At 39.3% G+C, this 72,089-nt stretch overlaps 1 protein-coding gene and 1 pseudogene across 2 annotated transcripts; one reads left to right on the top strand and one right to left on the bottom strand.

Moving 5' to 3' along the window:
• Positions 1–32,319: 32,319 nt before the first annotated feature.
• LOC122035173 (chloride channel protein CLC-d-like) lies at positions 32,320–52,788 on the top strand. 2 transcript variants are annotated; one of them, XM_042594576.1, is made up of 23 exons: positions 32,320–32,841; positions 32,937–33,009; positions 37,223–37,444; positions 37,518–37,564; positions 37,636–37,734; positions 38,321–38,395; positions 38,577–38,665; positions 42,446–42,586; positions 42,676–42,746; positions 42,859–42,938; positions 43,340–43,480; positions 43,857–43,916; positions 44,005–44,079; positions 47,759–47,910; positions 50,181–50,316; positions 50,390–50,521; positions 50,604–50,681; positions 50,762–50,817; positions 50,908–50,988; positions 51,077–51,230; positions 51,305–51,406; positions 51,475–51,521; positions 52,336–52,788. In XM_042594576.1, exons 1-23 carry the CDS (start codon positions 32,662–32,664, stop codon positions 52,418–52,420), a joined length of 2,376 nt encoding a protein of 791 aa, XP_042450510.1. In that variant the 5' UTR covers positions 32,320–32,661; the 3' UTR covers positions 52,421–52,788. The 2 variants fall into 2 exon arrangements, with proteins under 2 accessions (XP_042450510.1, XP_042450511.1); XM_042594577.1 differs by having other exon boundaries at positions 32,321–32,841; positions 51,475–51,516.
• On the bottom strand, positions 46,142–46,285 carry LOC122035464 (annotated as a pseudogene).
• Positions 52,789–72,089: the final 19,301 nt, after the last annotated feature.

Raw genomic sequence — 72,089 nt, 5'->3', positions numbered from 1 at the left:
TAATCTCTCGATCTCTAATCTCTACTGTTATTGTCTTTGGCAGTTCACGTTATCATGTTTCTTACGGTGACTGTGGTTTGTGTTTGGTGGTTTGCCCATGGCCGGTGCTCTCTCTTTGTTTCCCATTGTCCAAATGGTTAGGAAGAAACCCACTAGTGGTGAGGGTACCTCTAAGGAACCAACCGAGAAATCCAAATCCAAGTCCAAGCCCCAAGCTCCTGCTACCTCCCGACCTCAACCGGCTAGTTCGGGGAGATTCCCCAACCAACAATTTGAAAAATCATTTAAGGAGAGGACTTTCAAATTACTCCCTTGTCGATCTGTTGATAAGAAGTTCATGCAGGAATCTTGTCCCTCTATTTTAGAAACCATTGCCTACTACAAGCTCGATTCTTTGGTTTTTCTAGAAAGGGACATCAACTTTGATCTAGTATCTGAATTCTATAACAACCTTCATCAGACTCCTGATGGTAGTTATAGAACAAGAGTGGCTAAGCAAAACGTTGATCTCAACATAATTGCCTTCTTTGAGTATTTAGGTTGTCGTTTGTGTTCGGGGACGGTGTTCTCCATCTATCCTGTTTTGCCTGAACCCGTACCTCATCCTCTTAATGTCTCTTCTGACTCAATCTATGAGTACTTCTTTGGTCATCCGAGACTGGATGGTTTAGATGAGTTAGATGACGACTTTCCTACATTTGCAGCCCTTAGACTCTCTGCTCCTGACTACATCCTTTTCAAAGTTGTCACACAATGTCTTCTACCTATCACCTCTAAACCGTTGGCAGAAATTCGACCATATCACTGTCTGATGCTTTATGGGTTACGTCGACGTCTAGATTTTGATATTATGTCGAGTGTCTATATGTCTATCATATCCCATAGCGAACCGAGCGGCGACAACATCTATATGCCTTTTGGGCATATAATTACTGGTTGGCTCGAGTCCATGGGTATTGACGTCTCTAGGGGGAGGATAGTGAAGATGGTCAGGCAGGATTGTCGACTTGGGAAACGTGCGTTTTCCAAGTCCGGAATCCTAAGTCAGGATGGGCCGGTTAGGTGGAAGGATGGGAGGGCACTGGGTGAGCTACCACTTCCACGACAGGTTGCTCGTCCTCCTGCTGCTGCATATGGCGAGGAGGATCCAGATCTGCGCTGGCAGATCGCTGAGCTGGAGAGCCGGTTTGACCGCCACGAGGAGATGGTGGCTGCAGAGTTCGATGGCCTGCGCCTCCAGATTGATCAGCGCTTCGATACTCTACAGAGACAGTAGTTGGCGACACATCAGGCATTTCTAGGATGGATGGCCGGCCATCCACCTCCTCAGCACTCCGCGGGCGAGCTACCCTCAGGCAGCAGCATGCCTCTTCAGGATTCCACTCTTCCAGCTGATGCTGCGGATGATCCTCTTGATGAGGATGTTGGCTGACATTCTCTATGTTTTGATTGTTTTGTTGATACTATGTCTTTGATACATTTATCTGAACTGGATGTTAGCTGTGTTTCTTATATTCATGCTATTTATGATGCTTCACTATTCATGATACACTTATGATGTTTCATATGCCATTGTTTTTCATATACCGTTTTTTTATGTGGATTAAGATTGAGGCGTTATTGGTTAAAAGGGGGAGGTGCTTGTCAGTCTTATTCATTATTTTACACCTTTTCGGTGTTTGACAAAGGGGGAGAGAATAATTAAGTTTAGAGACGATTTGACCTCTTTGAATCAATATAAAAAAAAAAGAGGAGAAGGTAACTGAGTTATATCCATCTTAGGGGGAGATCTTAATTTCCCTGAAATTATGGATATGAGCGTTTTTCTGATCTAAACTTAAATTGTGTTGTCAAACAACAAAAAGGGGGAGATTGTTGATACAGTCTGACCTGGATGTTGTTTTGATGTTAACACCGATTTAAGTTTGAATCAGATATTAAATTAACTCAGACTAATCAAGGTTGACTTGGTTAACCTGATTGACTTGATTGGGAAAAGTCCAAGCGAGGAGCTTGGCACGGGAAAGTCCTGGTGAGTGAAGCCAGGCAGTGGAAAGTCCTAACTGGGATGTTAGGCGGTTGGAAAGTCCCGGTGAGTGAAGCCAGGCAGTGGGAAAGTCTTAAGCGAGATGTTAGGCAGTTGGAAAGTCCCGGTGAGTGAAGCCAGGCAATTGGAAAGTCCTGGTGAGTGAAACCAGGCAATTGGGAAGTCCAAGTGTGGAAGCTTGGCGAGGGTTCGGTAGCACGCTCTCTGGACCGTCGAGGTGAGGGCAGCAAGCTTGGAAGCTTGACTCGAGACTCACAGCTTTGGATCGGTCTGCAGACCGATCGGGCACAGAATGATCCCCAGCTTCGATCGATCCGCAGATCGATCGGCAACACTGATAATCGAGTGTATACCGATCCGGGACCGATGCAAAACTCGAAGCACACTTAGTGTATCTTGATCGGTCCGGACCGATCGATAACACTCGAGCACATCGAGTGGATACCGATCGGTCCGGACCGATCGGATGATCCTCGAGCGCCGGTGGATCTTGTCGGTCTTACGGACCGATCCACGAAGTCCCGATCGGTCCACGCACCGATCGAGCCGATGCCGATTCGCGTGAAGGGTGGATCGGTCTTGGGACCGATCAACAGAACTGATCGGTCACCGACCGATCGATGACGATAAATAAGCGTGGATCGCCACTGGACCGATCCACAATGGCTTGTTTTGCATGCGCTTTCTCTTATTGTTTCGATTCGCAATTGCTTTTACCTATTTCGTTTCTAACCATCTGCTGTAAGCTTTCTCGAAGTTACAGGTTACAGATTACTGATTACTTGATGTTTTTTGGTAGCAACGTCTCGTTTGCGATCTGCTGGTAGCCGTTTGGTCGAAATCAGCTTGACTTGTGCTGATAGGTTCAAGCTCAGAGGTACCAGTGGAAACGAGGATGCCATTGGTGGGAGCTGAGACAATCAGACAAGGAAGAAGCGTGATTGGCGACGTCGTGGACGGTTGCAGGGATTTGCAGGGATTTGCTGCAGGTTTGGCAGAGATCCGTTACAGAGCAGAGAGGCATATGAAGGTGGAGAGGAGAGGCTCTCGTGATAATGCTTTTTGTGCTCTTGCTGTGAAAAACACTGTGGTGAAAAACTCTCTGGAAGATTGAAGCATTCTTCGCTGATTGTGGCTGTGAGCTTCCTTTGATCATTTCACTTGAGCCACTACTGTAAGTCTTGTGCTTAATTTCTTACTGCTGTTAAAGACTTTGTGGAGAGGTTACTCCACCGAGAAGGAGAATCCTTTAGCCGGATAGCTTCCGGGGTGTGATCTACCGAAAGATCAAGAGGATTCGTCCACCTTACGGACACGCCGAGGAGTAGGGGCAAGTTATTCCCGAACCTCGTAAATCTCTGAGTTAGTGTGCTGTGCTTTCTTGTTTTAGTTTTCTAATTCCGCTGTGCTAACAAAGTTCTTGAAGAAATTTGTGTTTAGTGTTTTTCAAAGAGGCTATTCACCCCCCTCTAGCCATCTAAGGTCCCAATAGGTTTAACGTCACCGCTCAATGATTTGGTAAAGATCGGGGTTTAAGGTCGCCGCTCGACTGTCGGTGGAGACCTGGGTTTAACGTCGCCGCTCGACGATTTGGTGAAAACCGGGGTTTAAGGTTGTCGCTCGACCGTCGATGGAGACCTAGGTTTAACGTCGTCGCTCGATGAGAGTTTTGGTAACCTTTCATTTTTCATTCCAATCCTGCACTCAAAGGAAACAGGCAAAATGGAGGGTCCACCTCAATTACATTGGCACACCCTTCATCCAACTCGATACGGCTGGAGATGGTTCACGCTCCAAGGATGTTCTAGTTGTCGCCCGTCTTTATCCTCTAGGTAGTAGGCGCCAGAGCGGAACTTCTCCATGACTTTGAAAGATCTGGCCCACAGAGCTTCTAGTTTAGTGACGTCGCTGACCGGCTTCACCTTCTTCCACATGAGGTCGCCGACCTGGAACGACCTCAGGATCACTCGTCGATTGTAGTTCTCTCTCATCCTCTGCCTATAAGACATCAGCCGAACGACTGCTTGGTCATGCGTCTCATCCACAAAGTCCAGCTCTAGAAGCCTCCGCTCAGCGTTGTCTACGCTGTAGTGTTGTATTCGATTAGATTCGACTTCGACCTCGACCAGGATGACCACTTCACCACAGTACACCAGGTGGAACGGGGTTACCCCGTGCCTTCCTTAGGGGTCATGCTGATTGCCCATAACACGTCGGGGAGCTCATCCACCCAGCTCTCTCCATTGTGATCGAGCCGAACTGACAAAATTCGCAAGATCTCCCGATTGGCGACTTCTGCCTGTCCGTTGCTCTGAGGGTATGCTACGGAGGTGAAGGCCTGCTGGATGCCATACTCCTCGCAACACTCTTTGAGTTTTTGTCTGGTGAACTATCTACCGTTGTCTGAGGTAAGTCGATACGGAATGTCAAACCGACAGATGATATGCTGCCAGATGAATTTTTGGACCATCTGCTCGGTTATTTTTGCCAGCGGCTCAGCTTCAACCCACTTGAAGAAGTAGTCTACAGTGACGAGCAAAAAATTCACTGCCCGATCGCCATGGGAAAGGGTCCCATAATATCCATGCCCTACTAGTCGAACGGGCATGACACAGTGGAAGCCTTCATCTCTTCAGTCGGTCGGTGGGAGAGGTAGTGGTACTTCTGGCAGGACAGACAGTTAGCTACTGTCCGAGCGGTATCTTCCTGTAGAGTCGGCCAGAAGTACCCGGCCAACAGAATTTTCCTCGCTAGCGACCGACCGCCCGGATGCCCTCCACAAGAGCCTTGGTGTACTTCTTGTAGTATATAATTGGTGTCCTCCGATCCGACGCATTTAAGCAATGGCCTGGAGAAGACCTTCTTGTAGAGCTGGTCTCCGACTAGGGTGAAACGACTAGCTCTTCTTCTCACTAAGCGAGTTTCCTCCCGATCGGACAGCATAGCTCCTGATCATAGAAACTCTACTATCGTCGTTCTCCAATCGCTAGGGAAAGTGAGCCCCTCCATCCGATTGACGTGCGCCACCAAGGATACTTGCTCAATCGGCTAAGTAATGACAATCGGCGAGAGTGAGCTCACCAATTTGGCCATCTCGTCCGCCGCTTGGTTCTCTGCTCGGGCGATCTTATGGATGATTACCTCCTAAAAGTTTGCCTTCAGCTTTTCAAAGGCTTCAACGTACAACTTAAGCCACATATTACTAATCTTGAATGCTCCAATCAGCTGTTGAGCGGCTAATTGAGAATCAGAGTGGATAAGAACCCTGCTAGTGTCAACGTGCCGAGCGGCTTGTAAGCCAGCTATAAGAGCCTCATACTCAGCTTCATTGTTAGTTGCCCGGTACTCTAGTCGAACGGACAACTGCACCCACTCTTCTCATGAGGAGATAAGTAGTAGGCCTATCCCACTACCCTGCCGGGTGGACGGCTCATCCACATATACTTTCCAGACTGAGTCGGGCTCGAGGTTTTGTACCTCCATGATGAAATCTGCCAAGGACTGCACCTTGATGGCCGTTCGGGGCTAATATTGGATGTCGAACTCGCTGAGCTCCATTTTCCATTTAATCAATCGGCCAGACGCCTCTGGGTTAAGCAGGACTCTTCCCAAAGGGTTGTTGGTAATCACAATGACAGTGTGAGCGAGGAAGTAAGGACGGAGCCTTCGAGCGGCGAGTATTAATGCAAATGCGAGTTTTTCAAGATTGGTGTAGCGAGATTTATCATCCTTTAATATATGACTTAAGAAGTACACTGGCTGTTTTTCGCCATTCTACCTAACCAGCGCCGAGCCGACAGCATGCTCGGTCGAAGACAGATAGATCTGGAGCGGTTCACCGGCAGTAGGCTTGGCTTGTATAGGTAGCGAGTTCATATATGCTTTAAGTTCCTTGAAGGCCTGGTCACACTCCTCGTCCCACTGGAACTTGGTGGCTCGATGCAGTTCTTGAAGAAAGGAAGGCTCCGGTCGGACGACTTGGAGATGAACCGTGATAATGCTATTATCCGCCCGATGAGTCGCTGAGTTTCCTTCAAGTTTCTTGGTGGTGGCATATCTTGGAGTGCTTTTACTTTGTTGGGGTTCGCCTCAATGCCCTGCTCGGTGACAATATATCCCAAGAAGCGCCCACTCTTCACGCCGAACAGACACTTTTGAGAATTTAACTTGATTCCATACACCTGGAGGGTCTGGCAGGTCTCCTTGATATCTGCACAGAGATCAGCGGCTCAGAGGGATTTAATTAATATGCCATCAACATATAGCTCCATGTTGTGGCCGATCTGCCACCGGAATACTTTGTTCATCAACCTCTAGTAGGTGGCTCCTGCATTCTTCAGGCCAAATGGTATTACGTTGTAGCAATACGTACAGTCGGCACTCATGAAGCTGACTTTCTCTTGGTTTTCTCGGGCGAGCGGCACTTGATGATACCCTTGATATGCATCCAGCATGTATATCAGCTCACACCTGCCCATGGAGTCTACCATCTGATCTATCCTGGGCAAGGGATAGAAGTCCTTTGGGCATGCCTTGTTAAGATCTCGAAAGTCGATGCAGACCTTCCATTTATTACCCGGCTTGGAGACCAGCACCACATTAGCGAACTAGCTCGAAAATTGAACCTCGCGTATGTGGCCGACCTCCAATAGCTTCTCAATCTCCACCCAGATAATCAAATTCTGCTCAGTGCTAAAGTCTCTCTTCCTCTGCTTCACCGGTCGAACGTTTGGTTCGACGTGGAGCTCATGCTGTGCGACGCTCGGGGAAATGCCGGGTAGCTCATGCGTTGACCATGCAAAGACATCATGATTCTGCTGAAGGCATCTAATTAGCTTGTCCTTCTTCTCAGCCTCCAAATCAGACGCTATGAAGGTCGTCGCCTCTGCTCGGCCCTGATATATCTGTACTTCTTCCTTTTCTTCATAAATTAAAGTAGGAGGCTTCTCGGTTATGGCACTTACCTCCAGCCGGGGCATCTTCCGAGCGGACTTTGCTTCTATTTTGACCATCTCGACGTAGCAGCGCCGAGCGGCCAACTGATCTCCTCTTACTTCTCCGACCCAATCCTCCATCGCGAACTTGATTTTCTGATAGAAGGTAGAGACGACCGCTCAGAATTCATTGAGGGTCTGTCGGCCCAAAATGACATTGTAGGCAGAGGGGGCATCTACCATGATGAAGTTCGTGTTCCTTGTCCTTCTGAAGGACTCTTCCCCAAGTGATATGGCCAACTTGATTTGGTCGATCGGTTGGACCTCATTGCCGGTGAACCCGTACAGTGGGGTTGTCATTGGCAACAACTCTCTATGATCGATTTGGAGTTGATCGAATACCTTTTTGAAGATGATGTTGACCGAGCTGCCAGTGTCAATAAATACACTGTGAATGGTATAGTTGGTGATTACCGCTCGAATAATGAGGGAGTCGTCGTGCGGCATTTCAACTCCTTCAAGATCCCTTGGGTCGAAGCTAATCTCTGGTCCACTCACTTTTTCTCTGCTGCAACCTATAGTATGGATCTCCAACCGTCGAGCATAGGACTTTTAGGCCCGGTTGGAGTCTCCGCTGGTCGGCCCACCAGCAATGATGTTGATTTCGCCCCGTGCGGTGTTACTTCTATTTTCTTCCTCTCGAGCAGATAACCTGCTTCAGTCGTGGGCGGCTCTGGTCGGATCAGCGCTTCTCCGACGAGGTTGTTGCGGGGATCTTCTTGTGTCCTCTCAGCAATCGAAACGATGATGCTCGTGTCGTCGGTCAGGAGAGGGGGACCGACGACGATAACTTTTAGGCGCTAGTTGGAGACCGAGTTGAATCCACGACAATCGTGAGTGTTGTGAGTTACAAACTAATGGAATGAGAAAAAAGCAAAGGGGAACATACCTTCCCCTTGGGTCTTGGCCGCTCGACAAAAACATGTTGGACGGCGCGTGACCTTGCTTCCTGGAGCAGGTGTACTCCTTCGGCTCGGGGCCCTCTCAGAGGTTGATGGCTGACCAGCGGCCTTCGTTTGGTCACAGAGGGCGGCTGAGTCCGCGCCTCCTTCCTTCTTGCTGCCTGAGCCTCCTCTACATTGATGTACTCGTTGGCATTCTTCAGCATGTGGTCATAATCGCGAGGAGGCTTTCTAACGAGTGACCAAAAGAAATCTCCGTCCACAAGCCCTTGCATGAACGCATTCATCATGGTCTTGGATGAGACCGAGGGGATATCCATTGCCACCTAGTTAAAGCGTTGGATGTAGGCTCGGAGAGTCTCCCTCTGGCCCTGCTTCATGGAGAACAAGATGATGCTTGTTTTCTGATAGCGTCTGATGCTCGCGAAGTGGTGAACGAAAGTCGTTTGGAAGTCTTTAAAGCTTATGATTGACCCATCCGGCAACCTCCGAAACCAGCGTGGCACTGAGCCAGAGAGAGTGGTGCGGAACACTCGGCACTTGACTCCATCTATGTGCTGATAAAGAGTAGCGGTGTTATCAAATTTATCGAGATGATCATCCGAGTCGGTCGACCCGTTATATTTTTCGTTCACCAAGGGAGCGTAGTGCCTCGGCAGCGGATCCTGTAGAATGACCTCGGAGAATTGTCAATTGATCTGCTTGGGCGACGAATCAACTCAGGGCGCTTTGCCCTTTCTTGCGTCCCGCATGGGAGTCTCGTCTGAAGAAGAACCCCTGTCCTGGTTGGCTTGAGTGATCTCTGAGGGCGTCTGAAATAACGCCTGGTGAAACGGAATGGGCGCTGGTGGAACCTCTCCTGGAGTGTCGGTCGGCATCTTGTTCTGTCCATATATGGAGAGTTGCTCCGTCCAGTCTTCATGCGCCGCCCGACCCCCCGAGGCTGACGTCGCTTGTTGCGCCAGATGATCGGCTAGTGCCTTTTGCCGCTGCTGTTCGGCTATCTTTACCGCTCGTACTTGAATGAGCGGATCAAGCTTCTCTAGAGTGAGCGTCACAGTGTGGAGATGTCCAGCTTCTTCCATCTCCTCAGCTTGGATTCAGGTGCGTTCCCACAGAAAGTGCCAAATTTGATCTTGTCCGAGAGTGAGTTGATGGATGCTGGGGAGGTGGTGCTCATGTTGACTGGATGTCGACTGAAGATGACATGGACCTCCAACGAACTAAGCCTGCAACTACAAGTCGTTAGTGCCGAGCCAGGGAAGGGTTCCCCAGCGATTGATTAATGCCCAATTTTATCGTGAATTGGGCATCAAATGATGAAGTACCAAACTCCTCCTACACTAATGTAGCATAGGAATGACTCGGGTCGTCCGCCAACGAAAGTAATGATAGGATAATAAACTAGGATTGTATGTTATTTCTATTTTTTGGGATTTTCAATATGGAAATGGGGGTTTTGGATTTTAATTCTAAATCTAAGAAATGAAAAGCATAACAAGAAAGAAACTAATCAAATGCTGGAATGAAATTTAACTAGGTGTCAACAATTAATCCACAACGCATTGTCACTCTACGCTATGAGTTAATTATCAACACGATTAATCTAGGGAATGAAATAACGAAGCATCAAATGAAATCTAATCTAAATAATGAAAGACAATGCAAGTAAAGAAAACTATATCTATCCTAACTAACCATTAAAGATTTTCCTACATCGCATTGTCACACTACGATACAAGATTATCTATCAATGGGCATAACATGAAATAAAGCATTAACAAAACTAAGAATGTAATGAAACCTAAAACATGTAACAAAACCTAAAACATTAAAGAAACCCTAAGCTAACCTATCTTAATTGCATTAAATCAAAGCTAGGACTTAACTAAATTAAAAGAACAAGACAAAGCAAGAATTAAACAAAATAAATTGCATCGAATTAAACCTAACTATTGATTGAAGCATTTGATCGAACACGTTGTGAGCATTAATCAAATTGAACATAATACGTGCAATTTAAACATGAAAAATCTAGTTCAATACAAACATTCAACCACAAAACATCAAAATAAGTAAACTAAGCTAATCAACAGTAATAAACTAAGAAAATTCCAACCACAATCCAAACATCAACTACCGATCCAATGACTACCCTTGCCATCACACAAAGGCCCGGCTCCGGAACCCCCAAGAACCAGTGAACAGTAGCTCTCTCCGCTGGTTGCTGCTGCTTCGACAACGAGGTAGATGAACGAATCTTCCAACGAAGAACCCCTTCGCTGGAAGTTTGCCGGAGATGAAGACGAACCACCGCCGCTGCCTCTTGCTCTGCCACCTGAACCCCGGGTGGTGAAGCTACCAGAAAGTAGCCAGAAGGTGGAGTTCACACTGGAGAACCCCTCCGATGAGGTGGATGACCGGAATCGCTGCCGAAGCTTGTTGCCATGGGAAGAAAACTTGTTATCGCTTGCCGCTAGAATCTAAGAAGAAGAAATCTGGATTGTGGATGGCCGGTCGGTGGCAGTGAATAGAAGAGGAGAAACCGCCGGCAGGAGAAAGAAAGGAAGAAGAGAAAGGTGCGGTGTGGGAGGACTGCGTGCCCTAGCCCGTGGAGAAGAAATCGCGAACAGTCAGAAGCCTCTGTGTCGTCGGGTGAGTAAGGAGAAGAGGGATTTTTCTTAATGGGTTTCGGGTTTGGGTTTAAGGAAAAGATCCGTTTGACTTAGATCCGGTTCATTAAGGGTAGGGCTCAAATTGGGCTTCAAATTGGATGAGTTGGGCTTTGTGATTGGGTTTGATTTGAAGCTTTTGGATTGGGTTTGATTGGATTCTTCTTTTGATCCAAATTGGAGATGAATTGAACTTGGATGAGGATGATCTTTATGGACGGTCAAGATCAATTTAAATGAGGATGAAGGGATGGATCACTTGATCTGACTAAAGGGGCAGGATCTCACTGGATCTTGATCAACGGTCCATATTAATTTATCTTGATCTCCCTCATTTGGCCTCCGATCCGACTCGATCCTAATCCATGGCTCTTTTGATTTCCTACAAAATCACATCAAAATATGCAATTAAATTCCACAATTGTAGAAAATTTACATTTAAGTCCAAAATAAATGCTACTCACAAAATATAATATAAGCACAAAATTAAGCATGTGAGAAGGTAAAAACGCTAAGTATAAGAGCCAAAATAATGCACAAAAATACCCATTATCAACTCCCCCACACTTATTCTTGCTCGTCTCGAGCATGTAAATAAAACAAGAAAGATAACTAAAATGCATTCCCATAACAATTCTTAATCATACATAGAAAATAGTGAAAAGAGAGTTATCTAGGATTGTCCAATTCAAATGACCAAAGCATTCATGGATTCAATTCATACACTAATTAACAAACATGATAACTTCAATCCATAATCAATAAATTGAGAATGATAACAAAATAACCTCACAAGGCAAGTAATAGTGGCTCTCCTCTTATATAAATGCAATAGTGGAGCTCACTCAAGCTACTCATGATTAATGCACTACCATAAGCTTGATTTTCTTCTAATCTCCACCACTATAAACATAAGAGTGCACAATAAAATAATGAAGGCATTATTTAAAATGTAAGGGAAACATGAATCAAGCAAATGTAGTATAAGAGAAGAAGTAAAGAAGATAAAGCAAGTTATTGGTGGAAGACATGGACATAATGGAATGTTACATAGATGAGTACAATAGAACAATGCCCAAAAAGATATTCCATCCAACTCCCGAGCTAGCTTTTCACAACTCAATAAAAATGTGAACAATCTTTACGATAGCTTTTCAATAAACATTCACTCAAGATCTACAATAAAATCCAAATTTTGCTACCATAAAGATTGTTACTCACAAAAATATCACCTTTCATCAATACAATAAAAAATATGAACAACTCCTACTCTAGCATTTCACACTAAAAATCTACACATGATATACAATATGATCCTGTCCGAACGCTAAATCAACGGACGCTGGGCACGTGGCGCTCCCCGGTTGCTGGCGTGGATCTTCGACTGGTTGCACGAACCTCCGGCGAACCTGCACAGAAGTCGAGTCGGGAAGGGGTTCCCGGCGGCGACCCTCCGACGCTCAAGTCAGGCAAGCAAACAGTGAAGAAAGTGGCCCCAGAGGTGTTCTACGCGTACCTCCGGCGAAGTATGCAGCTCTTTATATAGAGCGGCGAAAGAGCTCCTGCACATCCACCGAGGCGCATGCGTGTCCGCAGCCCATGCCTCGGTATGTGTCTGTCAGAAAGCTTACCTGACGCCATACTGCTATAGTCCTATCACGTCTTCGATGGGACAACAGAACACCTCGTTGTCAGACTTGGAGTATGGCCTAGCTATAGGACTTGACGGCTGTCAGAAGATGTTCCTGTCCTTCTTTACCCACCACCGCCCGGGACGTCCGGCCGGCCGGCTGGACGAAGAGCGTCGTCCGGACGGCCCTCATCCCCTGCGCCGGCCGGGCGGCACGCCCATCACGTCCCGCTTGTCGTTTGCATTGATATGCTGGGGAGACTTCCGGGCGGGTGCTACGTAAGGACTGTTAGCAGTATGTCACCTTCTCTTAGGCCTTCCGCTCGGCTCTTAGCTATTGTTTCAACTGAGCGTCGGAACCCCGACCCCTGTCAGGGCACCTTTTACTGTTGGATGCTCATCGGTCGGCCGATCGGTCTATCCTTTTCTCCCAAGTCCGGTCGGCCCACCCTTCTCCGGTGGACCCCCCGGCCCTTTGATCTCCACGTGGCGTTGACCCCTCGCAATGGGGTCCTCTGCCTTGACCACCGGATCACAATAATATCTAAATGTTGCTAAAGTAAAAATTGTCGCTCACAAAAATTCTACCACAAATGAATAAAAATGACACAATATGTCAAAATATTTCCCATAAATCCAATAAGCATGTAGACAACCTCTACTATAGCTTTCCAATAAAAATCACTACTCATGAAATATAATAAAATCTAAATATTGCTACAATAAAGATTGTCTCTCTAAAAAGTTCTACCACACACAAATACAAAAGGGCACAACATGTTAAAAGCTTTTTTTTTCTTTTGGTTTTCACTTTTTTTTTCTTTGTTTTTGTTTGTTTTTCACGTTTTCGTTTCCTTTGTTTTTTTTTTCTTCTTTTTTTTTCTCTTTTTTTTTCTTTCTTTTTGTTTGCTGATTTGTTTTTTTCTTTTTTTTTCATTTTGAACTTTTTTTTTCAACATATTGTGCATCACTATACAATATCATTAATAGCTCAAATAAAAAGATAAAGCATGGTTTACCTATGGTGATCAAGCATGGTTTACCTATGCTTTCCTTAAATTCCACTAAGTTATTTCTCTCTCCCCACACTTAAATTTTTGTCCGTCTCGGGCAAAACACTCATCATGTAATATCCAAGATATCCACATCCCAAGAGAATAAGAGAGTGAAATAAATGGAAATAAATGGAAGAGAGAAAAGAATGAAATGATGGATGATATGAATTTATTCAAGAAGCATATGATAATAAAAGGGATGAATAAAAGAAAGTGAGATAGCCTTCATAAAAATCATGCAAACCTATGATAATGTGGTCTCGAAAGAATTAAGCAAGTTCTAGAGTAGCATTAACCACAAGTGCTTCACACATCAATAGGAATAATAGGCTCAAAAATATCCTCACTAGGTATATCAAAAATTATCATCTCAATCTACCAACATGAAATCCATTATCAAGTTGTAATCACATGCAATCCAAGAATCCAATCATGACAATAAATCATCAAATTTGACAATCAAATTTAACTAACTTTCACAATTTCTAAGTTGATAAAAAGAATGCATAGAAAATTTATTATGAAAAACCCGACTAAACCAACTAAAAATAAACTATCAAGCAAAAGTAAAACAATGCAAACAAAGTAAAGAAATATATACAAGTAGAAAGAAAAATAGAAGTGAGATGGAACCAACTCCCCTGAATTTCTGGTGGTCGGAGTCGATTCAGTTCCAGAAGCCAATCTGGAAGTGGGATGAATATAGATGAAGTGAGGAATGCTCCCTCCACCTTCGCCGCCTCAAAAATGTTCTCCGGTGGCCGAAGAAGGTTCAGTTGGAGTGTCCACTCCAGAAGCTTCATTATTGCATAAAATGTTAGGGCTTTCTTCAAGTGGTAGCATGCATCCTTGAATGATTTACTGCAAATGAAATATCTGTAGAAATCTTGCTTGCTAAAAATAAAAAGATGCATTCCATGCACGCATGCTGTGTGAGAAGGACTAGAAATATTAACAAAATCAACAGAGCATGAATCACAAAATGTATCACATCCACTACAATCAAAATGAACTACCTCCATGGTATTTCCTAAAAATTCAGAAGAAATATCATCCTTACCATCCTGAAAGATACCTGGAGGCTCTAGTATAGTGAATGTGGCATCATATCGATCAGGTAAAGGTACTGGCTCTGAATCAAGTTCAATCAATGGAAGTGATTCTTGAGTTTCCCCTACACTTCCATCATCACTATGTAGAATAAAAGGCTCAGCTGGTGGTAGAATAATCAAAGGAAGTGAGTTTTGAGTTTCCCCTACACTTCCATCATCATCTCCTATACCTGCAACATCAAGAATATTTGGAACAACAATATCATCGACAGTAACATTATTAGGATCAACTACAACATCACAATATAAAAAATTAGAAGAGTCATGTAAAGAAGCAGAATCAAAGTCAGGAATATCACAAACTCTACAATTTATCTCCTCAGAAATTGATGCAGTAGGTTGATCTGAATGTAACTGTAACTGTGTCGATAAATATGTTCTTGGCTTGAACTGTGCTTCTTGTTGTTGCAAATATTGTTGTGACTGCTCCCTAAAATGCTGCTCAGGCTTATGTTGAAAATATGACTGGTAATGCTTGGACCACTCAAAATTCCCTTGTTGAGTGTTCCCATACCTGAATCCTTCAATTAAATTATACCTGTCCTGCTGATGAGTCTGATAATACTGAGGATCAGGCTGCTGATACTGGGTTCTGGTTGGGAGTACACTGGCAAAGGAATGAACATCCTCGGTAATTGTCGGTCTAGTTCCATATTGCTGATAATTTATAGTCATAATCTCGATAAGTTCTTTAGCTTGAGCAGATGTCTTGTTAACTAGAGCCCCTCCACTAGCTGCATCAACCATACTCCTGTCCATGGGAAGCAATCCCTCATAGAAGTATACAATCAGTAGTTGATCGCTAATCTGGTGCTGAGGGCAACTAGAAACAAGTCTTTTAAATCTATCCCAATAATCTTGAAACAGTTCTCCTGTGAATTGTTGAATTCCACATATACTCCTTCGAATAGCTGCGATCCTAGAAGCAGGAAAGAACCTCGCCAGAAATAATTTCTTCATCTCGATCCAACTGGTGATAGAGTTGGGTGGGAGACAGTACAACCAATCTTTTGCTAAATTTGCCAATGAGAATGGAAATGTTCTAAGTCTAACATCTTCTTCTGATATGCCATGTAGGTTCCATGAAGAACAAATCATCTCCAAATCATGCAGATGTCTGTTGGGATCTTCACCAGAAAGTCCATGAAACTTCGGTAATAAATGAACAATTTTCCGTAACTCGAAGTCTACTCCCAAATCAAAATATTTGATGCAAAATGAATCAACTGACAAATTTGGTGCCCAAAGCTCTTTGAGAGTCTTTTCAGTGTTTTTCTCCATGGTACTCATCAAGTCTGAGGTCCTGATCACACTGAATATCTAAAGCTGCTGATAACACACAGATCTCCTGGTCTTTATTGAAACACCCATGCAAATACCATCAAAAAACACAGGAAATAGACAAGATAACACACATGCATACAAGATATGAAATAATTAAGCCCCTAACAATGTTTTTGAATTTTTGCAACCACAAAAAATAGAAACAAGAAAAGAGAGAAAATAGAAAAACAATCCTAAAATTACCAATCACCGCTACTTATCCCTAGCAACGGTGCCAATTTGATTAATGCCCAATTTTGTCGCGAATTGGGCATCAAATGATGAAGTACCAAACCCCTCCTACACTAATGTAGCATAGGAATGACTCGGGTCATCCGCCAACGAAAGTAACGATAGGATAGTAAACTAGGATTGTATGTTACTTCTATTTTTGGGGATTTTCAATATGGAAATGGGGGTTTTGGATTTTAATTCTAAATCTAAGAAATGAAAAGCATAACAAGAAAGAAACTAATCTAATGCTGGAATGAAATTTAACTAGGTGTCAACAATTAATCCACAACGCATTGTCACTCTACGCTATGGGTTAATTATCAACACGATTAATCTAGGGAATGAAATAACGAAACATCAAATGAAATCTAATCTAAATAATGAAAGACAATGCAAGTAAAGAAAACTATATCTATCCTAACTAACCATTGAAGATTTTCCTACATCGCATTGTCACACTACGATACAAGATTATCTATCAATGGACATAACATGAAATAAAGCATTAACAAAACTAAGAATGTAATGAAACCTAAAACATGTAACAAAACCTAAAACATTAAAGAAATCCTAAGCTAACCTATCTTAATTGCATTAAATTAAAGCTAGGACTTAACTAAATTAAAAGAACAAGACAAAGCAAGAATTAAACAAAATAAATTGCATCGAATTAAACCTAACTATTGATTGAAGCATTTGATCGAACACGTTGTGAGCATTAATCAAATTAAACATAATACGTGCAATTTAAAGATGAAAAATCTAGTTCAATACAAACATTCAACCACAAAACATCAAAATAAGTAAACTAAGCTAATCAACAGTAATAAACTAAGAAAATTCCAACCACAATCCAAACATCAACTACCGATCCAATGACTACCCTTGCCGTCACACAAAGGCTTGGCTTCGGAACCCCCAAGAACCAGTGAACATTAGCTCTCTTCGCTGGTTGCTGCTGCTTCGATAACGAGGTAGATGAACGAATCTTCCAACGAAGAACCCCTTCGCTGGGAGTTGGCCGGAGATGAAGACGAACCACCGCCGCTGCCTCTTGCTCTGCCACCTGAACCCCGGGTGGTGAAGCTGCCAGAAAGTAGCCGGAAGGTGGAGTTCACACCGGAGAACCCCTCCGGTGAGGTGGATGACCGGAATCGCTGCCGAAGCTTGCTGCCATGGGAAGAAAACTTGCTGTCGCTCGTCGCTGGAATCTGAGAAGAAGAAATCTGGATTGTGGATGGCCGGCTGGCGGCAGTGAATAGAAGAGGAGAAGCCACCGACCGGAGAAAGAAAGGAAGAAGAGAAAGGTGCGGTGTGGGAGGACTGCGCGCCCTAGCCCGTGGAGAAGAAATCGCAAACAGTCAGAAGCCTCTGTGCCGTCGGGTGAGTAAGGAGAAGAGGGATTTTTCTTAATGGGTTTCGGGTTTGGGTTTAAAGAAAAGATCTGTTTGACTTAGATCCGGTTCATTAAGGGTAGGGCTCAAATTGGGCTTCAAATTGGATGAGTTGGGCTTTGTGATTGGGTTTGATTTGAAGCTTTTGGATTGGGTTTGATTAGATTCTTCTTTTGATCCAAATTGGAGATGAATTGAACTTGGATGAGGATAATCTTTATGGACGGTCCAGATCAATTTAAATGAGGATGAAGGGATGTATCACTTGATCTGACTGAAGGGGCAGGATCTCACTGGATCCTGATCAACGGTCCATATTAATTCATCTTGATCTCCCTCATTTAGCCTCCGATCCGACTCGACCATAATCCATGGCTCTTTTGATTTCCTACAAAATCACATCAAAATATGCAATTAAATTCCACAATTGTAGAAAATTTACATTTAAGTCCAAAATAAATGCTACTCACAAAATATAATATAAGCACAAAATTAAGCATGTGAGAAGGTAAAAACGCTAAGTATAAGAGCCAAAATAATGCACAAAAATACCCATTATCAATGGCCCTCCGACGCTCAAGTCAGTTATCGGCAACAAACGAATGAAGTAGATAAGAAAGGAGTAGCAGCGTAACTATAGCTACAATAGTGAACATACCTCCGTCGAAGCCTGAGGATCCTTATATAGGGCTCCCGGGAGGCGTGTGCACGCTTCCCAAGGTGCACATGCTTCCCAAAGTATACCTAGAAAGGATGTATCAGAAAAGCATGCCTGATGTCATACCTTAACAGCCCGAGCATATCTCTGACGTGACAGTGGAAGCTTCCACCGGACGATTTTCTGTCTGACCATGCCGTCGACCATGCCGCTTGTCGATGACACTAGTCCCTAGGGAGATATCGCCAACTACCCCTTTTGTCTTTTATTGGGCCGAGCAGGAGAGCCGCTTGGCCAGTCTACTGTCTGAGTGATACAATGGTCGGGTCGAGCGTCCACTTGGCTAATGGTCTGCTATCCGGCTCCCCCCTATCGGGCGAGGGTGCCTTGTCTGTCGGGTCGAGGCTGCGTCCACTGTTTAGCCTAGCGGGACGGCTGCTCGGCCTTCGTGCCTCCCTGCTTGAGCTTTACGAGCGTCGGAAGCTCGGTATCTAACTGAGCTGTCGGAGTGTCGGACCAACTACTCTTCATGTTGAACGGGAAGGTAGTTCACCCGATCAGACTCATGCCTAGGACGTTGACCACTTTGACCCCCTGCCGGACGAGCCCCATCTTACCACCGGATCATACACTAAAAGGTTATATAAGAACAAATATGCTAGGAAAACTAATAATCTAATATTTGAAACATGGAACATAGGAACTCTCACTGGTAAATCAATGGAGGTAGTAGATATGATGATTAGGAGAAAAATTAGTATTTTGTGCATATAAGAGACAAAATAGACAGGTGAGAAGCCAAAGATGATAGAGAACTCGGGTTTTAAGTTATGGTACACTGGAAAGAGTAAAACAAAAAATGGAGTGGGTATTATTGTAGATAGTTTGTTAAAGGATAAAGTTGTAAGAGTAGTTAGAAAAGGGGATAGAATTATAGCTCTTAAGATAATAGTGGCGAAAGAAACTACGAACATAATTAGCGTATATGCACCACAAGTATGATTAGATAAAGCTACCAAATCAAGGTTTTGGGAGGACTTAGATGAAATATTACAAAAAATATTCCATCAAATGAAATGATTTTAATAGGAGGTGATCTAAATGGGCATGTTGGAGTGAAAAATGAGGAATATGAGAGAGTACATGGGAGTTATGGGTTTGGAATGAGGAATGAGGAACGGAAAACTATATTAGATTTTACGATAGCATATGACATTATATTAGCTAATATATTTTTTAAGAAAAGAGAAGAACACTTAGTCACATCCAAAAGTGGAATAATAAATCATAAATTGACTTTATTATGGTTAGGAAGATGAATAAAAAGATTTGTAAAGATTACAAAGTCATCATTGGAGAAAACTTAACTACCCAACATAGGGTAGTAGTGTTGGATATACGCCTTAAACATAGTATCAATAGAAATATATATATATATATATATATATATATATATATAATTTCTAGAATTAAGTGGTGGAAGTTAAAGGATAGGAAGCAACATATATTTAAGGAGAAGGTAGAAGTACAAGCATTAGGTGAAATATACGATGACTCTAATACAACATGGGATAAGATGATATCAAAGTTGAAAATAGTAGCTAAGTGTGTACTCGATGAGTCAAAGGGACATGCACCACTAAGTAAAGAATCTTGGTGGTAGAATGAGAAAGTACAAGAGAAAGTGAAGGAAACAACGAATAGCTTATAAGGAATTATATATTTGTAAGAACAAACAAAATTTAAAAAAATATACAATAGTCAAGAAAGAAGCTAAGAAAGTAGTGAGTGAAATAAAAAATGAAACTTTTGAATGGTTATATCAAAAATTGGATATAAAAGAAGAGGAAAGAGACATTTATAGAATAGTTAAAGTGAGAGAAAGAAAAATAAGAGATCTTAGCCAAAAAAATGTATTAAAGATGAATGTAATAGGGTATTAGTAAACGATGGAGAAATAAAAGAGCGGTGGAAGAGGTATTTTCATCAACTTTTTAATGAAGGTTTAGGTGACCAACTTAACTTAGGTAATTTAATTAGGTCAAGATCTACATATGGTATTCATTGACTTAGAAAAAGCTTATGATAGAGTCTCAAGAAAAATTATATGGAGAATTTTAGAAAAGAGAGATGTTAGCGTAACATATATTGAACTAATTAAGGATATGTATGAGAATGTAATGATCAGAGTAAAGACTTCAGGTGGAGTAACTGAAACATTTCCAATAAAGCTAGGGTTACATCAAGGATTAGCTCTAAGTCCCTTTCTTTTTACACTAATTATGGACGAAGTCACTATGCACATTCAAGACACAGTACCGTGGTACATGTTGTTTGCAGATGATATTATTTTGATAGATGAGACACGTGAAGGAGTAAATGCTAAGCTAGAATCTTGGAGGGAAACACTAGAAGGGAAAGGTTTTAAGCTTAGTAGATTAAAGACAGAATATATGGAATTTAAGTTTAGCAATATTAGAATTAATGAAACAATTATTAAGATAGGAGAGGACGAGTTGCCCGGAACCGAGAGATTTAAATATTTAGGATCATTTTTACAAAATGATGGAGGGATTGAGAGAGATGTCTTACATAGAATACAAGCAGGATGGGTGAAATGGAGGGGAGCGTCGAGTGTTTTATGTGACCGTAAAGTACCTCTTAAACTTAAAGGTAAGTTCAATAAAATCGCAGTTAGACCTGCTATGTTATATGGAGCTGAATGTTGGGCTATAACTTGAGCACATGAGCAGAGGATGAGAGTTGTAGATGTTAAGGTGAATGTGTGGGCATACGAAGATGGACAAAATAAGAAATGAGAGCATTAGAAAGAAAGTCAAAGTTGCATCTATTGAGGAAAAATTCCGAGAGACACGTTTAAAATGGAATGGACATGTACTTAGACGACCAATAAATGCTCCAGTTAGATGATATGAAACTATGATAAACATGCATATCAAACGAGGAAGAGGAAGACCAAAAAAGACTTGGTTAGCAACAATAAAATAAGATAAAATTTATTTAAATATAGATGATGATATAATAGGAGATAGAGCTCAATGGCGTAAAAGGATTCATACAGCCGACCCCACCTAGTGGGAAAATGCTTGGTTGTTGTTATTGTTGTTGTATACACTAATAAACATATTTATATTGGAGCTCTATCTCTTTCTTTTTATATGTGCTACCTTTAGTCATTTGGTGATTGACTATAAATTTATCCCATGATTTATCTCTCTTCACATAATTTAACGACAAACTATGAGAAACATTCAGGGTGAACATAATCTTCTTTTACTGCAGTTGATAATGGACAAGTTACAAGTACAACCAAAATAGAAACCAAGTATTTCACAATTAAAAAAATGCAAAATCGTGTATAAAACATCATTTGCTAGCACATTTTAGAATAAGTTCTTTGCTTTTGATAGAACATTTAGTTCATATAGCTATTCCTAAATCCAAGAATATTATGTTGATGAAATAGTATTTTAGATGTTTTATTCCATCCTAAAAGATCGAGACCAATTTTTAGGGTCGATGGAATCTTAATGCCCAAAACATTGGTTCAAATAATCATTCATTTAGTATTTTCCAATGAAGAGGATTGTCATCCTAACTTGTCTTTGGTGTACACCCACAAACACAAAATTAATGGTTGACCAATATTTCTCATTCTCATTTAGCTATTGTAATTATTTTCTTAATTGTAGGTCATATGTATGGAACTAACTTTGAGAAGGGGCACAATATCAAAAATACTTTACAAGCACATATTCTTCCGAGAGTTAAGACACAAACAGAGATTTTTATAATACAATAATTCACTTTGTTTTCAATTAGATCTGGCCTCCTTGGGGGTTATTTATTCTTTAGTAGTTCAAAATATATACTCATCATCAATATATTGCAAGGTCTATATTCTTTATTGGAGATTACAATTAGTAATAGAATGTGGATAATATATTGACAAAAATGTTATACCATAAAAAAGTTGCTATATCTCATCTAAGTTGGGTTAGGCTCTTTCCGGGTTTTTCATATCTTGCGCTCGCTTTTGGCGCTCTAGGAAAATATCTTGGTCAATCACATATTTTTCTAGTTGATACGATCAGCTTAGGGTAAGACTTCAGATGAATTTAATGTACTCTCATCTTCAATGAACGGTTTGACATTCAATGTAGGCAGAAGCATGTGATTAATGGGTCAATTGAGTGTAGTTACAGAAAAATAATTCACTCTTCTTAATAATACATCCTTGTAACTATTTGATGCTTTAGATGCATGTGAATTTATATGCTCATGTTGCTTCCTTTGTATGAGTCACTCATATTAGTGATCTTCTTATGTGTTAGTCATTATTCCAAAGGTTAGTAGTCATCTATGATTTACCTCCTCCATGTTGATCCTGGGACGGATTGACGGGGGTGCAGAGGACGAGCATATTCACCTTTTACCATCACTCATTTTAATGATCTTGCCCCTAAGGTATAATCCAATTGATTATCATATAATATGTTTACAGAATTAAGTAAGAATTGAATTTCAATAAAAATTGAGGAATTATTTTTTTATATGATAATTAATTTTAATTTTTTGATTTATTCTCTTTTAATAGTATGGGACCGTTGTGGGGAGATGGTTAGGATGATAAATTTCATCTTTTTACAAAACTCATATATGATGATCTTCCTTCTGTTGGGTTTTTCGGGCAACAAAAATCGTTTTTTGCGTTGCTGAAACCCCAAAACCCCGCCACCGGATCCGTGCGAAGAAATAAAATTTACGTAAAACTTCGAGTACGAGTTTCTAGCCTAGATCTAAACTAGATCTACAAAGGAGAAGAGCTTTACCCTTGATGTGATGCCCTTCGCTAATCCTGCTCATCCAAGGTTCGCCGGATCTCGAGAGTATCAAAGTAGATACTCCTCTATGTGTATCCACACAAGCAAGAGATGGAGAAACCAAACAAAAGGTGTGCTAGCACCTTTGAAAGGTTCGGCCAAGGTGGAGGAGAGGGAGAGAAGAGAGAGCTTGAGGAAGAAGATGAGAGTTACACAAAAGAAATGAAACTCACCCAATGAATGAGTGGTCGGCCACATGAATGAGGTTAATAACCTCCATGGAATACCAAGAGTCACAACTCTTGGTAACTCCCATGAGGTGGCATCCCACTTAAGCAATCATGATGATGTGGAGCATCATCATTGGCCCACTCTTTGCCAACTCACCAATGAGGTGGCAAATGGTCAAGTCAAACTTGACCCTTCATCTTCCTCTCAAGTCAAGTCAAACTTGACCACTTCTCTCCCATGGTTGATCAAATCTAACCATTGGTTCAAGTCAATTTTAATTTAATGAATCTCTATTTATTGAATTAAATTGACTCAATGAGTCCAAGTTCAAATAAGACTCATCTAACACATGAACCAAATTGAGTCCAGCTCAATTAGCCTAATTTAGATTACTTTTAATCCAATTTGGTTCATCACATGGACCTAATCCTTTAGGTTTATCAAATGAACCTAATCTCCATCTAATTGCCCTTTGTGTGTGACCCTATAGGTTCTTATAACATTAGCAATGCTCCTAAACCCATTTAGAAGCATAAGTAATGAGCGGTATCTAGCAACACATCATTACTACCCAAGTTATAAGAATGTTGAGATCCAACATCACCTTGTGACTACTAATTGTGACTCTTCACAATATATGACAAGTGTCCTTCTATCCTAGACATCTAGATTGATCAATGTGAGGCATAGACGGTGTCATCCTCTAATCAATCTAAATCTTGAATCCCAAGTAGACTCACTCAATCAAATGAGCTCAACATCTCATATTGACTCATTTGGGCATGACCATGCACTTAGTGGTCTCACTCTATCAAGAATATCGATGTCACTCCCGTCATCTAGGAGGGATATATCCCATCTACATCACTCACATCTTTCCGCATAATTTGTTACATACCCAGTAATCGCCTTTATAGTCCATCCAGTTACGGGTGACGTTTGACGAAGCCAAAGTATGAAACTCCTTATGTAGGGAACCATGGTAACTTCAGGTCTAAGGACTAATAGTCATACTAATAGCCACATGAGAAAGTATATGACACTCATATAACGATCCATGATACTTTCTCATGGTGGGTCATTCAGTATACATTCTCCAATGCATACCCATGTGTCAACTTGATATCTCCATATCCATGACTTGTGAGATTAAGTCATCAAGTTGACCTACATGCTAGTCTCGTCGCATTAACATTGTCCTTGAATGCTAATACTTGACTAGGAATGATTAAGAGTAGTATTCCTTATATCATCTCACTATTGATTCAACCAACAGATTAATATAGGTAAGAACCTTCTACTCAAGGACGCTATTATACTTAGTTATTTGGCACCAATACAAGTAAGCATAATAACCATAAACAAATACCTTTATATATATATAAGAATAAGATACAACGAGTTCATACAACAATCATCAAATGATTGGCTCTAGGGCTCTAACTAATAATCTCCCACTAGCACTAGTGTCAATCAGTATAGGCTCTAAGGCCCAATGACCTAGTGTGACCATCATGCTTTCTCTGTGCCAAAGCCTTGGTCAAGGGATCTGCGATGTTAGCCTCAGTGGGTACTCTGCAAATCTTCACATCTCCTCTATCGATGATCTCTCGAATGAGATGGAAGCGCCGTAGTATGTGTTTGGTCCGCTGGTGTGAGCGAGGTTCCTTGGCCTGTGCTATTGCTCCATTGTTGTCACAATAGAGCTCTATGGGATCAGCTATGCTAGGAACCACCCCAAGCTCAGTAATGAACTTGCGGATCTAAACTGCCTCCTTTGCTGCTTCTGATGCAGCAATATACTCGGCCTCTGTTGTAGAATTAGCTACTGTGTCCTGCTTCGAACTCTTCCAGCTCACAGCACCACCATTTATGCAAAACACGAACCCCGACTGTGATCGATAATCTTCCTGATCAGTTTGGAAGCTAGCATCACTGTAACCCTTTACAGCTAGCTCGTCATCGCCTCCATATATCAAGAAATATTCTTTAGTCATTCTCAAGTACTTAAGAATATTCTTGACTGTTATCCAGTGACTTTCACCTGGATCTGACTGATATCTGCTCGTCATGCTCAAAGCATACGAGACATCAGGACGAGTACATAGCATGGCGTACATGATAGATCATATGGCTGAAGCATAAGGGATCTGATCCATGCGGTCTCTCTCTTCTCTTGAAGAGGGACTTTGAGCCTTCGAAAGACTCATACCATGTGACATCGGTAGAAATCCCTTCTTGGAGTTCTGCATGGCAAACCGAAGTAATACCTTGTCAATGTATGCACTCTGACTTAGGCCAAGCAATCTCTTAAATCTATCTCTATAGATCTGTATTCCAAGAATGTGGGATACTTCACCTAAGTCCTTTATTGAGAAACAAGTCCCTAGCCAAGTTTTGATACACTGCAGCAAAGGGATGTCTTTTCCAATGAGTAGTATGTCATCCACATACAATATAAGGAAGACAACTGTGTTCCCTTCAACCTTCTTGTAGACACAAGGTTCATCTTCATTCTTGATGAAACCAAACTGTTTGATTGCATCATCGAATCGAAGATTCCAGCTCCGAGAAGCTTACTTTAGTCCATAAATGGACCTATGCAGCTTGCATACTTTGCCAGTATGCTGTGGATCTACAAAACCCTCAGGTTGTGTCATGTACACATCCTCAAGCAGGTTTTCATTCAGAAACGCGGTTTTGACATCCATCTGCCAGATCTCATAATCGTAGTACGCTGCAATAGCAAGCATGATCCGAATGGATTTAAACATCACTACTGGAGAAAAGGTTTCATCATAGTCAATACCATGAATTTGCTTGAAACCTTTAGCTACCAAGCGACCCTTATAAATAAGTCCATCCATGTAAGTCTTTCTTTTAAGACCCACTTACACCCAATGAGTTTGACCCCTTCAGGTGGATCAACCAAAGTCCATATTTGGTTAGTGTACATGGATTCCATCTCGGATCTCATAGCCTCTAGCCATTTCTCAGAATTTGGACTCATCACAGCTTCCTGATAGGAGGTAGGCTCATCCTCAATGAGCACAACACCATCATGGTCAGACAAGAGAAATGAGTATCTCTTAGGCTGACGACGTATCCTAACAGATATGCGAAGAGGTAGGTCTACTTGAACTGGTTGTGGTTCCTCAACTCCTTGTGGAACAACATCATCCACAACACTTTGTAGTTCCAGTTCAACTTCCATCGAGGCTTCAGTGCTATGGTCCACATCTTGAACTTCTTCAAGATCGAACATACTCCCACTAGTCTTTCTAGAAACAAAATCTCTTTTTAGAAATACCCCAGTCTTAGCCACAACTATCTTGTGTTGACTGGGAATGTAGAAGTAATATCCCTTTGTTTCCTTGGGATATCCAATAAAATAGCACTTATCGGATTTGGGTCCCAATTTGTCCGAGACTTGACGTCGAACGTAAGTCTCACAACCCCAAATCCTCATAAAAGACACCTGGGCATCTCTCCTAGTCCATATCCTATATGGTGTCTTTACTACAGCCTTAGATGGAACTCGGTTGAGAATGAAGGTTGCCGTGTCTAGAGCATAGCCCCAAAGATACATGGGAAGATCTGTGTGACTCATCATAGACCGTACCATATCTAATAAGGTAGGATTCCTCCTTTCGGATACACCATTCCATTGTGGTGTTCCAGGAGGAGTGAGTTGAGATAGAATCCCACACTTAGCTAGATAGTCACGAAACTCATGGCTAAGGTATTCACCACCTCGATCTGATCGAAATATCTTAATACTCTTGCCAAGCTGGTTTTGTACTTCATTCTTGAATTCTTTGAACTTTTCAAAGGATTCTGACTTATGTGTCATCATATACACATAACCATATCTACTGAAGTCATCAGTAAATGTAATGAAGTACCTATAACCACCTCTAGCAGCGACATTGAAAGGCCCACATACATCACTATGTATAAGTCTTAACAAGTCAGTCGCTCTCTCGCTGTGTCCACTAAAGGGAGTCTTGGTGATCTTGCCCAGTAGGCATGACTCGCATGTCTCATAAGATTCAAAATCAAATGAGTCCAGCAAACCATCCTTATGGAGCTGGGATAAGCATTTGTCATTTATATGACCTAAGCGACAGTGCCAGATATATGTTTGGTTCATGTCATTTGACTTGAACCTCTTGGTACTTATGTTATAGATAGGATTTTTAAGGTCTATAATATAGAGTCCGTTCATTAGAAATGCACTACAATAGAACATATCATTTAAATAAACTGAACAACATTTGTTCTTTATTATAAATGAAAAGCCTTTCTTGTCTAAACAAGAAACTGATATAATGTTCTTAGTCAAAGTAGGCACATAACAACAATCATCCAATTCTAGTACAAGCCCAGAGGGCAGAGATAGAGAATAAGTTCCTACAGCAACAGCAGCAACCCGTGCTCCATTGTCTACGTGTAGGTCCACCTCGTCCTTTGTCAATGCCCTGCTATTTCTCAGCGTCTGCACATTAGTAAAAATGCGAGAAGCACATCCGGTATCTAATACCCATGATGAAGAAATAGATAGATTGACTTCTATAACATATATACCTGAAGTGGAAATCTCACTTCTCTTCTTCTTAAGATCTTCCAGGTAGACTTTGCAGTTCCTCTTCCAGTGCCCGGTCTGACCGCAGTGGAAGCAGGTAGCATCCTTGGTGACCCCTCCTTTGGGTTTCAGTGTCTTGCCTTTGCCCTTGGCTTGGGACTTTCCCTTACCTTTAGGCTTGCCCTTGCCTTTGCCCTTTTGCACCATCAAAATGGAGTTGGGCTTAACCTTCTTAAGGTTGATCTCAGCAGTTCTCAACATACTCAGAAGCTCAGGCAGTGGCTTGTCAATTTCATTCATGTTATAATTTAGAACGAATTGACTATAGCTATCTGGCAAGGATTGCAAGATCATGTCAGTGGCTAGCTCTTGGCCAAGCGGGAATCCCAGCCTCTGTAGGTTTTCTATGTACCCAATCATTTTGAGTACATATGGGCCTACGGGAGTCCCATCTTGCATCTTGCACTAAAACAGTGCCTTAGAGATCTTGAATCTCTCGTGCCTCGCTTGTCCTTGATATAGTTGACGAAGATATTCAACCATATCATAAGCGCCCATCAACTCGTGTTGCTTCTGAAGCTCAGAGTTCATGGTCGCGAGCATAAGACATGACACATCTAATGCGTCATCTTGATGCTTCTTGTAAGCATCACAATCAGCTCGCGTGGCAATGGCAGGAGGTGCCTCGGGAATGGGTTGCTCCAGGACGTACAGTTTTCTTTCCTGTGTGAGAACGATTCTCAGGTTCCTGTACTAGTCCATGAAATTAGCTCCGTTGAGCTTGTCCTTCTCAAGGACGGAACGCAGGGAGAAAGAGTTCGTATTTGACGTCATGTTATCTACAACAGAAAAATACAGAAAAATAAATATCATATTCTATTAATCATCTAATTAGGCCTTTAATTAAATGATGCTCCCACTGAATTATAGAATTCATGTGGGACAAGATCCACATCATACTATGCACTGAGTTAGCTTTGGCTAAATCGCTCAAGACTTAGTATGATCGGTAGGTAACTAATTACCAATTACATCTCTATGCAACTCTTGTTTATAGGATCAAGATCCGCATTTATATTAAAACTCGAGTTAGCTTTGGCTAACACACCCAAGAGTTAATATAAACGTGATTTTGTCCTATCTTCCAACTATTGGATAAATGCCTACAGTTAAACTTGATTTAACTAGTTGTACTCAATCTAATTGAGTTTTTACTCACCCATGCGTTGATAGGCGGGACCAAGATTGTCCCTCCATACCTTACCAAGATGATATGTGTTGCTATGCTTTGGCAGATTAAACAACTACATGTGATCGAGGTAGTGATAGGTATCACGGCATGGTAGGCATTTTTTTTTGAGTTGACGCGATTGAGATCTAATCTAATCGACGATGTGTATCATATACTCGATTTAGATCTAATCTAATCGTGGAGGTGCATCATGTGCGCGACTTAGATCTAATCTAATCGCTAAGGCACTAATTAATTACTAATCTAGCATGCATCACATATACACACACAAGCAATTAATTAATTTTGTGATTAGTCATGACCCTACTACGATCTTCTCAAGCCAATGAGAAGATCGGATGGTCAACCTAAGGTCAACAGCTTCTCAAGCTCCTTCCTTTGACCACCTTGTGTTGTTCGCACCCTCTTCGTAACTTCGTCTCGAGTGAACCTTCCACCGCCTCATTTTGTACATTACAAAAAGTGAAACTCGAGTTACATTCGAGTTTAAATTATTTGCAATAGGAATAAATAAATAGAAAGGCACGACGCACAGGTCGCGTATCAAATATACAACACGCACAATCACATGACGACACGCAGGCCGTATTATAAATTACAACACAATTTCCAATCAAATTGGGGTCTTTTGGGCCATGACCATCACAAAATGATACACAATTCTATATTATGTAATTTCCATAAATTTCTGTAATTTTTGTCTAATATTTTTATGATTTTATGAGTAAAAATTCCCGGCGGTCCCGTTTAGCGATTTTCGGGCGCAATCGCGGAACGAAGCCCCTTGCGGGGTTAGGGGCAGCACCCCTACCCGCGATATAACCATCGCGAGTGTTCCTAAGCGATCCTACAGCGCCTTAGCCCGCTGCCCCAAAATAATTTGGGGTGAAACCTTGCCGTTTCAGAAAAATTTTCTCGGTAGTCGAAGCCTACAAGTGTCTAAACTCTTGTGCTTCGCTTCTACGAGAAAAATACCCATAAAATCTATAAAAATAGTAAATTTACAGAATATTACAGAACTGATATTTTTCATAAAAATACAAACAAAAACTCGTACGCGCTTCGCACGTGGCTCTGATACCACTGTTGGGTTTTTCGGGCCGCAAAAACCATTTTTTGCGTTGCGGAAACCCCGAAACCCTGCCACCGGATCCGTGCGAAGAAATAAAATTTACGTAAAACTTCGAGTACGAGTTTCTAGCCTAGATATAAACTAGATCTACAAAGGAGAAGAGCTTTACCCTTGATGTGATGCCCTTCGCTAATCCTGCTCGTCCAAGGTTCGCCGGATCTCGAGAGTATCAAAGTAGATACTCCTCTATGTGTATCCACACAAGCAAGAGATAGAGAAACCAAACAAAAGGTGTGCTAGCACCTTTGAAAGGTTCGGCCAAGGTGGAGGAGAGGGAGAGAAGAGAGAGCTTGAGGAAGAAGATGAGAGTTACACAAAAGAAATGAAACTCACCCAATGAATGAGTGGCCGGCCACATGAATGAGGTTAATAACCTCCATGGAATACCAAGAGTCACAACTCTTGGTAACTCCCATAAGGTGGCATCTCACTTAAGCAATCATGATGATGTGGAGCATCATCATTGGCCCACTCTTTGCCAACTCACCAATGAGGTGGCAAATGGTCAAGTCAAACTTGACCCTTCATCTTCCTCTCAAGTCAAGTCAAACTTGACCCTTCATCTTCCTCTCAAGTCAAGTCAAACTTGACCCTTCATCTTCCTCTCAAGTCAAGTCAAACTTGACAACTTCTCTCCCATGGTTGATCAAATCTAACCATTGGTTCAAGTCAATTTTAATTTAATGAATCTCTATTCATTGAATTAAATTGACTCAATGAGTCTAAGCTCAAATTAGACTCATCTAACACATGAACCAAATTGAGTCCAACTCAATTAGCCTAATTTGGATTACTCTTAATCCAATTTGGTTCATCACATGGACCTAATCCTTTAGGTTTATCAAATGAACCTAATCTCCATCTAATTGCCCTTTGTGTGTAACCCTATAGATTCTTATAACATTGACAATGCTCCTAAACTCATTTAGAAGCATAAGTAATGAGCGGTATCTAGCAACACATCATTACTATCCAAGTTATAAGAATGTTGAGATCCAACATCACCTTGTGACTACTAATTGTGACTCTTCACAATATATGACAAGTGTCCTTCTATCCTAGACATCTAGATTGATCAATGTGAGGCATAGACGGTGTCATCCTCTAATCAATCTAAATCTTGAATCCCAAGTAGACTCACTCAATTAAATGAGCTCAACATCTCATATTGACTCATTTGGGCATGACCATGCACTTAGTGGTCTCACTCTATCAAGAATATCGATGTCACTCCCGTCATATAGGAGGGATATATCCCATCTACATCACTCACATCTTTCCGCATAATTTGTTACATACCCAGTAATCGCCTTTATAGTCCATCCAGTTACGGGTGACGTTTGACGAAGCCAAAGTATGAAACTCCTTATGTAGGGAACCATGGTGACTTCAGGTCTAAGGGCTAATAGTCATATTAATAGCCACATGAGAAAGTATATGACACTCATATAACGATCCATGATACTTTCTCATGGCGGGTCATTCAGTATACATTCTCCAATGCATACCCATGTGTCAACTTGATATCTCCATATCCATGACTTGTGAGATCAAGTCATCGAGTTGACTTACATGCTAGTCTCGTCGCATTAACATTGTCCTTGAATGTTAATACTTGATTAGGAATGATTAAGAATAGTGTTCCCTATATCATCTCACTATCGATTCAACTAACCGATTAATATAGATAAGAACCTTCTTATTTCTTAGAACCCTTGACGAGCTCCACTATGTTACATCCTATATAATCAGATTGATCCATATATATTAGTCACTCATATATGATCATCTCCATATTATTATTAGAGTAAAAAAAAATTATAACATTCATCTTAAAATAATTTAATATCATCAACCTCCTAATTAAATATAGGTAAATCAGAGAAGAGAAGATAATTTTCTATTATCAGCTCCCTCTCCATTTTACTATTGCAGCACGTACTAATAACAGTTGAGATGGTTCGCATTGATTCATGTATCGCCAGAATGGGAGAACTAGACAACTATTATGGTAGTCAGTTAATATGCTTTATTTCTTTTTAATGTTTTCCTTTTATGACGTGAAAATAAAGAAAGCTCTAAAATAAAATTAAAAAAAAAATGAAAGCAACGGAGAAATGGGCATAAAAATTTGTACATGGATTAACTTTTAGATTTATGAGTTTTCCTCAAATGCAATTTTGGATTATGCCTCTCGCAATCGAACACGATACGTTAAAGCCCGCTAATTATAGCCACTGATCGCCGCCGCCTCTTTTGCTCTTGTCGACCGTCGTTATAATTCGAGATTCGAGTCAAGAAAGACTCGTGGTGGAATATCGGCGTCGAGTTTGGGGAAAAGGCACGTTTAACCGACGGCTAGCGACGACGCTCGGTTCTCTCCTTACGTCACTCCTGCTGCTCCGTAGCATAACACGATCTGCCTCTCCTCTTCCTCTTCCTCTTCCTCTTCGTCTCCGTCTTCCTCTTCTTCGCCGTCCCTTCCGTCTCTGATCGCCCACTTCCACATCGCGTGCTGCGTGGCGGAGCTCCAATCGCGTCGCGGGATCGGATCTCTTGCGGATCAGCCGATTCGTTTGGATCTGGTCCCATCCCCATGCTGTCGAATCACCTTCAGAACGGGATCGAGACGGCCAAGCTCGTCTGGTCCCGCCTCCCGAGCTCCGAGGATGGCGCTGCTGCCGAGGTCGAATTTGCTAACCGGAGCAACGACGGCGTCGGCTCCGAGAGCCTCGATTATGAGGTCATCGAGAATCACGCCTACCGGGAACAGCAGGTGCGATGTGCCCTAGGATACCCGGTCTTGCAAAATTAACAGGATTTCTAGTGATATATTTTACGAAGACGAGATCTTTGGCTCTTTCCTTGCAGGCGCAGAGAGGAACGCTCTGGGTTTCGTATTATGTAGTCCTCAGATGGTTGTTCTCTCTACTGATTGGCATCGGTATGATGTTTTGAACATGCTTTACATGCCAGTTAAATGAATTTGTTGGGGGTCGTCTGAATAACTCGACACATTGTGTTCACAATTTCATATCAAAGTTATATAATAGTAATTTTAAGTACTGATAAGCGCTGTTAGTTCTGAGTGTATAAGAAGACATGAATCTTAATCTTAGTTGTTATAATTTACCACACGAACAACTTGTTTGAAAAAGATGGATTTGGAAAATTCCAAATCCTTATTTAAATGTATTCCTTTTTTTTGGGAATGATAATATCATCATCAAGCCTTGTTCTCCCAACTACTTAGCATCTCATACATAAATCTTATCTCACTTATGTATTCAAGGCTATATCACTTGGAACGATAACATATAGGACTCCAAAATTCCAAGAATAAGAAATTTTTTATTTACAAATCCTAGGGAACATGCTGGGATTTCTAAGTTTTCATCCACTTTCTTTGCTACATAAGAGAAACATCAAAGGACAATCTACAAAAGTACTTTGAGAAATATAATTCCCAGTCCTCCAGGTATTTACTTTTTCAATTCTTGCATTTATTTCTGTTAGAGAACTAGAATTCAATTCTTGTAAAAATTAGTTCTTGCACTAAGGAAATGGATCAGGAATCTAACATACTTGGAGATGTTGTGGTCCTTACTAGTTATCTGAATAATGTTTCAACTTCTTGGAGTGGGTCATGTATCTTTCCTTAGTGTATCTTCAAACTACTTAAGGACATGAGTTTGTGTGCTCAAGAACGACCACTTATATCGAGATGTTTTCACCCTTAGTGTATCCTCAAACTACTTGAGGCAAGTTTGTTTGCTCAAGAATAAGCACATGCTTATTGACCATTTTCTATGTTTATCATCATTATTTGCATGCATATGGGAGCTGAAGGCTATCCTAGTGCAGAGGAAGAATACCATTAGGTGTATATCAAGGAACAAAAAGATTGCTGTTAAAATTCCATCCTTTGGAAAATAAAAGAAACATGAAGCATAGAGATATGAGTTGCTCTAGGAGTAAACTTCATAAGTTGGTTAAAGCTTTGTTTTGTAGAATCATTGCATTCTCAATAGCTATACCATTGTGGATCAGTCTCAAAGTGAGGTAGAAGAGCTGTTAACAAAAATTTAAAAGTGACACAGAGATTGCAAAAGGTGTAAAAATATGAAGTTGGAGCACGCAGAATGTGATAGAATTCATCTTGAAGAGAGTTGGGGTGGGGCTTCTAGTGAGGACTGCCATGCGATTGAAGTTGTGAAGCCAGCAATCCTAGTGGAAAAACAAGAAGAAAAAAAGCAAAAGAAGGTGATGAGATTAATACATCTACCAAGTTGAATAATAATAAGTTGGTGAAACTTGAAGTGGATGGAGAATTGATAAAGGGCAGTCCGATGTATGAAACTCTCGTCAATGCGGGTCCAGGGAAGGGCCTATTGTACGTAACCTTACCTTGCTTTGTAAGAGGTTATTTCCAAGACTCAAACTTGTGACAGAAGCAAATAGGGTGGTGGCGCAGTTGGCTAGTCTGGTGGGAAGATACCATTACTGGGGAAAAAAATGGCCGCTATCTCCTCCACTTCATGAGTCACCACCCTCACATCTCATCTCTTCCTTCTTTACTCTTATTCTTCCATCCTTTTCTTCTAACACCTGGACGTGCACTCCTTTTCCCTTCACTCTGCCAAGTTCCCCTTCTTTCAACATCAATTCAGAAAACTTCTCTTCTCAAAAGTAGTAGCCCATTCATCTTCTTCTTCTTCCTCTTCATGTTTTTCCCGTAACAAGTGCAACATCACTTTTCTTCTCCTTAATTTCAAGGACAACGAACTACTTCCCTCTGTTTGTCTTCCTCTCCCTTCTCCGTCTACATCTTCCTCTTAGGCAGTAGCCGCTTTGCAGTAGTCTTTCCTCTATCAAGTGTTGTCTCTTTTCAGCCATCTTCTAGTTGGCCAACAACAAGTTTTTCTTTTAGGTTTTTCCTAGCACAGCAGATTTTCTTCCTTTCCTTCCCTGCTCAGCAATTTTGGCCACCAAAACTACAGCCTTCTTTCTCTGTTTCTCTTTTTTCAGTGATAGATAGGATTCCAGCCGTCAAACAACAACTCCTCATCTCCTTCTTCTAGCTGCTGCCCTCTTCCATCAAAGGCCATAATAATGTCAGATCTTAGCGTTGATCATATTGGTGGTCATTGCTTTAGAAGATTTGGTTGGTTATTTTGTTAAAGAAGATGTTTTGATAAATTGACAACCAAACTCAACCTTCAACATCTTCCCGTTGAGTTTGTTGGGGTAATGACGACAAAGATAGTAGTTCAGAATATTCAGAAATTGGTTTCAAATTTTGATGACTTGCTATGTTTGGATTGCAATCACAACCATATTTATCATTATTTCTATATTTATTATTACCATAGTTATCATCATATGTTGCCATATTTATCATAATATTTTTCATATATATTACTTTGACAATATGTATAAATAAGCTTGTTAGCCTATGACAATTATCAACAATAAAACAATTGTCTTCTCTTTGGTTGTCTCTCTATTCTTTCTTTTCTATGTCTATGCCCTCCTGTGTTCTCTATTTCATTGATCAAGACGGCAAATCTTAGTGAGCAACAAATGATTTTATTAATGCAAATGAGTAACTAGAAATTACAATGTGAACAATGATGCAATTTGTGGCCGAAATGTAGAGAAAGAAGAATCTATAAACAATAGGCTTCTCATACTAACGAAGGTCAAACCCTAATCCAACTTGCTCACCTCTTAGTTATTATACAAAGGAAATTCATCCTAGTGTCAACCAGTGGGTTTCAAGAAAGACGATAAATACATAGTTGTATACTAGTAGAACGAAGTTCGTAGTTGTCTTGATAAATTGAAATTTTGAGTCTTGTTTGGTGGTGTACACATTGTGCATCGGATATTTTCAAAAACATTATATGAAAGTAATACACCATATCTTAAGAGTTGCTGTGAATTACTGCATACCATAACTAGATGGTACTATTGCAATGTTTAGAAGTATTGTTGTAGCACATGAAGTAAGCCCAAAATGGAGAGAAACCATTTTCATGTTGTATTAAGTATGTTTGTAGCTATGCTCCACTTGTTTCTTTCCATGCATACTTGATTTAACCCCAAGTCCGTGAATGCAGAAGAACACTATCATGGCAGAAGAACAAATGGACTAATAATGTAATATGGTCATAGCTGCATTCCCTTTGTTTCCTCTTGTGCGTGCTGGATTTTATGCCAAGTTGTCGAGTCCTTGTGATAAATTATGAATGCAAACTTACATAACTAAGACAAAATAGACAGGCTGCTTATAGTAAATGACTTGAGATTTAGGTCGCATCTAGCTCATATTGGGTGACATGCCCCATTTTGCTCTCAAATTGAGATGGAAAATAACATCACATCTACCTCCTTTCAAGCTCGTAATGGTCATTGTACAATGATCTCAATGAGGAAAAATAGAGGTCTAGTGAGGCACTCGTCGTGGTTGGAAGGATAGCTTACATAACTAAGCAAAATCAAACAACCTACTTATAGTGAATAGTATGAAACTTCGGTGCTGTCTCACCCATATATGGTGAGGTGTCCTGCGCTCTCACTCCGAGATGTGCATGACATTGAAATGTGACATCATGTCTACTTCCTTTCTTGTCATCAGTGACTATCCAGTGGCAATCTTGGTGGGAAGAATAGAGGAAGGTCTAACAAGGCCCTTGTGGTGATTGGGTAGGATAGCGAGTTTTTTCTCTGCCAAACCCACCGAGTACCTTCCTCCTCCCTTTTCCCCTTCTTTTGCTACTGAACCTCCCTCTCTGTTGCTGGTTCCAGGTTAGCATGGTTGATCTATCGCATTTTTCATCCAGGTTGGCACCAGTACCAAACTGTTTAGTCTAGGACTTGAACTGGTTCTGGTACTGGCATTTTGAATCTTGTTATAATGCACTGATGAAATAAGGGTTTAATTGTGCTAATGGCCTGCAGAGTGCCAAAAAAGAAGAAAAATATTACAATTTTATTCAGGTCACTGGCGACTGATCTATGCGGAATTTATTGTTGGTAACACCAATACAAAATGAGTTACTAAAATCATGCTTAAATAGTTAAATCCATATTGGTTTGTGTTTTATTTTTCTGTGATATTTACCTAATCCTATATTTACCATCTTTTCCCTCAGGTACTGCTTTGGCTGCTGTTTTCATTAATCTAGCTGTCGAAAACTTTTCGGGCTGGAAATATGCTGCAACTTTCTCTATAATACAGCATTCATATTTTGCTGGCTTTTTGGTGTTCATATTATTCAACTTGGGTCTTGTTTTATCTTCTGTTTTCATTGTGACAAAGTTTGCACCAGCAGCTGCAGGCTCTGGTATACCAGAGATTAAGGGTTACTTAAATGGTAAGCAGTTCCTATACTCAAAGTTGTATGCTATCACCTAGAATGAAAGTAAATAACTGAGAGGTATGGGCAGGAGTTGATACACCTGGAATTCTTCTTTTCAGAACTTTGATCGGGAAGGTATTTTTTCTTTCTATGGTGTTGGTTGTTATGGTTGAGATAGAGGTATTAATGCCTTTTCTCTAATCTAGATTTTTGGAAGTATTGGCTCTGTGGGAGGTGGACTTGCTCTGGGTAAAGAAGGACCACTGGTTCATACTGGTGCTTGTATTGCTTCTCTTCTCGGACAAGTAAATTTTGTTCTTTTCAAACTAATTTATGCTTAATTATTAACTAGTATAATGCCTATATTAAGCCTTTTGAAGCATCACTTACAAGTTACAATAATCTTTCTACCTTATTTCAACACAGCTGTAGTCCACCTCTTTTAAGTTTTAACACCTGTAGTCCTAATTAACTCTAAGTGCTTTGTGGGCTAGGTCTTACTTGTCCGGTTTGCCTATTTAAACCAATGGACTGTGGGTTGCCTTGACAAACTTGCTTGTAAATACCTATAGATGCATCCTTCAAAAAGATTTTTCATTATCCAAGTTGTTTTTCAATGTTGAAATGTCTTTAAGGGTTTCTATAAAAAAGTTTATAGGAATGTTTTTTGGTTCAGTAGGATTTCCATTAACAAAATGGATCTTTTCATTACATGAATGTAACTGATTTAATTCATTATGATGTTTTCTCAGAGTTGAACAATTCAAAATCAACTTTGCAAACTCTTTTATTGAATCTGCATGGAGAATTTTTGTTCCTTTATGTTGTTTATCTGGATGATTAAATTAACTGAGTAGATCATGCTAATTTTGTTCTTTTTGTATTATGTAGGGTGGAACCAAGAAGTACCACTTAAGTTCAAAGTGGGTACGGATTTTTGAGAGTGATCGTGATCGGCGTGATCTTGTATGTTACATTATTGAGTTAATAATATTTTGGTTTCTCCTTCATTTTATCAGGAAATATTGCATTGTACAATTACTGTCTGTTGCTCTCAGCAGATTAGGATGATTTAATACACTGAATTGGTTTGCGAAACTTGGTGTTTCTTTAGATGTTCTTGACTGTTTGCTAAATTTTTGAAAAGGTGACATGTGGATGTGCGGCTGGGGTTGCTGCTGCTTTTAGAGCTCCAGTTGGTGGTGTATTGTTTGCCTTAGAAGAAGTTACATCATGGTAATTAAGCTAACCTTTTTTTCTTTACTATTCTTCTTAGTGTTCCCAATTATGTTTTTCTTCTTTGTAATCATTTCTAATGATACAAAATGTTCCTATTTATGACTAACCAATAGATGCAAATAACAATGGCAAAGATCAATTAAAACTTTTCTTAACAAGTGAGCTCTTCTGTATATGTATTCTTTTTTAAAATTAATTTCAAGTAATTGCTAAGGGTAATTATCCTACAATTGAGATTTTCTTGATAATCTCATTGGTGCAGTAGGATATCTTGAGAGTCGATAATCTCAACCTTCATGTTAGGTTCAGTCTTCATAAGATTTATTGAATGTGGTGGTAGAAATAGGTCTACTAAATTGACAGTTCATGTATCAATTTGGGACTATCTGAGATTTGCTGGTTTAACTGATGATATTGGCTCGAAGGAAACAACTTTAATAGGGAAAAGCTATCTGTGACCTGATGCCTCAATGGACATATATTGGAATTATCCAATTACTACCACCACTGGTAGGTCAAATGGGCAAAGACATCTTGGGCTCAGAGTAGCCAAGATCACTGAAGAATCAAATAATGATAATGCTTGTGTTGAATGACTCACCTTGATTTGAATTAGCTAATCTTGTAAACCATAAATCAATTCAACTACTTAATCATGTTTTGTTTCTTTCACTTTTGAATATGCACCTCAATTACATTTCCGATTAGATAATATCTTCATTGTTGCAGCATATGAGTTATCCTGAATTTCACATAGGCTTCCAACTAATCTGCAATGCAGATGCAGTGATCCATGTGAAATTTCGTTAGATGAAAACCATTTAATTACTTAACCAAAAACCTCCAACTTTCTTTAAAATGGTTCAGTTAACAATTTGTATCAACACTCTTCCTTGTTTTGGAAGTGGATTTATTATCTGACCCAAGTCTATCGTTTGGATTAATTTGAATGGGCACGTTTGGAATATTGGCATTAGCACGATTCTAACAGAAGATTGTTTGCTCTAGTACCAAGTTAAAGGATAAAATTCATATCTAATTAAAATTAACGAGTAAAATAATGCACCACATATGAATGGATTCTGTGTCTAATACTCCTAGGCTGATTAGCAATCTGGTACTAAAACCCTATTTATTCTAACAATCTCCCTCATGTTCGAGCATATATATCGCTTATGCTTAGCTTGTTGCACAGAATATATTATATTGTCCGGAAGTAGATATTTGATAAGTGGTAAATTTGCTGCAACAAAAAAATTCTATAATGTTTGTTGCATAGAATACATTATCTTGAAGTAGATATTTTTTAAGTGGCAACTTCACATAGTCTGCACGAAAAATGCTTTAATTTTTCGGTGTTGATTCTTCTCGTAGAGTATGAATTTCTTCAAAGAGCGTTTAAGATATTATAAAATTCTGTACTACTTCCGAATGATACTTCTAATGTGTTTTCAATTAACTTACTGAATGAACCACAAAGCAGATATCTCTTGTAGGATATTAAGATAAATTTCTCATATGAGCGCAATTTTTGATCATCACCTTCTCATCATAGTTTATGACTCAAAAGTTATGATATCATCTATAGGTTCATCTATCTAGTTTTTTTTATTGTAGACAATCCATCACACTTCCTTTTTAACTGTAAGTGGAATTTCATTCCAACAAAATCATGCGACTCTCCATGTCTTTGGGGGCAACTTTAGCTTTCACATACCAACTTCAGCAAGTTCTTACATGTGGCATCATTGTAAACAATGTAAGCAGCTATTCTTGAGGCATTATTCCCAACAAACATTACTTGAATATTAGTGTTGCCTAAGATAATTTCTCGATTTCATTCAGTGACTTTGTCTGAGGCCATGAGTTGTCATTTTGATCTTGCATAATTTAGTCTCCTTTATAACTTAGTGTTCTTCCTTGTCTACCTCAACAACAAGGTCACCATCTGAAAGAAACAATTTTCTCATCTTTGATTGATTGCTAAAGAACCCAACACAAAATAAAGACCATCAAATGGTGAAGATGTCCTAAAACATTCAATATTGTAAGTCTAACCATATTTAGAAAAATAATTGAGTGGTGTACCGTTTAATTTTTCCATTTGGAATATCTAGCTGTGATACCCAACATCATAAAGTAGACTGACTCCAGGATGTAGAGAAACTAGATCCAACAATAAACATCTCATTGATGACATGTTTCTATTGGATATCACCAAGGGCATCATGAAATGGTCTCAGTATTGTCACAAAGGATAAAAACAAAGACAAAATTGTGAAAAGATGACATCAAATGTGTGAGAGGAGCATGAGGGCTGCATGGTGAGGGTGCACCTACCCTTTTAAAGAGTCATATGAGGCTAATTGTGTTGATTATAGAGATGGGCTAGTGAAGGTTGAGGATCTATTGAAGGGAATTCCCTTCATTGATGATAACCTTATAATGGAGGAAAGATGATGTTGAATAACTGGTAGAGGAAGTGTTATAGATGCAGGTGGAGATGGCAAGAAGTCCAAAAGATATGGCATTTCCAAAGAGTGTGACTTCAGTAGGTAAACAAGAGCAATAAAACAATGAATCATAACAACTGTGTGAGTACCTAAGAAAATACAAGTGGAGGAATAACTTAGGTTGTAGTGTCCTAGTATAAGAACATGGAGAAAATATAAACAAACATAGTTCCCCAATAATAGAGAAAACTATGATGTTAAGGATAGTGGTAAAGGTAGTTCTACCACTGAGCACAGGATGGAACCTTAATAAGATACTTAAGGTGAGAATGGTCTTCTATATTGCTGTTGTGGTCATATTGAACATAAGGAAATGATCTTCCTCTATGAACACTAGCATGCCCACCACCTTCACACCCTCACCCAACAACATGAGTAACAACATCTGAAGAAGAAAACATGGAGGCTGCAGGTGCAAATGCATGAGAAGCATGAAGCGCACGAGCTAAAGTATTGGAAAGAAGAGTTATTGCGTCATTTGCAAGCGTGTGTGATTGAATAGCACCATGAGAGTTTCAAGAGTTCAAAACTCAAAAGATTGTTGATTAGGAATCTCCATGCTGGTGCTTCAGAAAGAACAATGGATATAAGGATGATATATGGCAAATATTTTTCACTTGCCTTGGAGGACAAAGTATTTGTGTTACAATCAATTAACTTGATTTCAATAAAAAATTTATATATCCAATAAATCTGAGAGCCATTCTTCTCATGAGAATACATAAAATAGATATAATTCCATATCTCCTTCAATAGCAAGAAGCATCATGGAATATGGTGCTTCCCTCAAATTGAATAGCTAAACAAAGTGACATCAGAACTCTTTCATCCTGAGTTACTAGCATCCTAGGCTGTGGTGTGAGGTGACTATCCTTTCCATGAATCAACAAGAATCTAAACGATCCACGCACATGAAGATAATTGGAACCATTTAGCTTGATGATACTGGATCTGAAGCAATTGGTATATGAGGATGCCAAGAGAGATGCATTGGTGATTTCATTAGAATATCAGTTAGACTGAAATTGTAACACGGAACAATGATGTTCTCCATGCTAAGCTGTTGTATATCCTGGTTAAAAAATTGTCTTAAGCATTTAAAATGTTCATTAGCAAGTTCTGTTTGGATTGATAATCAACATTAGATAAGACTAGTGATGATTCAAACTAAATGAACATGAAATTTCATCTTGGTTCAATTTTGTTACTGATGCTGGAATAAGAATAAATAACTTGAAAACTTTGGTCCTATTTACTATTGAAGGTGGAGAAGTCAGCTTATGTGGAGAGTGTTCTTTACATCGGCTGTCGTGGCTGTGGTGGTAAGATCGGCAATGAACTGGTGCAAGAGTGGGAAATGTGGACATTTTGGTTCTGGTGGCTTCATTATCTGGGACATATCAGGGTCAGTATTCCATCTTATTATCCACCAACATTTTCTTTCAATAATGCTTGATCAATTGATTCTGAATTTTGATAAATTCTTACTTAAAGTGGTCAAGAAGACTACTCTTTTCAGGAATTTCTTCCTATGGCTATTATTGGGGTGATTGGTGGTCTTCTAGGCAAGTCTTTCACGAGCCAAAATTTTTATGAACCTCCAAGTTGTTGAAAGTATACAAATTTTGCTTAGTCTATTGGTTGCCAAATGTCTTTTGCTGTGCTGTCATTCTCCAGGAGCCCTATTTAATCAACTTACACTTTATATAACAAGTTGGCGCAGAAATTCTTTACATAAGAAGGGAAACAGAGTCAAGGTATGCTATGGGGTAGTATTGCTTGAAATATTTTCTAGGTTAACGTCTCTGTACTCCTTTAATCCCTACTCTCAACATGTTATATAAGTTAATACATATCAGGTAGACTGAAAAGATTATAAAATCCCATGTCAATTTCTTTAATATTACCATGCGTGAAAACAAGGGATATTTTGTTTTTTACTCTGTGCTTTTACTTTCCACATGGGTTTAAAAGAGGTAATAAAGTGAATATTTAGATTTTATTTTATTTTATTTTTGGGTGGGAGGACATGGAATTTGCCTATTCTCCAAAGCTTTAGTCATTTTTTTTACTATTTTTTAATATGGTCTTTTGATGCCTCATTATCAAGTGCTGTTTATATATCTGAAGTGGATGTCAACTCTTGTGCTTGTCTCAGATTTTGGAAGTTTGCATAATATCCCTTGTAACCTCTGCTATCTCTTTTGGCTTACCACTTCTAAGAAGATGTAGCCAATGCCCTGATTCAGAGGGCATTGAATGCCCCCGCCCACCTGGGACAGATGGAAATTTCGTGAATGTGAGATCTCTTTTGTATCTATTCCACCTTCTTGCTTATCAAGTATTATAATCACTTTGTCCCTACGGAACGGGCAGATGGTCATTGCATGGGGCGTTGCTATCAAGAGGTCTAGGGTCAATTCCTATTAGCGAAATGCTTGCCAAGTTCCTCCCTCCCTCATGCAATGATCACTGTTCAAAAGGCAAAAAAAAAAAAAAAGTCACCCGTGATTTACCTCTCTAATGACCGTGGGATTGGTCGTGTGGGGGCGCTCGAGGTCAACGTATGACTTTTTGCCACCACGTATTATGACCACTTTGCGACCTTTCTTCTAGCAAACTCTAAAATCTTCCATATATATTTTTGTTTAACAATTGTATATCCCTGTATACAGTTTCACTGCGCTAAGGATAGAGAATACAATGATTTGGCAACAATCTTCTTCAATACACAGGTGTCCTATCAATGCCTTATGGTTTGTTCAGGAAAGGAACTTCTTTAATTTTTCCCTGGTTCTTCATACCTTGATATATCTGTGGCAGGATGATGCTATACGAAATTTATTTAGTGCAAAAACATTCCATGAGTACAGTGCGCAAAGCCTTGTCATCTTTTTGGTATTACTTTTATCATTTTGTTCAATCAAGCACTCATGTATGCTTTATTTTCTTGTTCCTCAATTATAGATGTTACATTCTGCAAAATTTGAGATAGCTTACAGTTTAAGATTGGTTATTGGAAGCTTCCAAAGCATGGAGTAAAATCTTGGTCCTATATCAGCACTTTTCCTATGACGGACAAGTATGTATTAGAGTAGATATCTTGGCATTGGACTATCCAATGTTTGATGTTTTTTACTACGTCTTTGCCCCGAAATACCTTATTTAAATGTCTGTTTGAACTAGTGAATTGATTAAAATTTGAATGAAATGGGACAAGGCTTTCCTTGTCTCCATGGCCTTCTTCCTTTATATCTACCACTTCAATGTTGAATTGTAGTGCATCAGTTCATCCCCTCCTCATCGCTACACAAGAAGCTTAAAAAGAAGACAAATTACCTAAATCAGATATCACCAAGATGATGATAGTTCCTGTAATCCATTTTGCATGAGACTTGGTTGAGTGGTTATTCAAGTATTTGAAAATTTAGATTATACTGGATGAATTTTGGGATTGCCAATCAGCTTCTTGATAATTTCAGGAACAATAATGCAACTAAGTATTTACTATTCCTATTTTAGCTTCCTATTGTAACTGCAAAATTAATAGAATAGGTACTTGTGGGTGCATTTTGAATATGTGAAAAAGATAAATATTCATTTTGTTTCCTAAGTAGTTGCAACTTTAAGCTAATAGTTTTTTGAGGGTCATGTCATGACTAATTCATGAGAAAATAGGATGGTGAAGGGGTCCTTAAGCAACTTGTCCAAGTCAAGTATTTGTTTGTTTTACATTTGACAGATCGCCACTGGGCTTCCACATTTGAATATAAAGTCTGCATAATTTTATTGTGAAAGGAATAATAAATGAGTAGTTTAGAAATTTATAGTGAGTTATTGTGAATTTGGAATATAAGTGTTTGGGAGTCGTGGGGGCCTACATAAGCATTTAATGATTCTCAACATCCAAATGGTGGCCAACACATTCGCTGAATTCTTGTATGAAAACTGAATAACTCGTGATCTTAGAACACTTTCAATTGTCAAATAACTAAATTTGCTCAGATTTATCTTAAAGCTGGAACTAACAATTTTAACTAAAATAAACCTCAGATCAAATTGAAAAAAATAAAATTAAGATAATGCAACACTAGTCACTAGTGATATTGTAGCCTGATCTGGCATATTGATTTGTTGATGCCTAGTAAATTAGAATCACAGAAAAAAACACATCCTAGAATGATGACTAAATCTAAGTTTAGTGCACTTGATATTGAACTAGATTGTAAATCATGATTGCATCCGATTGGATTGTCCTAAACCTAAATTTTAATATCAACAATTTGGTAAAAACATGAGGCCACAAGTTTTTTACATTATATATATATATATATCTCATTTTTATCATACTTGAATATATTTTTTTAAAATTTTTTATTAAAAAAACCTGATATTTTAGTTCAAGCTGAAAAATCAAATTGCAACCAATTAAAATTTCAATTCAGCTTAAATTTAACCATATTGATTGGAATTATCAAGGTTGACTAAATCATTATAAATCTTTAGTTTGATTTTCTTTTAGTTTATTGGGAATTGAACCAAATAGAAAAATGATTGAAGTTTTATAAAGTTTGATGTAAATTCATAATGACGATTTTGTTTATTATATTAACTAGCGATCGTGCACACGCATTGCGTGAGCTAGACCCCTTATACTAGGTGCAAGGAGAGATATGAGGGAAGAAGAACTCTAAGGGTACTTACAAAAAATTGAGGTGGGACAACTGCCCCACCAACGCTATACGTGACTTCGCTCCTGGTTGCGTGTGTAATATAATACATGAACGCATGTAGGTAACGGACTCTTCTTCATAAAAAATTAATTTAATTCTTTATATCATATATTAAACCGATAAAAATAAATACTACACTTAATCTTAGCCAAAATGCGCCCATAAATTGGGTAAGGGCGAGCCCATAAATTGGGTAAGGGCGAGCCCATAAATTAGGTAAGGGTAGGTAAGGGTGCGCCAGACCTATGTAATAGTGCAATGCTATGGTGATGTTCGAGAATCTCAGCAGCAAGCTACTGTAATGGACTCCCCCTTATATAAATTTAATTTAATATCATACTTGATCTTAGCCAAAAAGTCGAGAAAAGTATGTTTTCTAACATCGCCGACTCAAGGTATTTATAGAAGGTTATTTGCTCGTAGTGTTGTCAATTCTAAGATGTGGGAATAAAGAAAACTCTAGATTTCTAATTTATTAATGGGAAAAATTCTCAATAATACACCGCACTTGAGTCTCGAACTCTAGAGAAAAATTCTCAATAATACGTCACAAAGTTGAGTCTCGAACTCTAGATCTAGATCACTGGTTAATGAAAAAAAAAATTCAATAATACACTGCAGCTGAGTCTTGAACTCTAGATCACTGATTAATGCATTGTGAAAATTACTAATAAACCTTGAAATTATTTATGGTGTGAAAAGAAAAAAGGATATTAATTTAATTTCATTTTGGGTTTCACCAAAATTAGTTAGTAAAGGGGATAGATTCTTAATAAAATAGTAAGATATTAATAGAAAATTGTATGTAATTTTAAAAATTATACTTACAAAATTGATGTTCAAATTCGGTTTATATGAAACTAAATCAAACCAAACATATAAATTTGTTCTAGTTGTAATTTAATTTATATATCTACTCTATTTGGTTGCATTTGTAAAAGTTGACAAAAAAAATTGATCTAAAGTCAGTCTAGTTCAGTTTGGTTCAAATTGAACTAACTCTCTATGCCTAGATGCTTAACAATATTAGTATGTGTCTTTCATATAATTTAATTAAGAGTGTTCACTTAAATTAATCTGACAAATATAAACTTATTATATGTTCTTAAAATCAAATAGAATTGGCATACGAGTCAAATTCAAACTGAGCTTGAACTATTCAAGTTGATTGAATTTTGTTTGAGTTAAAGCAAGTTAATGACCAAATATGAAATTTTTTTAGTTTAAATATTAATTTCCAGTGACATATATTTTTAAATTTACAAACAAATTAAAATTGAATTGAAATTTCGAGATTTTTCAACAAATTGAAACAAACAAAATGATTTGCTTAAAACCCTAATTCAAAATATATTAAATTAGGCTCAAATAAAATAAAAAATTGAACTAGGATAGGTAATGATTTTTTTTCATATTATTCTTGTAAAATCAAAGAAAATTGAAATAGTAAGTAAATAAAATTGAACTTGAATTAAATATTTCAATATAGTTCGGTATAGGTTAGATTAATTTTATAACTTTTCAAATTTAATGCTTCTTATTTTTTTTTAAGAAAAATTACCTGTGCTTTGAGTGGGTATTATACTCTCTGGTACACTATTAATTTGTGTATATGCCCTTCAAACTTAAATTGATATGTATCTTTCTAATTTTGATCAGTTTGTCCTAATGAAGAATTGAAAATGGCTTCTTTTTTTTTTTCCGTATTTAATGTTTCTAGCACTTATGATTCTTTTTGATTCATGACATCCTACGTTCGACTCTGAACCTGATATGTCTGTTCTTTCCAACCAACTTCAATAAAAAACACATCGCGTGAATAGTTTACTCTGATTATTTTCCAGGTTATGTTTTATTCCCTGGCAGTGGTGACATTTGGGACTGCTGTTCCAGCTGGACAATTTGTGCCGGGTATAATGATTGGATCAACTTATGGACGTCTTGTAGGAATGTTTGTGGTCAAATTCTACCAAAAACTAAATGTCGAGGAAGGAACGTAAGTGCTGCTTCTTTTCAGTTTTCTCTTGTGCTGTTTGACTACTTTTTCCCATAAATTCTCCAAACAAGATTTAGACAATAAATATCTACACAGAGAACACCTTATCCCTACTACCTTAATACAGTTTTGGCCCCTATAAAGTGAGCATGTTGTGAGATGTGACTTAAAATACTAAAATTCAATGCAGAACTAGTCGGAGGAAACATAAAGTGACTCTCCTGGTTTCTAACAAACAGGTTATGGCCAGGGCAGTTAGATAAATAGGTCAAATACATAGCTGCATTAGTGTCATGCAGCATTGACCAATTTAATGGCACATGATAGATTTGAAGTTGCTTGATATCAGATTAGAAGAGTAGATCTGACTGAAGTTAAGCATCAGATGCGAGAAAAGAGGATAGCAAGGTAAAGGAGCAGCTTTCACGGTCAGATTTCTAAGGACATCTTATATAGATCTAAGTACAATGAGGACACATTAAAGAACAGTAAAAAGTTGTGAATACTTTATTCATTAACTATATGTTAACTGAAGCCCTACTGATTTTTTCAGCTAAATGGTTTACCAATTTGATTTTAGCACTATTTTTTTCCGGTCTCAAAAGCAATCTCTCTTAAGAATAGTCCAGAGGCATCTAAAGTTCCATCAAGTATTAGCTTATTCTATCCACTTAATAGATGCTTATTTTTTTTTTTCTTTTTGATTTTAACCACGAGGTGTCTTCACCTCACCTTGTATGTGAAACTATTTCCCATTCAGAGTGGGAGGGAAAAGGTTAAACCATTCCCTAAACACTGTTATTATGTGGTTTCAAATGCTTAACCTTTAAGCTGAAGCCCTCAGGATACTGATGCACTACCGACATGTTATTATATGGATTCAAACACTTAACCTTCTTTATTCTGGTATCCAAGAAACAGCTTATTTATAATTTCTCTCTGTTGAACGTAGTTGCTAATACACCACCAAAGACCAAATTCACCAAAGAAAAAATTTATTACAAATAATATGGTTAACATCGAGGAGGGAGGGGGAAGTGGAGGGATCTCTTTAAAAGTAATCAACAAAAATTTGGAAACCAATTGTAGGAAAGAAACAATCCTGTTCCTATTGAACTCATTCAAACTTGGAATGAATTTCTATTTTCTAAACAAAAAAAATTACCTAATCAGAAAACTACCTTAATTAACCTATTCTCTTGAACAAAAGGATATACCAAAATAAACTGACAAGTTATATTAATACTAAAAAATTAATCTCATATGAATCACTAATAAAATCAAAGAACCAACCAATTATTCTGATTTAACATATTAAGATAGTCTGTTTAGAACCTAAATAGGTTGGACACTGTACTTTGGACAGTCATTCAAATTAATTAATATATCAAACATCATAAATTCATAGCATGCACAAGAATGCATCATTACTATAACTGAAATAGTTGCGGGATGGGGAGAACAGATAAGAGAAGACAAGATATCCAATATTGACCATAAGTAAAAAGATTTTTTAGGATCATGAGAACATATGGTTGCTCTCCTTGATGAATCATTGTGAATGTTAGGTGAACTGCAATCTACCTACATGGTTAGACGAGCCATGGCCAATTGGATGGGGAGTTCGGGCATGGGGGTTTGACAGCCCGCGGCAGAGTGCTATTGACAATTAAACAACAATGAATCCCACAAAGAACTATGAGGTGGCACATATGTCTGATTGTAAGAGGTGGAATAGGATTCCTAGGCAACGAGGGTTCAAATCTCACCCAGGACATATTATACTTGTGGAGTTTGAAACGCATGTGACGCTGACCATGGGTTGTTCGCTAGGATCAATTTGTGCTTTCTGATTTATCTTGGTGGACTGGTGAAAAATTTCCGTAGGACCAGGTCGGTCACCTCAAGGATTAGTCGAATCCTAAGAGTTGGATATCTATATTACAAAATTAAAAAAAAAAAGTGTTGAGGAACTAGGGGCTGTTTCACTAATTCTGATAAACCTGACAGGGTAGGTTGTGTTCAACAGTGTTTCTATCAGGGTGCAAGTCTGCATCTGTTCCATCTGGGATTTCATGATCCTATGGCCTGATTTGCATTATTGATAAAGCTTAGTTGATTCTATGAATTTCTAGGTTCAACATTTCATTTCATTATCTTATTGAAGGGATGTGATATTAGGGTACGACGATTCTAGTTTTTTTTTCAATATCAAGAACCAATAGTTAATGACGTGTGTCCTTTACTCTTGAAATTTAATTCCTTCTTAGATATGCTCTACTTGGCGCTGCTTCTTTTCTTGGTGGTTCCATGCGGATGACTGTTTCTTTATGTGTCATTATGGTTGAAATTACAAATAACTTACAGCTCTTACCCCTTATCATGCTGGTTCTTCTAATATCAAAGGTATGAATTTGTTTATTTTTAACAAGCATAATGAGTTCGGCTAGCATGTTAATTTACTTTTTCTTCTATCCAGTCTGTTGGTGATTTTTTTAATAAAGGCCTATATGAAGAACAAGCTCAGTTGAAAGGCATTCCCTTACTTGAATCTCGACCAAAGCTTTATATGCGTAACATGACAGTTAGGGAGGTCTGCAAGAATCAAAAGGTTCTTATTTAGCTCTTTTAAAATATGAATAGCTCTTTTATTCATATTTTTATTTAACATTTGACTGCCTTTGCATTTAAAGGTTGTGTCCATCGCCCGCATAGCTAAAGTTGGGGAAATTATTTCAGTGTTGCGTAGCACCAAGCACAATGGCTTCCCAGTGAGTCAAAACTCAGAACATTTTGATATTCATAACTTAGTTTATTAGTTATTGTAATTGATTCACATGGTTTATAATAGGTGGTAGACCAAGGGTATAATGGCGAGACACATATCATTGGTCTCATTCTTCGCAGGTATCTTCGTTTGTCATCACACAGAAAACTTTGTGTGTTGGAAGAATTGATCAAAGTGTGGCTAAGTTCTGTAATGTCTTGATTTTGCAGCCATTTATTGGTACTTCTACAATCTAAGCTGGATTTTCAAAACAATCCTTTTCCTTGTGAGATGAGAGGAATATCCAACAGGTATGTACCTTTTTTTACTTTTAACATTTTAATCAATTTTTTCTTCTTTACAAATGAGTGACTGGCTACTTTTCATTTCCTTTTTTAGACACTTGAGTGATTTTGTCAAACCTATTTCAAGCAAAGGAATGTCGATTGAGGAAATTCATCTGTCTGAGGATGAAATGGAACTTTATCTCGATCTTGCACCGTTTCTAAATCCTTGCCCATACATTGTGCCAGAAGACATGTCTTTGGCGAAGGTAAATGGAACTTTTTGTATTTGTGTTGGAACTAGTTTCCTCTACATACTCATATATGAAATCAATAATGACAGGTGTACAATCTTTTCCGGCAATTAGGACTGAGGCATATATTCGTTGTTCCTCGTCCTTCACGTGTTATGGGTTTAATCACTAGGAAGGATTTGTTAGTTGAGGTGAGATGACAGATTTTGTCATTTATCAGAACCTGGTGGTGACACTAATGTTACATGTTGAATTACAGGAGAGTGATAGTTCTGCCACCGTGGAACTTCAATCAACTAGTGTAAGGTCTCTACACCACTTCACTTAAGTTGCTCAGTGATTCAGAATTTTAGTCTTTTATCATTGGTAGTTTACATGCATAAGTCAAACAAGTGGAAGTCATACGCATCTATGCCTCCTTACAAACAAATATTTCTTGTTTGTGCCTTGGCCAATCAACAAACTTTCTTGTCTCAAAGCTTTTTGTTGAAATTTATCCAACCTTGAGGATTCCAGACAATTGCAAATGTTATGCAAATGTTAGGATGTGCCCTAATGAGAAAATTACATTTTCAGTCCTGTAACTTGCATCTTTTTCAATTTTAGTCCTGTTATGAGTTAATTTACGTTCTTAGTTCTGTAACTTGTAATATTTTTCAATTTCAGTATTTTTTCCTCCAAAATTAAAATTTTTCAACGGAAAATGTCTAGTTTGTAGTTGGAATATAAAAATCACATGGGTCATAAAAAATCAAAATCCCCAAATTCAATTTACAACTCATCATTTTCCGTTGAAAATTTTCAATTTTAGAAGAAAAAGGATTGAAATTAGAAAATATTACAAGTTAAAGGATTAAAAATGTAAATTGACTCATAACAGGACTAAAATTGAAAAAAGTGTAAGTTACAGGACTAAAAACGTAATTTTCTCGTGCCCCTAATTGCATTTGATGCTTTAATATACTATCATTAATTGTTTGATATGGCATTACCAAACTCAATCTGTTTTTTACTAACCAATGATAATTATGCTGTTTTTTTCTTTTTTATGAAGAAAAAGAGAATTGTTGAAATTGTTTTTGTAGTGTATTCTAATTGATGGCTTTTGTTTGTATTTCAGAGATCAACATCAAGATAGAAGAGCAAATGGTCGACACACACATCTGGAACACCCTCTTCTGGATAGTCTCCTCGTCCAAGAATAGCAATATACTATCTTCTTTTCGGTGGCATGGCATCAATATTCTATATGCATTTCCATCCACCATGCTATGGAGAACGTTATTATATACTGGATCATTCTCAATGTCTAATATAAGATAAAACTAGAAATTCTTTTGTTATTATTTTGCCTTAACATCTTTATAATAGGGAGAATAGATGGTGGAATTATTTTGTAGGGCCAAAACTCAAAAGTAGCCGCAGGTTCAGTAAATAGAAAATGTAAAGCTTTTACAAGCAATAAGTGGTTGAAAATATGTGATTGTACATCTACTTTTTGTGTAATATTCTTGAGCATGTGATGTGTTCTGATATTAACATCTTAATATTGTAATCATTTGATTTCGCAAAAGATTCTTCGGGCACCTCATACTGTTGGTGTCAATAAGAAGATTTAGCAGGTCACCACATCGAGGGTAAGTTTTTTTGATTTTGTTGGGAATTGACATACTTGATTTGACAATTCTATAATAAGATGACCAACTCAGTCAACTTCGGGGGCATTATTGTAATCATCCAAGTACCCACTGTGAGTTGCCTAGAACCAAAATAGTTTGCAATATCTATCCGTCAGAATTAAAAAAGTAATATTTCGCATATTAACTTTGTCTTTCATGTATTTTATTTCCTTCTGATCTGACTTTGCGCACCTCAAGTTGGCTTGACTCGATTCATTTCTGTCCAAGTAATTCATAGCCATGATGGGCGCAGAAAGATATTGAAGACAATAGAATTAGAAACTATAATATTAATGAATCTCCAAGAAGACTCTTCCCAGTAAAAAGCTATGAAAAACCCAAAACTATATGCTAATTTATTAAAATAAATTGTCTCCTTTTTATTAAAAATATTAAATTTCTAATTTATATTTGAATTTTATCAGTAATAAGACAAACTAAAGCTAAAATTGGGAGAGAAATTTGAATCTGAAACAAACACACGACAGTTTTGAACGAAAAACAAACTTGTTCTTACCTGACTTATTACATACTTAGGACACGACTCAAGTTACCACTGTAAAAATTAAGAGAACGAAAAAATTAATCATATTATTGAATCTAAAATTGATTAAGAAATAAAGAGTAAAAGTTTATATAGTTAATTATAAGAAAAAAATTTAAACCCTAAACTGAAAAAGTAAAAGACTAAATCTAAACCCTAAACTGAAAAGGTAAAAGACTAAATTACCCTCAAGGTTATAAACAAATAATTTTAATAGATTATATAATATAAGTTATATAATCTAACATCCCCTCTCAAACTCACGATGTTACAGCCAGAAGCATTGAGAGTTTGTCAGATAAAAATCGGAAGTGCGAAGCGGAATGAGCCTTGGTAAACATATCATTAATATGTAGCTTTGAAGGAATAAAAGGTAATATGATGGTATCAATATGAAGATGGTGACGAGTAATGTGACAATCAATTTCAATATGTTTCGTCCGTTCATGAAAAACTGAATTGTGCATAATTTGAATAGCACTATGATTATCACAATATAACGGAGTAGGTTGATGAAGAGAGTCATATCCACAAGCAACTAACGCAACCAAACTAACTCATAAGTAGTTGAGGCCATGACACGATACTCAGCTTCTGTGGAAGATCTAGAAATAACATCTTGCTTTTTACTCTTCCAAGAAATGAGGGAATCACCGAGAAAAACGCAGAAGCCAGTGGTAGATTTGTGATCCATAGGATCACCAGCCCAATCCGTATCAGAGTATGCACGCAGCTCAAGAGATGAAGTAGAAGAAAATAAAAGGCTTTGAAATTGAGTGCCCCGAAGATACCTGAGAATACAATGAACAGCAGCCTAATTAACTGTAGTTGGTGCAGCGACAAATTAACTAACCACATGAACAACATACGCAATATCTGGACGAGTCCCGATGAGATAAACTAAGCTTCCAACAATAGTTCTGTATAAACTATGATTCGGCAAAGGTGAGCCATTAGATGGAGAATATCGAGCATTAGTCTCAATAAGAGTATCAACAACCCTATTATCAGTAAGATGAGCACGCTCAAATAGATCAGATATATACTTTGACTGAGATAAAAGATAACTTTCGGAGAATAAGCAACCTCAATGCCCAAAAAGTAGCGTAGTATACCCAAGCCTTTCATAGCAAAACAATGAGCCAACTTAGACTTCAAGGAAGCAATTTCGTCAGAATCATCACTAGTAATAATCATGTCATCAACATATAATGATAAAAGAATACAACTTGCACTCGTACATCTGACAAATAATGTTGAATCATGATTACTAAGATGAAAATCAAACGAAGTAATCACTATAGAGAACTTCTCAAACCAAGCACGAGGTGTTTGTTTGAGACCATAAAGCGCTTTACGAAGCCTACAAACTTCACCAGATTGGTGTGAAATACCAGGAGGAGGTGTCATATAAACTTCTTCATGAAGATCACCATTTTGAAATGCATTCTTTACATCCATCTGAGATATTCTCCATCGACAAATAGAAGCAACAACAATCAGAGTACGAAGAATCATCTTTTTTGCAACAGGAGCAAATGTTTCCTCATAATCCATGTCATACTCCTGAGGATAACTTTTAGCAACAAGACGAGCTTTGTATCATTTGATAGATCCATCAGATTTAGTTTTGATCTTATATACCCAACGAGAACCAATGATATGTTTTCCTTGTGGCAATGGAACCAAATCCCATGTATGACTCTGATGTAAAGTAATTAGTTCCTCAACCATAGCACTCTGCCAAAGTGGGTTACAAACAGCTTCTCTAAAGGATACGGGCTCAGAAAGACAATGAATTGATGCAACAAATGAAGCAAAAGAATGAGAATAACAAGAGTAAGCAAAATCTGGTAGTTTAGTAGACTTACGAACATGAGTGGATTGATGACGGTGAAGAGAAGGATCATCCGTAATCTCAGGAGATGATTGGGTGGTGGTAGAAGGAGAAGCATGTGGAGCAGATATCTCGGGAACCAAAGTACTAAATTCAGTTGAGCTACCAGTAGGAGCTGTGGGTGAAGCTTCCTTAGTATCGGTATTGAAAGGATTAATGCAAAGTAGATTTAACTTTGTCATATTATGCAAACTAGCAGGAATAGAAAAGAATGGAATATGTTCAAGAAACACAACATGATGAGAGACATACAATTTTTGACTAATAGGATCAAAGCATCGATATCCTTTTTGACTAACACCATAACCCAGAAAGACACAAAGAGCAGATCGAGAGGCTAACTTATTACACTCTGCATGTGGACGAAGGACAAAGTAAGTACAACCAAAAACACGTAAAGAGGAATAGACAGGAGCATACCCATATAATTTTTCAAAAGGTGACAAACCTGAATTGTGTAAGGTTGGAATTCTATTAATGACATGAGCAACAGTAAGGATTGCTTCCCCCCAAAAAGCACTAGGAACACTGGTAGACAATAAAAATGAGCGAGCTGTTTCAACAAGATGTCTATGTTTCTGTTCAGCCACGTCATTTTGTTCAGCAGTATCTATACACAAAGTTTGGTAAATAGTACCATCAGAAGCAAGTAAATGTGAAAATTGATTTGAAGTGTATTCACCTCCCAAATCACAACGAAAATACTTTATGACACTAGAATGTTGAGTTTTCACTAGAGCTCTAAAGTTATTGAAAATTGTAAGATAATTAGACCTATGTTTTATAAGATAAACCCAAGAGTAACGAGTATAATCATCAATAAAGGAAACATAATACCTTGAACCCCCTTTTGTAGGAATAGAAGAGGGTTCTCACACATCAGAATGGATAAGATCAAATGGAACAGAAGAAAAAGAAAGACTTTTAGAAAATGGTAAGACAGAAAATTTGACCAGTTTACAACCACTACAATCAGAAATATCAGAACCTTTTAAAGGTCCTAATATAATACTCCTGTAGAAGCTAAAAACTACAAATGAGACGCTAAAACATGACCTAAACGGGAGTGCTACAAATAAAAATCAAAAGATAAACGACTCAAATGAAAAGATGATAAATCCACACTTGAAGCTACAACTTCTGGTACTTTGAGTCGATCTAAAACATAGAGTCTTCCTTGCTTATAACCGGTCCCAATTAGCCTCTGAGATCGCGGGTCCTGAACATAACAATTGGATGAAGAAAAAGAAACTAGGTATTCAAACTCACATAATTGACTAACAGAAATAAGATTTAGAGTAAGACTTAGAATATAATAAACATTAGTTAGAGATAAAGAAGATGTAACAATTACACCAACACTTGCTAATGACATAGGAGTACCATCTGCAGTCACAATAGATATATATGAACTGGGAGAAAAAGAAATAAAAGATGACAAATTAGATAACATATGATGGGAGGAACCAGAGTCTAAGATCCATATGGACGAAGATATATCTGAAATACCAGACAATGACAAACCTATATGAGAGGAAGTTGACATGGCAGAGGGTTGTGAAGCAAGAAACCGTTGAAACTGCTCAAACATATACAAATCAGATTTCCATGAAGCATCTGCACGACCAGACATGATGACAGAATGAATAATTCCCAGAATAACCAAACTGTAAGGATACACATTTGTATAATCCGCAAAAATTGACGTCAGTGCCGAAATTAGTAGAAAAGGACATAAGTGCTAAAATTGGCAACATAGGGCATCGACACTGAAATCGATAGAAAAGAACGTCAACACCGAAATTGGTAGCACACAACGTCGGTGCTGAAATCAGCAGAATAGGGCGTCGGTGCCGAAATCTACATAAGCAGGATAGAAAATAGATGACGATGTTGAAATCAACAACGACAGTAGGAGACAGCAGCAGCAACAGGAAGCAATAACAGGGGATGATAGAAAAAAATAAGTCAGAAAAGGAGAACCTCGCTCTGATACCATGTAGAAATTAAGAGAAGGAAAAACTACCCATATTATTGGATTCAAAATTGATTAAGAAATAAAGAGTACAAGCTCGTTATATAGTTAATTATAAGAAAAAAAATCTAAACCCTAAACTGAAAAAGTAAAAGACTAAATCTAAACCGTAAACTGAAAAGGTAAAAAACTAAATTACCCTCAAAGTTATAAATAAATAATTCTAATAGATTATATAATATAAATTATATAATCTAACAACCATAAACTCACAACTCCAAAGGCAACGCTCCCCATCGTTTGAGCTCATCCCTGGGGCACCACACTCGCACCGGCACCTGGACCGGGGATAGGGAAGGGAACGGGCCTTGGTTCCACTACCTCGGCTGGGGTGGCAGAGAGGAGCCTTGGTTCCACTGTCTGTTAAGTTATTAAAGCTGATTTTTATTGGAAATGATTATTATTAGCTGTCAATTAGGTAGCAGATATTATTAGGCTCTTTTTTCATAAAATGTACTTAGTTTTTCAAGGTAGACTTGTTCTCTTTTTATGCTTCATGGGTGTAATTCAGGAGGTGGGGTTTTTTTTAGAGTTTTTCACATTAGTAAAATTCCTCTGCTTGCTGTACGTTTCTTTGTTATGTTCTCTGTTTCTTGGTTGTTTTCTTCACAAGTTTGGTTCTAGATCTTGGGCTAGCAGGAACTTGCTGTACATTTATTTTTGTTTCACATGGTATCAGAGCCATAAGGGTCATAGCGATTGGTAATTTTCATGTGTTAACAACCCTTGGTGAAGGATTCAACCGGTGCCTCAAATGGATCTGAGTGGTCGTGCTGGTGGGCTTGGTATTGAGTCAAATTACAAGGTTTGGAGGAGTTGTATGGAGTCATATCTCGTTGGAGAAGATCTGTGGGATATTGTAAATGGAAACAATACCACATGTCCAGAAGCCACGGCTGATAACTCCAACAATCTCAAGAAATGGAAGCAATTAAATGCAAAGGCCGAGTTTGTCTTGAAGAGATCGATCATACCTAGCTTGTTTGATCATATAGTAAGATGCAAATCTGCTCATGAGATATGGCAGACATTTGATAAGTTGTTCAATAAGAAGGATGAGGCTCGGTTGCAACACTTGGAAAATGATTTGGCAAAAGCTACTCAAGGTAATTTGTTTATCTCAGAGTACTTCTTGAAAGTTAAGAATCTTTGTTCGAAGATTTCCTTGTTAAATTCAGAGGAAGCTATCTCAGAAGCTTGAATTCGAAGAAATATTGTTCGTGGACTAAGACCAGAATACATTCCATTCATAACATTAGTCCAAGGTTGGGCTCAACAACCATCCTTGGAGGAACTAGAGAGCCTATTATCATCCCAAGAATCCTTGGCCAAGCAAATGGCTGAAGTCTCTTTGAAGGAATTAGAAGGAGCTGCTTTTGTAACAAGGAAGAAGGATTATAGGGGGGTGGAAAATAACAAGGATTCGAATTTTGACACTGAAAAAGATTATTCTCTAAATCAATCCAGTAGGAAAAGCATCAAGTGTTATCGGTGTGGAAAAATTGGTCATATAAAGAAGAATTGTTGGGTAAAGCTAAAGGAAGGTAATGTGGTTGGTACTGAACTAATTGAAGATGAAGACGATTGGGGAAAATGCTTTATGGCTGAAAATAAGACTATGGATGCTATGAACTCAATCAATTTTGATAAGGATTGGATTGTTGACTCAGGCTGTGGGCATCATCTCACTGGGGACAACGAAAAATTCTCCAACATTCAACAATACAGTGGTCGTCAAGCTATTGTTACAGCTAATAATATAGTCCACCAAGTGAAAAATCAAGGCATGGCGATCATAAATGGGAAGCACCAGGACTCGATAATGCTTGAAATGTGTACCATGTTCCAGGCATGCGTAAGAATTTATTTTCAGTGGCAAATGCTATTGATGCTGGACATTTCGTGCTATTCGGACCCCATGATGTGAAGTTTCTCCGGAATATCAAAGAGTTGAAAGTTGATGTAGTTCACACTGGCAAGAGAGTAAATGATTTATTTGTTTTATCTACTTCAAATTTGTATGTGGAAAAGATGAGTAGCAATGATAATCCCGCTAGTTGGCATGCTAGACTTGGGCATGTCAACATGGAGAAATTAAAGGCTATGGTGAAGATGAAATTAGTTGATGGGCTGCCTCAATTAAATAACTTCAACGAAGGTCATATATGTGAAGGATGTCAGTATGGGAAGGCACATCAACTTCCTTTCGAAAGATCAATATCAAAATGTGAGGGTCCTCTTCAACTCGTTCACAGTGACTTAATGGGTCCAACAAAGAGTCCTTCCTTTTCTGGTTATTCTTACATGCTAATCTTTATTGATGACTTTACGAGATTTACTTGGGTCTATTTTGTCAAGTGAAAGTTTGAAGTCATGAATAAATTCTTGCAATTCAAAAAGCTAGTTGAAGCTGAACTTTGTACCAAGATAAAACGATTAAGGACAGATAACAGAGGAGAGTTCACTTCAAACGAGTTCTCATCTTTTTGCTATGAAAATGGCATCAAAAGAGAGATTTCTTGTGCCAAAACTCCTCAACAAAATGGAGTGGTTGAGCGAAATATTCGACATCTCACTAAGACTTGCAAGAGTTGGTTGCATGCAAAGAATTTGCCCAAGGCCTTTTGGGCAGAAGGAATGATGTGTGCAGCAAATGTTATCAATAGATTGCCTCAGTCTCCAACAAACAAGAAGTCTCCTTACGAGCTCATGTTTGGGAAGAAGCCAAATGTCAAGCATATGAGGGTGTTTGGTTCCATTTGCTACATCCATGTACCAGAATCTAAAAGGAGTAAATTAGATGCAAAGGCAAGGAAATGCATCTTTGTTGGATATGATGAAAGGAAAAAGGGCTGGAAGTGCTTGGATCCTACAAGTCATCGATTTGTAGTTTCAAGAGATGTCGTGTTTGATGAAGTTTCATGGTATTATGGAGCTACACCTGTAAATGGAGATTCTAAAAGTTTCGAGCATAAATCAATAAATCTTCCCTATTCGATAAACGATATTTCTAGTTCTTCTTCATCATCCAAGGAGGGAAAAAAATGGAAAAGAGGTCTTGAATCGGCCTCAATCTCATCATCGGCAAGAAGAACTTAGAGAGGAGCAAAGTGAAAGGGGGAGTTCAAATCAATCTCAAGCACAACAAGAAGAAGAAATTATTGATATTGAAAATTCTCAGAGACCCCGGAGGAACATCACCAAACCAGCTCGCTATAGAGATGAGAACTTTATTAGTACCTATTCTTGCTTCTTCGCAAGCCCTGTTGATGATGATGAGCCATCGTGCTATGAAGAAGCCAAAGAAATTGAAGAGTGGAAGTTTTCTATGGATGAAGAAATGGATGCTCTCAAAAAGAATCAAACTTGGATGTTGGTTCCAAAGCCTGAAAATGTGGCACCTATCCCATGTAAATGGGTGTTTCGAGTTAAAAGAAAGGTCGATGGCAGTATTGACAGGTTCAAAGCAAGGCTGGTTGCTAGGGGTTTCTCTCAGAAATATGGAGAGGACTATGAAGAAACTTTTAGTCCAGTGACTAAAATGATTTCTGTTCGAATTATATTAGCCATGGCAGCCTCTTATAACTGGAAGTTGTGGCAGCTCGATGTGAGGAATGCTTTTTTGTATGGAGAGCTCGATCGAGACATCTATATGGAGCAACCACCCGGGTATGTTTCCATCGATCATTCCAATTATGTTTGCAAGCTTAAGAAGGCTCTTTATGGTTTAAAGCAAGCTCCAAGGGATTGGTATGGAAAAATTGTTGGAGCAATCTAGTGACCCTAGGTTTTGATGTTTAGGCAAAGGTTTAAGTTAGGTTTATTGTTGTATTTGATATGCATTGTGAGTGTGCAGGATACAAGTACAACAAGGAAAGTCCAAGTGCGATATTGGCAAAGGAGGAAAGTCCAAGGATGAGTCTTGGCGGTGTAAGTCCAAGCATGTAGTCTTGGCAACATAAGTCCAAGTGTGACTTAGCAATGAATGAAATCCCGGAGGCGTGACCTCTTGGAAAAGGAAGATCCGACAACAATGACAAGGTCGATAGAAGCTCCAGGAGGCAAGACGTGAAGGATGGGGAGACATCCGAGGGACGTAAGGCTGATGGAGGAGGTTAGAAGGCTAGGTCTAGGTTGGTCGGGCGAGGACGAGTGTTGAGTGAATATACTTGGGATAAAATTTCAATGTGAACTGTAGCAGTACTGTAGCATCACTGCAGCAGTACTGGAGCGTTACTGTAGCAGTCGACTGGTGCTTTCATCAGTCGGCTGGTAGCCGACCTTTGGCTCGTAACGGTCGAATTTCAGTTAGGACCAGTCGACTGGTGGTTTTATCAGTCAACTGGTGGCGGGAAAACAGCTTGGTGTTTTCCTCCCAAGCTTTATTTAATAGAGCTTTGGGTGCTTATGTATGGTTGACGAAATTAGTGATGGTTAACCTTAATTAGAGTCTCCAAGTGCCCAAGTGATCTAGCGTGCTTGTACGAGGTTGTGGCGAGGTTTCTCCACCCACAAGGAGCTACGCGAGCTAGCCGGAAGTTCTCCGAGGAATCATCCACCGACGGATCGGGATCGTCCACCTTACGGACAGCCGTGGAGTAAGAGCTTTATCTCCAAACCACGTTAAATCAACGTGTTAGGTTTGCTTTCTATTGTTAGTATTTATTTTTGTATTTCGCTGTGCGTACTAACCATTGTAGGAAGCGACGTTTTGGGTGAGACGCTATTCATCCCCCCTCTAGCAGACGTCAAGGTCCCAACAAGTGGTATTAGAGCAAGGTGAGCTCTTCATTGGATTAATCGCCAAAGGAGCAACCGTTAGAGGTAGACGATATGGAGTCGGAAGGTCCGCTTGGATGGGATATCCGGATCCCACCTCCATACGATCGAGATAATTTCGAGTATTGCAGGAATCAGTTAGAGACTTGGTTTCAAATGGATTGGAACCAATGAATTGTGTTGGAGGAACCGTTTGAATCTCCAACGGATAAGAGGGGAAAGTGCCTCCGGCCTTGGTATTGGACCGAGGAGCAAAGGAAGCAATCAGAGACGGACAAGGAGGTAACTAGAATTTTGATTAATTTATTACCTCCTAATGTGGTATTGAATGTAGGTGAGTACGAGAACACAAGAGACCTTTGGAAAAAGGTAATTGCACTTCATGAGAGTCCTACACAAATCCAAGAAGAGGAGGAATCCAAGGAGAATGACTCATTGGTCAAAGAAGAGAAGGACCAATCGAATATTGACATGAGCTCAACATTCAAGGAGGAGAAGGAAGATGAGGAGGTACCATCCACATCTTTAAGGGAGGAAGAAGTGGAACCGTCCACATCTTCAAGTGAAGAGGAAGAAGAGCAATCCAAGGAAGAGGAGATCTTGGAAGCTCAACCCTCCACCTCAACTACCAAGAAGAGCACAAAGGACCACATCAAATGCTTTGAGTGTGGTAAGATGGGGCACTACAAGAGTAGGTGTCCTTCGCTCAAGAAGGTAAAGGAGGTAAACCCTAAACTCACTAAAGTTAATTTAGAAACTAATGTGAGTTTTAGGAAGAAGAAGAATAAGAAGCATATTAGGTGCTTTACATGTGGTGAGTGGAGTCACTACCACACAAAATGCCCAAGGAGAGGAGAGCTCAAGAAATTGGCACACTTGAAGAAATGGGAAAAGAAGAGAAGCATAAGTCAAGGGGGAGCTTCAAAAGTAAAATGGAAGATAATCTCTATTTTGAAGTTTAATCCAAGCTCCAATTCTTATATGCTTGTTAGAAATGATATAGATTATTTACCTAATCATAATCATGGATTTAGGTATAATGATAGAAATAGGGTTAACATGGTAGATAACCCTAAGAAATCATGCACTAAGGGTAGACCTAATAAGACCCAAACAATTTTGCCTAAGGGAAGAAAAGTGGGTGAAAACCTAAGCATTAATCCCAAGAAGGGGAGACACATGCCTAGGAAGGGTAGATCTAAGAATGTCCATGATGGACATGTTGATTCTAGGGTTAGAACCCTAGAATTAGAAAATTAAGCCTTGAAGGCAAAGCTTGAGGAAATGGAGAAAGTCCTAGATAGATTCATTATTGAACCTAAAGGACTTGACATGTATTTGAGTGGTCAAAGATCAAAAAATTCCAAATTTGGTCCCTCAAAGACCAAAAAGAGATCAAGTGCTAAGGTGGCACATGACATTGGTAAGGGAGGAGTGACCAAGGAAAAGGAAAAGTCATCCAAGGCCAATAAAAAGGAATATGCTAGGGTGGCATATAATTATAGCAAGGATGAGGTGTCCAAGATTAAGGACAAGAAGAAATTAACCAAAGACAAGGTGTCTAAGGTTAAGAAGGTGAGTTTAGTAGGTCAAGTGTCACCCGAGGTGCACCGAAGTGGCCTAGCCATAGTGGATGAGTCACCAAGGGAGGTGACTAAGGTTAAGATTCCTAAGGTTAGGAAGATCCTTTGGGACCCATGGTAGATGGGTTATCAAATGTTCCAAATGGTTAGTGTTGGGGCAATTTTCCTAGGTCAAATTTGACCAGTTTGACTAATCTTGAGTTGAGTCAAGCTTGAGTCGGGATTTGAGTTTTGATGTTTGAAAATATAAGGAGATTGCTGGAGCAATCGCCCGGCTATGGAGATGGTCAAAGGGTTGACCAGGTTGATGAGAATACAAGTCAAGTAGGTCAAGGCTGACAGGAGACTTGACTGGGAAAGTCCTAACTGGATGTTAGGCATTTGGAAAGTCCTAGTGAGGAGCTAGGCAGGGGAAAGTCCTGGTGAGGAGCCAGGCAACGGGAAAATCCTAGTGAGGAGCTAGGCAGGAGAAAGTCCTAGTGAGGAGCCAAGCAACGGGAAAGTCCTAGTGAGGAGCTAGGCAGGAGAATGTCCTGGTAAGGAGCCAGGCAATTGGAAAGTCCTGGTGAGGAGCCAGGTAAGTGGAAAGTCTTGGTGAGGAACCAGGCAATTGGAAAATCCAAGTGTGATCTTGGCAAAGGGTGTAAGTCCAAGCATGCGGTCTTGGCAAGGTAAGTCCTGGTATGACTTGTCAAGGAAGACCCAACAACTAGGATGAGGCCGAAGAAAACTCCTGAAGTCAAGGCGTGAATGATGGGGAGATATCCGAGGGACGCGAGGCTGATGGAAGAGGTTAGAAGGCTAGTTCGAGGTTGGTCGGGTGTGGCTAAATGCTAGGCATAGAGACCCAACAGGTCATGGTTGACCAGGAGTTGGGTTGGAGACTTTGGACTTGAGATTGAGTCAAGTCCAGGATGGTCAATCGATTGAACCAGGCTCCAATCGATCAGCCGATCGATTAGAGTGTGTTGCGAAGGAAGAAATGGCCCAATCGATTGGTCGATCGATTGGGAGCATGAGTAGCGAGCACAGAGGCCTTCCCAATCGATCGGGCAATCGAATGGGAATCTCCAATCGATCGGTCGATCGATTGGAGCTAGGAGTTCTCGCGTGATCGCGAGTGTCACGCCTTCAAAGGAGCACATACCGAAAAATTTCGGCAGCACCTCCCCTGTACCGGTGACAATCTGAAGTATAAATACATACAAAATACATCAGCCACATGCGGCTGGAATATATACACAACCACGCAGTTATAAAATCAGCCCACTCGACTGATACAAGAATAAAACATAACCACGCAGTTATATATATACAATAGACAGCCCACTCGGCTGCATTAAACCAACACAGCGTAAAAATGATAACGAAAGCCCAATACAACACAAATCAACACACTGCTAGCCGGCTAGGCTTTATACAACAATCACAACAACACACCAAATACAACAAATATCGAATACAAATAAAAGATATACAAAAACCCGAAACGATCTTCAGATGTGACGTAGGACCCGGCAGACAGGATACTCCAAGCGACACTCCAACCATCTACCTGAAAACATAAAGATATACATGCGGTGGTGAGTATAGGTAACTCAGCGAGTAATAGAAAAGATAGTGCACAATAAAAATATACCTGAAACAAGTAGCCCACCTCTGGAAATCACCCTCCATAGCAATGGTCGGAGCCCAAATTCAGATGGCAGCAGATAGAGCACAATAAAAATTCTCGGTCTACATCATACCTACATTCCTACTGGAACTACCCCCTGCAGCACTAATCGGATCAAGAAGGTAAAACAGAGATCAACAAGAACCTCTGTTAATAACAAGAATTTCAGTAACAACTACTCTCCTTACCTCTTTTACAATCGCCGGTGATGATCCAAGAGCCGACGAAGAACGATCCCCAAATGAAGCTGTGGTGGCCGAAACCTAAACACAAAAAATTGCTTCCCAATAAACTACCCAAATCAGACCAAGATGAAGACCACATGCTTGAATCCACGACCAAATCTAAATACTTACCTCCAAAATCAAGACTAGGGCAACACAATCTGTTCTTGCCGACGAACAGAGAAGAAGGTCAGGAGGTAGGCGATACAACGACAATTCGACGATGTGTCTGCTCGGATGAGAAAATAGGGTAATAGGAGGAGATCGGAAAACAAGGGAATCGAGGAAAGCTCAGGAACCCTACCTTTATCGCCGACTCGCGCGTTCGGCTCCCGGCGAGCACTCGGCGTCCGCAGCTAGGGCTGGAGAGACGACGACCGAATTAGAGCTCAAATGGTCCGCGTCGATGATCTGAGGATGGTCGGCGTCAATGTCCGGCGATCGACGATGGAGAAATCGCGAGAGAAAGGCTCGGAAGGAGAAAGCTCGCGCGATGTGAAGAGGAGAAGGATCGGGCAAAGAAAAGAAAGAAAACGGGGAAAATAAAAAAAATAAAAAAAAACTTATATACATAACTTTAATTAAATCCAACCTTAGATTAAATTAATTAAACCTAAAGTTGATTCCTCAATCAACTCTCACTTAAATGGTGTATTCCAAACAGGCCTCTACTGTACCCCAAATTCATCCCCTCAAAACGGATCATATAGTCTCCGTTTAATTCCTGAAAAAATTCTAAAAATCCTCGAAAAATCTTAACATTTATTATTTATTTTGGGATATCTTACATTCTCCCCCACTAATAAAAATTTGGTCCCCAAATTTACTAGTCAACTCAGGGATTCTCATCCAAGGGTAATATCCAAACAGTATCCTCATCCACTACTTCGTCATAACATCATAAACATATCTCCAACCATGACAATCCACCTCCAAGTGAATAGTGATAACTCTGTGAGCTATGAACTCACCCTACTCCCGCTACTCCCACTCTGCAATCTTGCCAACTGCGGGATAAATCAACTACTTCTGAAAACCAAAATCCACTATCAACAGATCTTCCTACATCCGTATAGGGCACTCAAACTATCCATCAGTCCGAGGTAAAAATCTATACTAACGCAAAGCTCCTAATCCAAAGTCTGCTGTATCCATAGACAAAACTATGATGTGAAATCACTGATCTCCATCCAATATAACACTCCGAGATATACCATAAGGTCCGGTAATCTCTCTACCATAATCCTGCTACTCAATCCAATAGATGCATCCTACAAATCAATAGCTAAAGAGTCAATTCGTCAACCCAACAATGATTAACCAAAGCATCATATCGGTAATCCTACAATAAACTCCATCATAACATGCTCCCAACTCAACTCTAATGTCTGAATCAACGGATATAATCCTATTAATCTCCGATGTTCAGCCTCTGCTAGTTGTCATTTTAGACATCAAGCTACAAAATCTGCGATGTCTTTTTCATGTCGTTCAACCAATAGGAACGCTCTAAGTCTCTATACATCAGGCGTCACCCGGATCCATCGCAAGTCCAGATCAATGTGTTTCATGCAGTAACTCCTCCCGGACAAGAAGTAACTCAAGAACACACATAATCTCCCATGGAAATAAAGAATTTCATTCTCATTACACGAGAATTCCCCCAAATACGATACATCTGTGTAGAGTGCAAATCCGTCTACACTAGAAAGTACCGCTAAGATAGGTGTAGCTATCTAAACTGATCTCGCAAGCATCTAGCCAAGAAAGTTTCATACCATTCCTAGACAGTCCAGTCAACGGCATATCAATGCTAGAGAAATCCTCTATCAATCTCCGGTAATATCCAGCCAAACTAAGAAAACTGCGGGCCTCCTGTATAGACTATGCCTACTCCCAACTGATAATAGCCTCTATCTCCTGTGGATCTACGGTATACTCCTACTGGTCACCACGTGTCCCAGTAATCTCACAGAAGACAATCACAATACCCGCTACTGAACTTCACATATAGATGTCCCCGTCGAAACATCTCTATATCTATGCTAAGATAGTGTACGTAAACCACCTCGAATCAGGAATAGATCACAACATCGTCAATGGAGACAATGAAAACTGATCTAAACACCCTAATAATACCAAATACATCGAGTCCATGAAAACATAACGTCTAAGGTACTGTAAGCCTAAGCGATAAAACCATAGCCTTATAATATCCGTACAACAGGCACACCCAGCCGTAAGATCCTCGACAAACCTGTGATATGATCATGCACTACAAATCAACAAATCCATATATATCACAGACATACCACACTCTATGTCATTATCAACCTCAAGTACCAAATAGTATATCATCAAGTCAAATATCCACTAATAAATCATCAAAAGATAACATATCACCACACCTGATCTCCTAACATCCACCAATCACCAATCAATCATACCAGATAGTCTTCTAAACAAATATAGAGAAAAAGGAAAGCATTCAACCTTCAACACTCGCTGCCAACAAACTAGCTGTATCCAAAAAGTCTGCCAAATCTCATCATCTCATCCTCTTAGATACTCAAATATCCACAGTAAAGAATGTCAATCCCAAGTCCAAAGATTCACACCACCTTCTGGCTGAGAGTCCACTCATCAAGAAGATATCTCTACAACTCTCATAATCCTCCCATAAATGCCCCTCGACAAATATCAATAAAAGGTCAAACACTCTAATATGAGATATAGACTACAAGATCTGGTAAAATGATCACGTGGTCAAGGTCTTAAGCCCCCTGATAGAGACAATGTTAGCTGAGTCGTCTAACCATTGTCTTGTACCCCATCATACTGTGATTGCTCCACCCTGAGGTTCAGCAACCTCCAGTATCGAGCAATGAACACAAAGATAGAGGAATGCTACAACTAAATAGTTGATCAAAATATCCGTCAATCGACGCTCTACCCCTCGAAGATCATCATCTGAAATTATACCCAGTTACGGTCTGACCTCCTAGGTATTACTCAACTAATACCACTTCCTCCGCACCATTGCGGGGTATATATCCCTAAGTACATTATGGATATATAATCATATCCAATAGTTCCATGAGTCAGGATCTCCCATGGAACAACGTTAGGCTAGTGGACTGATCATCGCCTTATAATCTATCATGCTAACGAAGAAGTAGAGAACTACTCTCTCTCCAAACACCTCAAGGAAATCACTAAGTGATGACCTGATCTCCAAAAACATTCTCTGCTTCTTCCTTCACATGGTACCGGATCACGTAAAGGTTAAGCAGCTAACTTCAACTCTCTCACATCTGTACAAATCATATACCCAATTGTGCTCTCCAATTTATACATCCTAATAATGGTTGCATCTCATAAGTGTTAAGCATGTAGCCTTACACTTTTCCCACATCAGTGGAGGTATCCTATTCGAATGTACCTTCTAAGTCATCCTATTAGGTACAAATAGTCCATGATCAAAGTCCATGGAATAGGATACATCAATCCTCTATAGACTGACTAAGCCGACAATGGTATACGGCTAATTCAATCCTTTCTACACCGGTACAAGTCAAAATATCTAACCAAGTATGAAACATCCCAAAGATAGGAATCTCTAAAAATAGAGTAAGTCAGCCCCCTACTGGCCGGACCAATAAAATAAATCGGTCAACTACTATCCAATCCAACAAGAGTAAACCAATCATCCACTGCTGAAACTAAGGTAAATCGATACCCAACTACACAAGTCAACTAGGGTAAATCAGTCCTCGGTCCTCTACAGACATAACAAAAAAGAATCTAAAATAATCCTCCACTGACCGAACTAACAGGAGCACAAAGCCGACTAAAGTAAGTCAAACCATAATTATACAAGTCAACCAAGTAAATCAATCCTAAACTAACTGAACACACAGGAGTAAACCGATACTCTACCAACAAAGTCAACATGAGTATATAGATACCCCCACTACCCAGCTAATAATAACAAAGACAGGTATGTGACTCTAACTCTCAACCAAATAGTAATAGCATACACCAAAACCACTGATAGTATGATATGACGAATCCATTGAGACTGTAAATCCTTGATCTCCAGTAGGGTCAACCATGATCAGTGATTGACCCAACACATGCAATGCATGCTACAAACAAATAGGCAGGTACTAACATGAGAGTACTAACACATGTCATAACTATCAGAACAACAATGCATATGCTAATAGAAATGTATGATCACAATATCTAAACATACCTCCTATAGCTTGGAGATGTCCTGCTGCTGCCTGGTCCCAAAGCCCGAAAAGTCACATAAAAAAAATCGAATCATGAAATCCAAAACACGAATAACAGGCATCGTACCTGCTCTGATACCACTAATTGGTATCAGATAAATCTCAAAAATCAAGAACACATAGCAAGTATTGTATACCTGCTGTGATACTACTAAATTGTCACGCTCCCAAAGGAGCACCTACCGAAAAATTTCGGCAGCACCTCCCCTGTACCGGTGACAATCTGAAGCATAAATACATACAAAATACATCAGCCACATGCGGCTGGAATATATACACAACCACGCAGTTATAAAATCAGCCCACTCGGCTGATACAAGAATAAAACACAACCACGCAGTTATATATATACAATAGATAGCCCACTCGGCTGTATTAAACCAACACAGCGGAAAAACGATAACGAAAGCCCAATACAACACAAATCAACACACTGCTAGCCGGCTAGGCTTTATACAACAATCACAACAACAAATACAACAACACACCAAATACAACAAATATCGAATACAAATAAAAGATATACAAAAACCCGAAACGATCTTCAGATGCGACGTAGGACCCGGCAGACAGGATACTCCGAGCGGCACTCCAACCATCTACCTGAAAACATAAAGATATACATGCGGTGGTGAGTATAGGTAACTCAGCGGGTAATAGAAAAGATAGTGCATGGTCTATAAATAAACATAGAGATCAAAGGTATACAGTCTCAGTAGGGAATCAAAGAACATGATCCTAATATCATAATCAATGCATCTGAACATATCAGACCTACTAACCTGACATACATACTGTACAAACCACAACCGACATAATCATAGATACATACCCAATCTGAAATCGACACCTGGTACAATGGTCAGTAAACTCACCAGATCTGCAACAGACCTACTCGTGACACCTGTGCAATATAAATACGACTGCAAATACATGTAAAATAAATGACATGTATGCAGCATGACAACCATATGCAACAATCATATCGCAAACAAATGCAACATACCACAAACACATGCAACTAGTATCTACTAGGTATGTATGCAAATATATCTCCAACGATGCACCGCGCATCAAATGCAAATATGCATGCATGCTCCATGGTCACCCCGCCACCTCTCTAGACACCACGACCCCTGTATAGCCGAGAGGCTTGGTTCCGTGACAAACCGTACTAGCTTCCAGTACATGCACCGCTATAGGCGGCCGAAGCGGACGATCAGCTAAGTAGTTATATAACTACACAGCTAAGGGTCCCTGACCACTCATAACTCAAACCCTCTGACTACTGTACCCTCAAGACCCACTACTCCAGAGTGGTCGAGGCTGACAGAACACTGAGCGGCTGAATGAGCGTGACAGGACTAGCTCCACTCCTAACTACCACTCTCCAACAGTGGTCGAAAAGGACGACTATAAACAACTGACGACTCTCTTAACCACAAGGAAGACGATAATCGTCAGATGCAATGAATGATGAACATGATATATATACATATATAATCATGATACCGACACTGTCATCATCAATGCAACCTCCAAACCACATGAGTACCCCACAATATGAGTATAATCGTCATGATACCTCCATATATACCCCCAACCACATGCGCATAACTACGCATGTATAATCAACCAAAGATCTCCAATAACCCCACAAGACACATGTACATAGAACATAAGTACAATCAACCTATATCCTCCAATAAAAATACATCAGACACATGTATATACAACAAATATACAATCAACACAACTCCTCCAATCATCACACCAGACAAATGTGTACACGACATACAAATGGACAATCATCATATGAACACTGCCAATGAACCATACACTACCATACACACTCTACATGTGCACAAATACCACAGAGTATAGATAATCCAAAGTGTAGACTGTATAAGAATTAAATAGATCATCATAAGGGTCAAGCTTAAGTATCAAGCAGGAAAGTAACCAACAAACACGATATAAGGTAAAGCAGCCTAAACCATCACATAATAACCATGCACTAAGCTCAATAAAAATCTACATAGAGCCAAGGAAGAAATACCTGCCTTTATCTGTCGACCGTGTCAAATAAACCAACCCGCGTCGAGATGTTCGTCTCAACCAAAGTCCTGCAAATCCATGATATAACGATTTAGCTAATTA

Source organism: Zingiber officinale, chromosome 11B, assembly GCF_018446385.1.
Source record: "Zingiber officinale cultivar Zhangliang chromosome 11B, Zo_v1.1, whole genome shotgun sequence".
Lineage (NCBI taxonomy): Eukaryota > Viridiplantae > Streptophyta > Magnoliopsida > Zingiberales > Zingiberaceae > Zingiber > Zingiber officinale.
Note: the sequence above shows the minus strand (reverse complement) of the source record. Positions and strands in the feature narration are given on the sequence as shown.

What these genes read in the sequence shown, in the direction of transcription:
- LOC122035173 (XM_042594576.1), top strand. Translation starts at nt 32,662, where the DNA reads ATGCTGTCGAATCACCTTCAGAACGGGATCGAGACGGCCAAGCTCGTC. An exon ending in CAGATGGAAATTTCGTGAAT is followed by an intron (nt 43,481 to 43,856) that starts GTGAGATCTCTT and finishes CCCTGTATACAG; the next exon opens with TTTCACTGCGCTAAGGATAG. An exon ending in CTTCAATCAACTAGTGTAAG is followed by an intron (nt 51,522 to 52,335) that starts GTCTCTACACCA and finishes TTTGTATTTCAG; the next exon opens with AGATCAACATCAAGATAGAA.